Here is a 72,089-nt window from a genome sequence, read left to right on the forward strand (position 1 = left end):
CACATTTGGGTCGTGGTGTGACTTTTTTAAATTGCACTCAACTAAATGCATAATCGCCTTGCACACGTTCTGTAGATGCTTGCAAGAAATATCATTTACTAAATAAAATGAAAAAAAAAATAATGACCAACCTTTTTGTCTGCAATGGTCTATATTTTTTTTTTCAAGTCTAGTCTCCATTAAAAGACATTGATGGTTATCATCCACCTTGTTTATGAATGAAAATGAAAACGGATATGAAAAAAAACAATTCAAGGTCAGACTGCGTAAGCATGTTTTAGGGAGTGTAATTGATTTTGTTCCCGTGTCTAATAATAGTATGACATCAAATATATCACTGGTAGGCTTACATAGTTAAAGCCGCATAATCCAAAACAGGCACATATTATCTTACACAATAAAAGTACGTCATTACATAGATAATAAAAAAAATAAATTATAAGATTGATTTAATAGTTTATTACAATAATCCTCACATGGAAAACGCAGATCAAAAACCTTATTAACAAACAGTAGTTCCTGACGGGAAGTTAAGATCTGTTGTGAAGTCAATTTTGAAAAAAATAAATTTATCGGTTATATCTTATAATGAAGATAATTCAAATCCGAGTATTTCTTTTCCATTAGTAGAAGCCTTAGTCAAAATACATCTTTCAAAAATCAAGAAATTAATTAAATATAATCCATAGTAATTTTTATATTAATATGCATATTTAAAGAATAAAGGAAAATCGGATATTTTAAAAGATTTTTTTAAAGAAGTTTAAATATTGTCCGTGTACAGGTATATATAATATGTACTTTGTTGTGAAAAAAATGCTCGGGTTTGTTCTTCATGAGATATACATGTAAGCGATAAATTTAATTTTTCGAAGGTGATTTCACGCGATATCAACATAGGATTATTTTTTGTGTGACCTAACAAAAATTATTTTTTTAACTTTTGAATTTTGATATCTTTTAAAAGAAAAAGACTTTGGGGATATAATTTGACAAAAGTTTAAACAATTTACGGACAATTATTTTTCAAGAAGAAAAACGAATATATATTTTAGCGATTAGAATCGGACCAAGCGGCTTTAAAATATAGAAGTTTTTAAAATTCACTTTGATTTCTTACATCACCCGGAACGTCGAAACTGTCCCACCTATATATAACTTTGTCCACAAATGTTCTTGCAGATGCTATGGACAATTTTCTTGTATAACCAACATTTTAAATTTCAGAACGGCCACCTTTGCTATGAAAACACATGACCAATCAATTTTTCCCACATTCATTTTGGTCAACTGAGTCAATCAGGTAAGCTATTTGCTATTTGTTGTTGTCCGTCGTCGTCCATCAGCGGGTAATTTTTGGTAATTTTCAACTTCTCTTGAGTATTATATTCATTATAAAAATTATGAAATTCATGTCCCAGGACTTAGGAGTTCTAGTCCTATGGTGGGGCTCTATTTACAGACACAAGAGACCCTCGACCGAAATTTAAAATTCATGGCCTAAGGGTAAGAAGTTCTAGAATAAGGATTGGGCTCCATTAATAATGTGTGAAAAATGCTTTAGTTCTTTAGATATTCTTCTCGTATTCTCTGCATTTAGTAGAAAATTACGAGTGAAATTTAATGTGACAGAAAACAAATTATGAAAGACGGAATAACACTTTACGAAAATCTAAAATAATGATTACTTGGATCGACGTACAACTGAAAATCTGTTGGTTTCGTTGGCTTTAATTCTAATTCTGCAGCATTGGCAGGGAATGCTAACTCTTCAATGGCACAGGATCCCACTTCTGATTTTTAGAGGTCCGTGTTTGCTCTGCTCCTGATTTGTGTTGTTTGAATGGATTTTGAGCTTGAATACTGTTCGTTATCTCCATATATTTCATGGATAAGCAAGTCCGTTTAAATATTAAAACATCTTTCATTTGGTGTAATGGAAAGACTAATGCATTTGTATAAATAAAAATGTCTTTTGTGCATTAAAAGTACTCTTCTCTGGGGTTAGAGTGCATATTAAAGCATACAAAATATTAGAAAGTTTATTTATATAATTTAAATGATATAGATAATATTTCATTTTTCATTTTTCTTCCGATTTTTCTCCATTTCAGCCTTTAAGTAGTTCACATCATTCTCTATTTTTTCGTGCTTCCGTTGAAGTTCAGACCATTTTCTTTGTTCAGCTTCTTTTTCTCTCTCTAATCGCTCCTTTTCTCTTCTAAGTTGATCTAATTGTCTTTCAAGTTCCCTTTTCTCAGCATCCTTCCTTTCCAGCTCTCTGTCTCTATCGTTTAATTCCCTGTCTCTAGAATCTAGAAGGGTCAACAATCGGTTGATTTCAGTTTCGTTTTCAGTCGTTTTTTTCTCTAGATCCTTGATTTTTTGTAAAGCAACATGCAATTCTGTTGCCACCAATTGGTATCTTTCTTCTGATCTCTGAAATTCTTGCATGAGACTCATTTCAATTCTGTCAAACCTTTTATTTACGATGTCCTCCAATGAACGCTATTTTTTCAATAAAGGAAAAAAAACCTTTTTACTTTAAGTCAGAAAATACAACAGCTTTTTAATAAATGAAACATTGAAAACGTGATTATTATGTGTATATTGATGATTGCATTACTTTAAAAAATACTCTTCGTAAAAACTTTAACAAATAGTAAAATTTTAAACAGCGAATACTTAAATTATATGAACAACAAAATGCTCTATTGGCTACCGTGAATTCATTTAAAATTCGTTCGTGGACAAGCAAATTTTTGGGGGGCTTGTGGGGACGCAATTTCGTAGGTAACTTGTATGTTCAGAAGATTTAATGAATAAATATCTTTACAAAATAATTGTTTGTGTGATTTAAATTCATGGAAAAGGGTATCTCACAAAATTCATGAACACTAGTCCCCAAAGAACATTTATGATTTCACAGTATTCTATTTGATAGTTAAACGTTCTGTATAACTAATTTTTTAATATTTGAGAATCAGAAGCTTACATACTTGATCTGATCCTGCGTCTCTTTGGTCTGAATTGGAATAGAAAAAAATAATTTTACTAAAATCATGGCTCACATACACACTAAGAGTTATCAAAAAGTTGGCTGGACTGTTACAATAGAATCTATACTTTGATATGTAGTCTGTGCTTACAAAATTTAAAAGGAACACAAACCAACAAAAGCTAAAGAAGAGCTGAATATTTTAGCTTGAAACATCAATGATTTGCCAAATTATCATAAAACAAAAAAAGACATTATATTATCACCGTTTAGTTTTATGACATCTGACAATGTCATCGTTTCTCAATACCCACTCTTTTCGACCTCATAGACTTATTTTGATGAGATTCCCTGGAGTTAAGTATAAAACCTTTAACCCGTCTTGTTTATCTGACTTAACAATGTCAAAAACGGCTAATTTCAATGTATGATATTGTAAATGGATCTATACATTGTGAAACATCCTCTTTGGGTTATAACAGTATAATTTGCTTTAAGGAGTTCAATATATATCACACATGATCGTGCATGCCACTTTTCGACGTGAAAGACTTTGAACACAATGACTACGAATCGACATGAACTGTGCATTTTCCATATCTCTATAATGCAAATTGTTTCTTTGTAGCCTGTTTAAACATTCACTAGGTGTATATCCGTTTTTCCTAAGTTGAAACTTAACAGAATGTTGGAAAACGAAACCATTTCCTTTTTTAAAGTCAATACCCTCCGGATTTGGTCAGAGGTCACCGAGTAGGTAAGAGCTGTTTAATGGGGCTCCCGTGAAAAAACGTGAAAAAAAACTATTCTAAGGAAGATTGAGTAAGTGAATATTGTGTACAATGTATCTAAAGTGATTTTAGTGATATTATTCGACTAACTTTGTCAAGAATTTGGCAGTACTTTTGCAATATTAGAAACTTTCATTGTTTGTATATGTGTTCGGTCCACCCGTGAACTCAGCTCACCTTTGAGTGTACATAGTACAGTTTAAATAACGGTGTCAATAAGAAGTGGCTAGAATTTCGATACTTTTTGGATCGTTTCTTTTACAAACTGAAAATGTCTGAAACGTTAGCTGATACTACAAAGATTTTAGTAGAAAGTCACTCCGTTATTTTAATATATATGGTAATGAAGCAATTTGTGAAAACAAGAACAATGCAGAGAGTGAAATAACCTTGAAATCGATACACTCTCTTTTGACTGAAATGAACATAAAACTTACCAACATTGAACAGAAAAATGAAAAACTTGAAACTAGATTGACGGCAATTGAGGCGGAAATTGTGTCTTTGAGAGAGATTTGAGGGTCCCTGGACACGGTGAAGTTGCATGTAGACAGGCTATATGAGGATGTAAAAGTGATGAAAAATGAATATCAAAATCTAGAATCTAATGTGAGCGGGCTTGGTAAGGTGTTTGATGCGGTAAGGGAGACAGCGGAGGCGAATAGAACAGTAATAAACAACAACAAGAAGAGCCTAGACCAGTGCATACAGATGCAGAAAGTTGCCGATAATAAAGTGAAAGATGAACTGGAATCAGTCAAAGAAGCCAACAAGAAACTGCAGAGTTCGGTTACTGATCAGAAATACAGAAACGATTGATCCCAAAAACTTAAAAATTTATGTTCATCAAATTTGAAAGACTACTGGAAAAATTTAAATGCCTCTGATAAAGATAAAAAAATGTTCTGTTGATATTAATGATATGTACAACTACTTAAAATTATCAACGAAAGCGATAATGAAGAAAATTATTCCTATGGTAACGATACACCACCCATCCCAAATGAGATCTTTGCTATATCCGACGAGACATTAAATACTATAATTCGTGAAGATGAAATGCTAGAAGCTGTGACAAAAATGAAAAACGGTAAATTTCCTGGAGTTGACAACATTCTGAATGAACATATTTCCTCAACATTAACTACACTTAGTCTACTTGAAATTTTTTATCATCATATACGAAAGTGGATTCGTTCCTGAAGAATGGTTGATTGGTTTAATTAAACCCATATATAAAAACAAAGGAGACCCCACAAAACCTGAAAATTACCGCCCCATTACATTGCTTAGTTGATTAGGAAAAGTTTTTGCATGTATTTTAAATAATAGATTGGAAGCGTACGCAAATGAAATCAATCTACTTAAAGAAAATCAAGTGGGTTTTAGGAAAGGTTATTCTACACTTGATCATATCCTTACCTTACAAATTTTATCAAACATCTTAATGCAAAGAAAAAAGAAACTTTTTTGCGCATTCGTTGACTTTAAACAGGCAATTGATACAGTATGGCGAAATGGGCTTTGGACCAAGTTACATATTAGTGGAAAAAACGGCAAGTGTTTTAAATATATCTAAAACATGTACAAAGGTGTTAAATCTATGATAAAAATTAATTGTATGTCCACAGAATTTTTTAGCTGTAATGGAGGAGTGAGGCAGGGAGAAAATCTTTCACCATTCCTATTTTCAATATGAAGATTTTTTACTGAACGAGAATATTACAGGTTTGCAAAGTATTTCAAGATCTACGGAGAATGAATTACTGATGTATTTTAAATTGTTGATTCTTTCTTATGCGGATGATATTGTTATTACGGCTGAATCAGCCGACGAATTACAACATGCAATTAATGTATTCCACACATATTGTTTACAATGGAAGTTAAAAGTGAATGTTGAAAAGACGAAGATTCTTGTATTTTCAAAGGGTCCTTTGTTAAAAAGAAAATTTCATTACGATAACTTAGTTATTGAAAATGTTAGAGAATTTAAATATTTAGGCGATGTTTTTCACGCACAGGTTCCTTCTGTAAAACAAAAAAACATATGATCAAGCACAAAAAGCGATGTATGGCTTTCTAAGAAAAATTAGACAATTTAAGTTAACAGTTGACTGTCAATTTGATCTTTTTGATAGAGTTGTAGTACCGGTCTTACTATATGGTTCTGAAATATGGGGATATGAAAATCTTGATATTATTGAACGTTTGCATCTAAAGTTTTTAAAGTATGTATTTAATTTGAAAATTTCCACGCCATCGTACATGGTTTATGGTAGAATGATTTCTTATTGGGTAAAGCTTTTTTCCGGTCCGCCAAATAAAATTGTAAATGTTTTATACCAGCATATGTTTAAACAGTATTGTGATGGAAACTTAACAAACCCATGGTTAGATTGTATACAGAAAATACGTAATATGTGTGGTTTATCAAATGTATGGTACGAACAGGCTGTCAATATGAATTGTAAATGGATACATGCCACTGTAAAACAAATATTACAAGATCAATTTATTCAAAAGTGGTCTAGTGACGTAAATAACTCTTCAAAAGGACAGATCTACAAAATCTTTAAACAAAACTTTGAATTAGAACATTATATTGATAATTCTCCTAAATTCAGAAAAATATTTATAAAATTACGTACTGCAAATTATTAACCAGTAGAGACTGGAAGATGGCATGGTATACCGCTGTGTGATAGAATATATAAACTTTGTAACAGTACTCAAACTGCTGACGAATTTCACTATTTATTAGAATGTAAAACCTTAGCTGATATTAGAAAAATTACCTGGGTTATTATTCACACAGACCAAATGTTATCAAATTTATGGAACTAATGTCAACCAAAATCGAGAAAATGTTGGAACAGTTATGCATGTTTAATTCACGAGGCTGTCTCTCCTCCTTGATATATTTTCCCTCTCATTTTATCGAACTCTTACCTATTTTATTCACATGTCATCCTTTTGTCATATAGAAATCTGACCAGTTTGTATATATTGTATATATGTTATTTGAACCCCATGTACCAATCTTGGTTTGGGTGAATAAAATGAACTAACTGAACCATAATTTTTTTCTAGGTATCTCATATAGAATTTACGATAAAATTCGCAAATTTTATGTACCAATTGTGTACCAAGTGAGTAACAGAAAAGAGAATATACTTTACTTTCAACTACGTAATAAAGCTAATAACCTTAATGCATATTTAAAATCATTTTATCTCATACGTGTAGATGATAGAACCCGTTGGATAAAGCTAAGCTATACTTTATCAACGGGTAGATGCTTTATCAATAGCACTTCGCTCCGTGATCGGGAGGTCGTGAGTTCGTATCTCGTCCACGACTGACCTAGTCGTTAAAATGGGTAGCAACTGTTCCTTCGCCATGCGCTCGGCACTTTGAAGTGAAAGTTGCGGGTCCTTCGGATGAGACCTTAAAAACCGAGGCCCCGTGTCAGCGGCAGGCGTTGGCACGATAAAGATCCCTCACTGCTCAATGGCCCTGAGTGCCGAGTAAAGGTCAAAATTTGAAGCCCTTCACCGGCATACGGTGACGTCTTCATATGAGTGAAAAATTCTCTAGAGGGACGTTAAACAATATACAATCAATCAATCAATCAATCAACAGCACGTCCGGTTTTGACACGATCTCTCGCTTAAAGATTTTATTTTATTGAAACTTTTATTTGTAAAAATTCCTGCCCTTATAAAATGAATGATAAAGAGCAATAATATTGTTAAAAGCAAGAAAAAGACTCGTATATGTCAAAGAAGTTTCTTATTTTATCAAGATACCTGTATTGGCTACTTGAAGACGGATGTTAACCCCCCCCCCCCCCCCCCCCCCCCCCACACACACACACACATACAAACCCCACCTTTAAATCGTTTTCGGAGAAAGTAAAACCTAGCAGTTAAGTTGTTCTAATAAGATTCCTTTAACATCTTCCACAATGTTTTCTTATATTATACTACGCATGCCTACCTAGTAATGTAGGTGTAACTTAATTACCATAGATTAGCTTGGCCTTGCCAAGCACGTTTTGTACTGCCATCGTACAAAGAGTTAATTTTCAAGATCCCTTGGTCCTTACAACTTTCAGTCAGAGGTTCGCTTGATATAAAGCTCCAGCAATTGTCACATAATGTTTTCAAAGACGCAGATAGCAAAAATTCTAAATTTTGATCTACTTTCTTTCGAGGCATGTCAACATCAACGGTACTACAATGTATGTCATCAAGTTATACGTCATGAATTTGATTTAGCAATCATTTATGTAGTTTCACAGGGGAAGTCTCAAAGTTTTGTTAAAACGAAAGTCGTTTGAGATAAATAGAAGATCTATAATTGTGTGATTTGATATTGGCTTTATCCAACTCGTTTAAATGATGAATATTCGCTCGGCAAGCCTCGCGAATATATATACACCATTTCAACTCGTTGGATAAAGCCAATATCAAATCACACAATAAAGATATCCTCTATATATATATCATAGCTGATTCATATTGTCCTATGTCTTATTACAATAATGAAAATGATGGACACTATTTTATGAATTGTCCAGCATACCGAACAAAAGAAACAAACTAAGAGAAAACTATCATGAGCTTGGTGTACCGTTTGAGCTAAAGATTCTTTTACTTGGAAGTTCGGAGTTATCGTGTCGAACGAACTTCAAAATTACTAATTATGTATAATAATATATCAGGTTTACAAGACGTTTTAGGTACATTTCATCTTGATAAATATTCTTTAATCTGTATGATATTAATACAATCATTTGTTATGTTATTTTTTAGCTGGATGACTGGATCTGTGCGAGTCAAGGCGTGTCTGCATGTGTGAGGGAGGGTGTGTGCAAGGATGTGTGTGAGAATTTATTAAAAATAAAACTTATGATTTATAGTTTTTTATAAAGCTGCTCACTAAATGTTTAAAACTCATTGATGTACCTTAAGCTGCTACCCCCTCGCACAAATTACCCAAAGGATTAGATACAATATTATATATGAGATCTTACAATTTACAAAAATATGAAATCATCCAGGTTGTGCTAGATGTTTCCAAATGGTAGAGATTAAGATCAGAAGTTGCATGGTACTTATTCTAAGACATGATGAAAAAATGCTCCAATTGTTTTGTACAATTTTTCGTTAGTATTGTATCTTTTTCTCTTTGTATTGTACAATTCTCCATTTGTATTCTTTACTTTTTATCTGAATCATATTTTTTTTTAAATGTTAAGAAATTTTTTGGTTTGTATAACTATAACTTTCCATTTGTATTGTAGACTTTTTCATTAGTATTGCATTATTTTTCGTTTGTATTACGTATTCTTTCCATTTGTTTTCTGTAATTTCTCATTTGTATTGTATAATACAGAAAATATAAATACTGAGAAACTTGTAGTATACAGAGAATACAAGTAGAAAATTATACATATAAAGGGAAATTACATGTATACAATGCAGATGGGTGTTTAACATTCAAACAGAATATTATTGTGTAATAAAAATTACAAAATATAATGAACAATTTTACAAAACAACAAGAGGCCCATGGACCACATCGCTCCCCTGTGCACTGTGGCTAGGAAAAAGTAGAAATTAGTTTATTATTGAAAAGTTTAAATCCAAAAGTAGTCCATTGACCAATCATGGCTTTGCTACTTTTCTATTCTTGAGAAGATGATTTTTAAAGAATTTTCCTATATATAATATGTCTATGTAAAACTTTGATCGGCCATTGTGGCCCCGCCCTACCCCCAGGGGTCATGATTTGAACAAACTTGAATCTACACAACACGAGGATGCTTCCATAGGAAAATGATCAATTATGGCTTTGCAATTCTTTAGAAGAAGATTTTTAAAAAAAATTCCTATATATTTCTATGTAAAACTTTGCTCGGCATTGTGGCCCCGCCCTACCCCCAGAAGTCATGATTTGAACGAACTTGAATCTACACTACCTGGGGATGCTTCCAAATAAATATGATTAATTATGGCTTTGCTATTCTTGAGAAGAAGATTTTTTAAGAACTTTCCTGCATATTTCTATGTAAAACTTTGATCAGCCATTTTGGCCCCGCCCTACCCCCAGGGGTCATGATTTGAACAAACATGAATCTACACAACCTGAGGATGCCTATATATATATATATATATATATATATATATATATATATATATATATATATATATATATATATATATATATATATATATATGATCAATTATGCCTTTGCTATTCTTCATAAGAAGATTTTTTAAGAATTTTCCTATATATTTCTATGTAAAACTTTGGTCGGTCACTGTGACCCGAGCTACCCCCGGGGGTCATGATTTGAACAAACATGAATCTACACAACCTGAGGATGCTTCCATATAAATATGATCAATAATGGTTCTGCAATTCTTGAGAAAAAGATTTATAAATAAAATTTCCTATAAATTTCTATGTAAAAATTTGATCGGCCATTGTGGCCCCGCCCTACCCCCGGGGGTCATGATTTGAACAATTTGAATCTACACTACCTAAGGATGCTTCCATATAAATATGATCAATTATGGCTTCGTTATTCTTAAGTTTACAGACGGACAGACAGATAGACGGACGCCGGACAAAATGTGATCAGAAAAGCTCACTTGAGCCATCGGCTCAGGTGAGCTAATAAAAATCATATGATTTGAATTATACAATTTAAATGGAAACATTTAATACCATTTGAAAAGATCGAATATTGCAACATTTGTTATGGATCTTGTGTTTGATGTTTACTCCCATGTTTTACGTAATTCTCGTGTGCACATTGTTTTTAGTATTGCTGAAATATATTTACCTTGAAATCCTGAGGGTCTTGTTGTTCTACTTGGCACTAAAGAAAAAAGATGGCATCAATATATCAGTTGATTACATATATAATACGTATACAAAGTTATATATATTGATGAAAATTTAAAAACTTTCCAGGCTGTGTTTTAGATCTTAAAAATTTCATTTGTCGATAGAACAGCAAGATTACATTACTCCAATCCCTAATATATTTTTCTGTTGGATTTATATTTGATCTTTTAGTTCTACAAAAATAACCTTAAGCTTAGGAGCTACATGTATGGCTGAATCAGAAACGGAGTTAAAAGGTGTATACATAGGAAACTATTTATATTTTTTCGCAGCAAAGCTGCGACTAGTTAATTGTTGCAGCTTTGCTATCGAAAATATCTTTGTAAAATAAAAAGAAATTCTTTTGTAAATTTGTTTGTGTATACTTGTTAGGAATTAAGCTAAGAAGGCCATGGGCCATATCTATTATGTTCTATTACTCTGGCAGAAAAAAAAAATATTCTCTTTAATTTCATAAATATTATGACACCCTTATGAACCAAAGTCTAGATCCAAAGGAGTTGGGACTTTTCAATATCAATATGGTCTGGTCGTTTTCTGAAGAGTTTTTTGGGGGGTTAAATTAAGTAAAATTTAGATCTCTGATTTCGGCTCAACTCTAACTTAAAGCTAATAAAAATAATACACAAGAGGCCCAAGGGTCCAAGCGGTCACTGAGTATTATATCACAACTTAGAGGATCCATAGAATATAGAATAAAAACTGATAGATGAAGCTTTGTTTCCCCAAAACAAAAGAAAAAGGATGATCAGGTCAATGAAATAATTAGTCTAATATTAAGTAACAACTCATAAATTAAGTTCGAATCAGTCCCCATTTATCACTATCACCAAGACTATAAAGGTATTCCGTGTATAGCAAACATTGTTGAAGAATGAAATTAACAAAAAACAATTAGTCTTTCCGTACTTTTTTTGTCCCCCGCTTGAAAAGTGGGGGATATTAATTTGGGTTTGTCCGTCCGTCCGTCCGTCTGTCCGTCCGTCTTTCTGTCTGTCTGTAACGCTTTCGTTTCCACACGATATCTCGAAAACCCTTTGAGCTTTTGCAATGAAATTTAGCTTAGCAACTCCCAATGGAATAAAGAAGAACCCTATTGATTTTGAGGTCAAAAGATCAAAGGTCAAGGTCATAAATAAGCAAATTTTGTCTGTTATAACACTTTCGTTTCCACACGATATCTCTAGAACCATGTGAGCTATTCCATTTCAATTTTACATAACAACTCCCTGTGGCTTAATGAAGACCCCTATTGATTTTGAGGTCAAAAGGTCAAAGTTCAAGGTTGTAAATTTAAACATTCTGTCTGTGTGCAACACTATCATTTCCAGGCGATATTTCAAGAAGATTTTGAGCTTATGCAATGTAATTTTAGACCAAAACTCCCTAGGACCTCTCACCCCTCTCAAAGTGCCCCGCCCCCTTTGTTTTATTAGTATTTATATTATTACATGGCGCCATTTTTAACACAGGGGCATGAGGAGAGTTGTTGCGTATAAAACAGATTCTCAGTGGACTTTATGTTCTTATTACATCTATTAGAACTGTTTAATAAAGGCTAAATAAATCAAACACCATGGATTGTGTAAAATTTTGAGAATACCGAACATGAATATATACATTTATGTGACTTTAGTTCTGTATATACTTGCCTGCATAAAAAGCGATTCTGTGGTCTAGAGGTATGTCTCTCGCTTCACATGTGAGAGGTCCTGGGATCGAATTTCGGACGATCCCCCCCCTTTTTTTTTTAAAATACTTTTTCTTTTTTTTACTAAATGATAGTATTCAGCAAGTGAAATGAAAAATTTATGAGGTTATAAAATCATCATTACAGTGTGACAATATTCCATATAAAAGAATCTTCTACACATAATAAAGAATAAGCAATCAAATCTTTATATGCATATTGACATACATGTATTTTATTTGCTTCAGTATACATGTATACATTTAATAATTCTACAAATTCAGTCAGGGGGATTCGACTTTTTCCCTAAGCGGGGGACACGAATTCTCTGAATTAGCTTGTTAACCCTAAAATGCAATTTCTCACATTGGCCTCTCTTGGTCTTTGAAGAATATTTTAATAAGTTATTTTTGTCTCATTTTTATTTATCTATTATTTACAATCTATCTGATCATTAAAACTATGAAAGTAGTTTTTGTTTTATACAATAAAATTTTGTGCCTAATTTTCTTATTCTATAAACATTTCAAAATACTACCAATAACAGCGTCACTTTGCTTAACCGAGCGTGCCAAAGCTTCACATATTGATTACCATATTACTCATCGATTGGATGGTTGATTTCCATGAAAGCAATACTACTTTGTTTATGAAATACGGAACTCTCTCAATACCACTAAAATATACTGACCAATGGCACCCCTACTAATGTTATTGTGATTTAAATTCAAGACACGTGGTTAAGGTTTACCTATTCAAAGGTTATAGGGTATAACTGGTTTTATAAATAAAATTGGCAGTAAACAGGAAATTGCTATAGTCTGTTTCTTCTGAAAACATGTCCCGTGAAAAATTTGATTCCAAACCTTTCTGAAAGACTTTCATGATTTGCAACAGAAATGGGTGGCTAAAGGGGGGTGGGTAAATAACAATTAATACATTTTATCATAGTTTACTGCAAAAATTACAGCTCACTAGCAACCGATACGCTGGTAAATAAGTGTAATATCATCTACACTGACAAACCTTTGTTTGCCTTATATGGCTAATGTTATTAATGCGCACAGAGGATCTTACCACGAGCAACTAACCTATTGTTGATTGAATACATTTACGCTAAATACATGTTTACATGTTACTTCGAACACGTGGTTCAGGTCAATCTTTGATCATCATGATATGTCAATTTAGTGCAGAATAAAAAAAATGTTCTTATGAAAAAATGCAAACATTAGAAACTATGAGATATATCACAGGCGTTTTTAATTTGTTGTAACTATAGAAAAATATGTTTAATAAAATTTATACGTAGTTAGTATCAAGTTCCGAACACCAGCACTTCAAGGGTAAGGAAAACGAGCGGCTTCTCGTATGCATTTAAATGGAAAAATCTTTGTTTACACTCGTGATCAGGTGTGTTGGTCAGGGAATCTACCTGACAATTGTATTCACCGCAATAGTACAATAAAGGAATTTATCAAGCGTAAAATTCCTGTAGTATTCGTAGTAACGTATGATGCAATTCTCATTCAGCTGATTTGTCAGTTTTGAGACCGAGGAGGTTATCCTGCATTATTCACGACACTCATGAAGACTTTCTTTCTATTCTACCATGTCTGCTAAAATCGCTAAAATACGGCTGATCGTTTCCGTTATAGAAGATTGAATTAGGTCACCATGTCTCGATTACACTGTTCCATTTAACAACAGAGGGAAAAGAATGAATCTTCTTAACGCTGCAATCTCGCCTCTTTTTAAATGCAGAATTTTACCGTTTTAATCACAACATTGTTATCTTATAGCTAAAGTCTTCAAGTATAGTCTATGTAGATACTTATTCAGGATTTTTTTAGGAAAAAGGCTTTCAATATATACATGATATCGATTAAAGAAAGTCGCATATTTCACTGTAAAACTTCGCCATTACGGCTATGTAGGTCATTGCAGTACTAGTATTTGAATGAGAAGGCGGGGCGTCTATCAAGCGTGCGATTAGTGTGAATACATTAGCGTGTGTTCGAAGTGTACGAAGTTTTATAATTAAGTGACACCTAAATCCCCTCTTTTCTTATTGCTAGAGACCGACCAAATATAAGCATCTTTTTTTTATTTGTCAGGCTTAACTTTGTTTTTTCTGCTTAACTTACAAGTTACATTTGAAATGATTTATTAGAAATTCGTCAAATTATTTATATATAAAAAATTAAAAATACACAATGGATTTTATGAATAGAGCGTATAACGCAGGATACACTTTTTCATACTTTAAAACATTATTTTTATAGCGATGATAATTAATCCACTAAGGCTTACAAATAATCCATTAAAGCTTATTACTGTTTCGTAAATAATTATTTCATAGTAAATACATATACAAATTTGCGAAATTCGTGTGCTACAACAAAAATGGTTGAATTATGATATAAAACATTATGTATAAAAGTTTGATTTTTTTTTGTGCATAAAGAATAAAATCGCAAGAAAGTGATTATTATTAATTTTGTAGAAATCCACTCGTGTACATTCTGATTTTTACAAACTCTCGTCCTGTTCTGAAATAAATAATAAATCATTTCAAATAATTTTTTACGCCCCTTTTCATTCGATTTTCTAACTAATAATTATATTCAAATCTTTAATTGTTGTTAGATTTTGTGCCGATGCAAAATGTTATAACATTTGTAGTGTCGTCAGAAGAAATCCGGAGTTTCCCTCTCTTCAATATTAGGGGTGCATTTTGTGCAATATATTCGTCTAGTGACTTTTCATCCGAGATATAGGTCTTTTTAACGTCCCATTGTCCAATGTGATGTACATAGACTACATACAATGTATACTTAGGAACAAAGAAAAATTTATAATATATATATCCACAGTATTTTTTTAAAATTCTGTATTAATGAGATACAAGTAGTAAGTGCTAGGTTTGTACTACAAGCCTCCAAAATATATTTATATATACCGAAAACAAATCAAACATAATCGACTGAAATTTCGTTTTATAACAAGTAAATCAAAAATGTTAACACATCTTAAATATACTGGTATAAAAAAATTATCCCAGGGTACATTACCCATTTGAAAATGATTTGACCATCGATAGCTCGCAACACTGGACACCATGTCGCATTGATCTGCTCAAAGCATGAAAGTGAATAGATTTGAGTCACGTGTTCAATGCTTTGTTATTCATGAGGTCAAAGGCGGGTTGAAATTTGTAAACAAGGTGCCTTTACTATAGGGACAGGTACCCGTGATTTTGCACCTTTTTAGAAAATAACATGTGAGCGCACGACTGTTTCAATTTCTTTCATGAATTAAAATGACAAGTTTAACTCTTTACATTGACCCTATTTACTACAACTTGAAACATCTATGCGCTCATATAAAAAATAGGCTTGCAAAATGGGGGTGTGGCCTAATGTCTATGAGAAATCGATGTAAACAACGTACCCCTGCTATATTAATCAGATAAATACCCAATTACAGTGCAAGGAAGTGAAAATTGAAAATGAAATTAATAAACTACAATGTTTGATGGAAAGATTGAGACAAAAATATGTAGGAAATCTTCAAACTTATTTTTTGTAAACTATCGGGGGGCCAAATGTGGACGTTTAAAGGATTCATTCTTTGTTTGCTTACCTGTGTAGAATGCAGCCGATTTGAGCTTTCGTTGCATTAAAAATAGCCTTTTTGAATTACTAATTTGTTCGTAATATGTATTGATTACTTTTAATGAATATACAATAACAAAATCATGTTCCTGTTTTACTGCTTTATTGGGACTAAAATCACGTTGTTTAAATGTGTAGGGAGGTCCGTGGAATAGCCCCGCTTAGCTATAAAAACCGACATTCATCAGCAACTTTATGCAATTTACAGTGTTTATAATGCAAAAGACGACACATTGATGTGGTCGAAAGAAGTATTTCATTCTATAGTCAAACATGCATTTGAATTGTTCAGGTTTGATACGTGTTTCTGATCTGATAATTTTTTTGATGACGTTCATAATTTATTGGAGAATAATGTCCGCGGCATCTCTTTGATCTCGGCAATAATCGAGGTAGAATTAACAATAACCACATGTAGACAGGCAAAGCAAGTTTTAATCCTTATAATGCTATATATATAATATAATATTACCCTCAATATACATAGTATAAATGTAATAGTTTTAGAGTATATCCTTATTTATTTCATGTTTTAAATTTTCTCATACATATATAAATAACTCCAGCCGGTCAAATCACAACAAATGTGACACGTACTTTTTTTGAGGACAGAAAACGGGCTTTGACTGACAACGTGTTGCTGGTGACTACAAATGCCGCACTGGTAAACAATCATTCAGTACGACTGGCCAGTGTTATCGGGGTATTGTTTGATTCTGTGTAGCAAAGTAGCACTGCTTACATTCAAATCAAACATCCAATCGATGAATAATATGGTAATTAATTTGTGCAACTTTACTTTGGTCGATCAAGCAAAGTGATTGTTATTGAAATTATAGTACATTATTTACAGTGATAAATTATCAAAAAGTGAATTGTACATTGTAAAGGCGAATAACTTTTCTTGGTAAAATACAAATTTATAGAGCCCTGGCCAGGACCAGAACACTTGACCAAATGGTCTAGATGGTTAAAAATCTGGTAAAAATATCCTTGCTTATTAAAACATTTACATTGTTTGCTTTTTATATGCGAAGGAGCAGGGAAGATTTTCAAAGAAATAATGCATATTTACTACAGAATCAACACATCCCTATCTTAACACCCAAACCAATCATGAATTTCAAAAATTTGAATGAGTTAACCTCATCATAATACATGTAGCTCTTCACTAAGTTCTGCACTTAGTTGGAACTTTTCAAAGAATTAATACATTTTCACTAATAGATATTATCAATAGACCCACCCCCCAATGAGAAACAAAAGCCCCTCACCCTGGGACCACGAAGTTTTAAAGATTTTTTAAGAGGAAGCCCTATTCATCAGAAATATGCACTTTTTCTACCTGGTCAACACTAAGGATTAGAAATGATTAACAGAATAAATGCATTTTCACTACATAATTAATATAGCCGCGCACTAACACCAGAACCCCTTACCCAGGGGCCGTGAAATTCACAACTCTGGAAGAGGCACTCTTGCTCATTATAACTATGTGCTTAGTCAGTTTATTTAATACCCAGGAGCAGAGAAGAAGATTTTCAAAGAATTGATGCATTTTCAGTATATTACCAATAGAGCCCCCCCCCCCCCCCCTTACAACAGAACCCCTGACCCTGGGACCATGAAATTCACAATTTTGAAAGAAGCACTCTTTTTCATTATAACTATATACTAAGTTAGTTTATTTAATACCCAGGAACAGAGGAGAAGAATTAATGCATTTTCAATATATAATCAATAGAGCCCCGCCCTAACACCAGAACCCCTGACCATGTTCATTATAACTTTATGTACAGAGTTAGTTTGTTTAGTACCCAGGAGCATAGGAGAAGATTTTCAAATGATTAACGTATTTTCACTATATAATCAATAGAGCCCCGCTCTAACACCAGACGCCCTGATCCTTGGACCAATAATTTCATAATTTTGGTACAGGGCTTAGAGCTCATTACAATCAAGACAACAGTTTTCAAGACTGCTTGATGTCCAAGAGTGAAGAAGAAGATTTTTAAAGATTGCATTAATTTTGGTGGTTTAGCCCCACCCCTCCGGCCCCACCGGAGCAGGGACCATTAAATTAACCATTTTTGTTCCTCTTCACCCATAGATACTGTATACTAAATTTAGCGGAAATTGGTTCAGTAGTTCCAGAGAAGAAGCTAAAAATGTTCAAAAGTTGACGACCGACGAACGACCGTACGTTGACGGATGAAAACAGATAGCAAAAGGTCACCTGAGTGACTCAGGTGACCTAAGAAATGTACTCTAGACTGTTTAATGGACTTTTGAGATTGAATACTGTTCGTTATCTCCATATACTAAGTATTTCATTTGGATAACTACACATGTAGCTAACTATAGTGTGTTCTGTTAGTCACGCCATCTACCTGTATTATCTCCATGCATTTGGTCAGTTAACACTCCACCTTCTGCTCCCTCACTTGTAGACAGCTCAGGTCGTCTCTTTTGAGGATTAACAACTGCCAACTGTCTTTTTCCAGACTTACTGTGTTCGGGTTGCAGTCCAGTTTGGTCTGTAGATACTAATTCATCTGATGCTTCGGAGCCTTCTGTAATAGTTTTAGAGTATATCCTTATTTATTTCATGTTTTAAATTTTCTCATACATATATAAATAACTCCAGCCGGTCAAATCACAACAAATGTGACACGTACTTTTTTTGAGGACAGAAAACGGGCTTTGACTGACAACGTGTTGCTGGTGACTACAAATGCCGCACTGGTAAACAATCATTCAGTACGACTGGCCAGTGTTATCGGGGTATTGTTTGATTCTGTGTAGCAAAGTAGCACTGCTTACATTCAAATCAAACATCCAATCGATGAATAATATGGTAATTAATTTGTGCAACTTTACTTTGGTCGATCAAGCAAAGTGATTGTTATTGAAATTATAGTACATTATTTACAGTGATAAATTATCAAAAAGTGAATTGTACATTGTAAAGGCGAATAACTTTTCTTGGTAAAATACAAATTTATAGAGCCCTGGCCAGGACCAGAACACTTGACCAAATGGTCTAGATGGTTAAAAATCTGGTAAAAATATCCTTGCTTATTAAAACATTTACATTGTTTGCTTTTTATATGCGAAGGAGCAGGGAAGATTTTCAAAGAAATAATGCATATTTACTACAGAATCAACACATCCCTATCTTAACACCCAAACCAATCATGAATTTCAAAAATTTGAATGAGTTAACCTCATCATAATACATGTAGCTCTTCACTAAGTTCTGCACTTAGTTGGAACTTTTCAAAGAATTAATACATTTTCACTAATAGATATTATCAATAGACCCACCCCCCAATGAGAAACAAAAGCCCCTCACCCTGGGACCACGAAGTTTTAAAGATTTTTTAAGAGGAAGCCCTATTCATCAGAAATATGCACTTTTTCTACCTGGTCAACACTAAGGATTAGAAATGATTAACAGAATAAATGCATTTTCACTACATAATTAATATAGCCGCGCACTAACACCAGAACCCCTTACCCAGGGGCCGTGAAATTCACAACTCTGGAAGAGGCACTCTTGCTCATTATAACTATGTGCTTAGTCAGTTTATTTAATACCCAGGAGCAGAGAAGAAGATTTTCAAAGAATTGATGCATTTTCAGTATATTACCAATAGAGCCCCCCCCCCCCCCCCCCTTACAACAGAACCCCTGACCCTGGGACCATGAAATTCACAATTTTGAAAGAAGCACTCTTTTTCATTATAACTATATACTAAGTTAGTTTATTTAATACCCAGGAACAGAGGAGAAGAATTAATGCATTTTCAATATATAATCAATAGAGCCCCGCCCTAACACCAGAACCCCTGACCATGTTCATTATAACTTTATGTACAGAGTTAGTTTGTTTAGTACCCAGGAGCATAGGAGAAGATTTTCAAATGATTAACGTATTTTCACTATATAATCAATAGAGCCCCGCTCTAACACCAGACGCCCTGATCCTTGGACCAATAATTTCATAATTTTGGTACAGGGCTTAGAGCTCATTACAATCAAGACAACAGTTTTCAAGACTGCTTGATGTCCAAGAGTGAAGAGGAAGATTTTTAAAGATTGCATTAATTTTGGTGGTTTAGCCCCACCCCTCCGGCCCCACCGGAGCAGGGACCATTAAATTAACCATTTTTGTTCCTCTTCACCCATAGATACTGTATACTAAATTTAGCGGAAATTGGTTCAGTAGTTCCAGAGAAGAAGCTAAAAATGTTCAAAAGTTGACGACCGACGAACGACCGTACGTTGACGGATGAAAACAGATAGCAAAAGGTCACCTGAGTGACTCAGGTGACCTAAGAAATGTACTCTAGACTGTTTAATGGACTTTTGAGATTGAATACTGTTCGTTATCTCCATATACTAAGTATTTCATTTGGATAACTACACATGTAGCTAACTATAGTGTGTTCTGTTAGTCACGCCATCTACCTGTATTATCTCCATGCATTTGGTCAGTTAACACTCCACCTTCTGCTCCCTCACTTGTAGACAGCTCAGGTCGTCTCTTTTGAGGATTAACAACTGCCAACTGTCTTTTTCCAGACTTACTGTGTTCGGGTTGCAGTCCAGTTTGGTCTGTAGATACTAATTCATCTGATGCTTCGGAGCCTTCTGGAGGTACAGCTAAAACACATTTCTTTCGAGGAGTTTCTGAGTCACCGCTTCCATGAAGAGTGCTGCTCGATAACGATGAAGTAGTTTTGGTCCCCTCAGGAGATTGCTCAGTTGAAGAATTTTGTGAATCATAGGGCGATTTTTCAGATGGATCTGTGGGAACACTGACAGGAGTAAAATCTAGAGAATGATTTTCGAAGGAATCAGATGGGTCTTTATCTGAATGAAATAAAGGTGATTTTTCAACCTCTGAAAAGGAAATAGATCGGTCTACTGGTTCACTTTGTAATGTATTGTAGGATGTATCCTGTGGTTGATCTAATGCTGAGGTAGAGGATGAGTTTTGCTGCGAGACAGGATTAGATAATGAATTTGATGAGCAAACAGACGAAACTAATTGGTCAGTTTTCCGAGTGTTTTGGTGTATTTGTTGAAAATGTGGAGACTTTAAAGGTTTATTATATGATTGACCAGAAACGGATGAACCAGCTCCTGACTGTTGATCAGGCTGCAACGAGACGACAAGTGGTGATGCAGAAGATGAATTAAAGTTTTGAGCATCAGAAGTAGAAGGTGGGATAAAATGTTCAATGGAGGGATGTACACCTGACTTCAGTTCTAATAGTTGGGCTGTTGTTGTCATCCAAGAGGTGGCTGGTTGATTTTGAAGGAAGCTTGTTTTATGTTGTTGTGTGTTGATATGCAATGAAACGTCACATTCGTCTTCATTTTTTAGAACTTGTTTCTCGCAATTTTCCTGTGAATCAGTTGTTTTATTTTCTTTGCCATTTCCAATACTCGAAAGCAATGGGACTGACGACGTTGCATTTGGCGTAACTGCTAAAGTTGATTGACTGTCAGGATCGCAAACATCAACTAAAGTGATATTCAAAACCATTTGAAATGTCAAAACTATAACTACTTAAAAATAAACATTTAATAAACATAAAATAAAATAAACATTTTATTTATATTATTTTATCTTGATTCTTTCAGACCGAAACAAACGAATTGCCTAATCCTTTTAACCCGCGTGACTTGAATTTTTCAAAATTAGGCAAATTTCCTACAAATTTTTTTTTTATTTTATGTATAATTAAGAAAAGGAGCAAATAAGATCTAAAATCAATATATGTACTGGGATGATTGTAAATATTCATTAAATGAAAAGAACTCTCAAAAATGTCACTTTTATTACGACAAAAACAGAACATAGATTTAACCACTGCATGCAAAATTAAATTTTCAATTTATTAACGAACATATATTTATACATACCCCTTCCATATCGTTTGTCCATAACTGAAATATACAAATTTATACTTGTGCATTTTCAACTTATCTACACACATCTTCAAAAGGTCAAGGTTTTGTAGTATTGTTCATTTTCACAAACCTCTGACAAAAATCACTATTTTAAAGTCAGTTTAGAAAATTACATATTCGTTTGTTCCCGGCTTAGGACTGAAACAATCAGCAAACAGACTTTATAGAAGATAAATAAAAAATGACTCGTCTTTAAAATGGAAAGTGAGAATATTATAGGATTTGTGATTATTTGCATCAAATAAATTAATGGAAAATAATTTTTGGAAGATACTTCTTCTCACAATCACGCTTTGAGACTTTAAAACAATTTGGTTAGCTTTTAATGAAACTTTGTAAGTAGAGCCCAGCTTTTAAATAACGACTTTAGCCCGGGGTTTGTGAAGAGGAGCAACATCACAAAACCCTGTAATTGTGAATATGATCTACAGATGCACTTTAAATCAAAGCAATTATTATTCATTTTAGGTTAAGAAAAGTGAACCAGTCAATATTGATTTATAACCAATATTTGATAATAATAATAAGTACAACTAGAGGTACTGTGAGCAATGAGCTCACTAAATGATACCCCCGCATTCGAATGAATATAATGGCAGTGTCCATGTATTGCTGTGGGACAAAACACATGCATCTGCACGCCTTGTTCTTCCACGTCCTGATATACTATATTAAGTTTTATGTAGTTATTATACCCCCCGTTTGAAAAGCGGGAGGGTCTATAGTAATCGTTATGTCCGTCCGTCCGTCTGTTTGTTACGCTTTGGAGTACCCATCTCTTACCTGCAACTCATCTCATACCACTGAATGAAATTTGATGAAACTTTCACAGAATCTTTATTACATAATGCCATTGTGCACCTCCTATTTTACTTTTTGATCCGACACATATTTTGGATTTCCCACAGCAAAACATAGACACTACCATTATTATCATATAGGAGGCTGGGGGGTATCATTTAGTGAGCTCATTGCTCACAGTTTTACAGTTTTAGTGAGCTCATTGCTCTAGTTTTAGACAAATATAATACCCAGTAAACACTGTGCTACACAACTCCTCATGAATAGTGGCATTTAAGTCATGTTGGTAATGTTGGTAATATGACTCTTGACTAAATATGGATTTTTTATGTATTTTTCGGAGAGATGCAAATGTCGTGTCATACAAGTCTACATTTGAGATAGAGTGGGTTTTGGTACATGCTTGTTTAAAGTCACACAATTAACGAACAAAAAATGTACATCCAAAAATGCAAAATTTATGCAATTTTGATCTGATATTTTGGAATAGACCTACATAAAAACTTCAAACTTGTTCTTCATCATTGAAACGTAATTAAAATGCAGCATCTGAAACAAGTTTTAGAGTTTTATTTCCTTGATGCATCATCTGTGCAAGTTTGGTTTTTATAAGCCTTATAGTTTCTTGGTAAAAGACCTGCACCCATAACTTTTACCTGGTCCATTATCTGGGAAATGTACAGTATATCGAATTCAACATTCAAAGCAAGTTCATTAATTTAGTATACATCCTAATATGTATCATTCATGCAAGTTGTTTAACATGGGGCTCATAGTTACTTGGAAAAATTTAATGAAACCTGCATAAAAAACTACCCTTTTCAGTCATCCAGAAAATGTAGGTTAGATTCAGCACCCGAAGCAAGTCTGGTAGTATGCATCGTAAGATGTATCATCCGTGCAAGTTTAGTCATTATAGGGCTCATAGTAACTTGGAAATGAAACCTGTACCAAAATTTCAATCTGTTCACTCATCTGGAAAATGTAGGTCAAATTCAGCGTCCGATGCAAGTCTGGTAGTATGCATCCTATGATGTACCATTCATGGAAGTTTGGTCATTATAGGGTTCATAGTATTTTGGAACTTTAACCTGTTCGCTCAACTGGAAATGTAGGTCAAATTCAGCATCCGAAGCAAGTCTGGTAGTATGCATCCTTAGATGTATCATCCATGCAAGTTTGGTCAACATAAGGCTTATAGTTACTTGGAAATGAGACCTACACCAAACACTGCACCAAAAATGTTAACCTGCTCCAAAAACATTAACCTGGTCATTCCTTTGCTGAAATATGCAGCATCTGAAACTGACTGGTACAATGAAACACACTAAAAGCATCTTCCAAGCATGTCTAATCAATATAGGACATAGAAGTACTCAAAAAGAAAACTGCTCCAAAAAACTTAACCTTAACCTGGGACGCCGACGCCTACACCGACGCCGACAGTATCAAATAAGCTCCTCCAACTTCGTTGAGGTGAGCTAAAAGGTATATTTTACGCTACTATCAAAATAAAGAAGCGATCGAAGATCCTTTCATATCGAAAGAATGTGTTAAATTGTGAGAAAAGGATCCTTTTGCACTCTTAATGTGTTTATGCATGCTATTTCATGGACATAAATTTGATTATTTGAGATTTTTTGTATCAGTCAATCCATTAAATTTAGACATGTATTTTTGCTCACTACCATTGAAATGTACATAAAAGTAGCAAAAGTATGTCTAATTTTATATTGATTGAAAGCCAAATGAAAGGATATTGAATGTGAATCGTGCTTATTTGATCAGTAATAGTTAAGGTTAGAAACTTATGTATAAACATCTATATACCGTTTTGTGTGCAGCTGTTTATAAACAAGAAATCTGTGAGCCAATGCTCACTAGTAATACCCCGCTTTGATGTAAATAAACACTATCATATTAATATAAACAAGTTCAATTACAGGCAGATGCACAGAAAAAATTGAAGTTGACATCAGATTCATATCAAAATTAATCCCATCATATGGCATGCCTCGGCAAAAAGCGTACTAAAATTAAGCATCTGCTATGAATAGTTAATGAGAAAACTGCGACAAAATTTTTTTATGTATGAAACAGACGGATGCACAGACAATCAGGAAGCTGACATCGGATTTGACCAAAAATGTATCCCACCATATGACATGCCTTAGGGAAGATTGTGTTAAGATTTCAAGCATCTCTGATGAGTAGTTGCTGAGAAAACTGCAATGAAGATTTGTTATATATGAAACGGACAGATGCACAGACAAACAGGAAGATGACATCAGAATTTAACAAAAATGTATCGTGACATATGGCATGCATAAGAAAAGATTGTGTTAAAATTTCAAGCATCTGCGATGAGTAGTTGCCGAAAAAACTGCGACGAAAATTTGTTAAGTATGAAACGGACAGACGTAAAGACAAACAGGAAGTTGACATCGGATTTGACCAAAAATGTATCCCACCGTATGACATGCCTCAGAGAAGATTGTGTAAAAATTTTATGCATCTGCGATGAGTAGTTGATGAGAAAACTGCGACGAAAATATATGTATGAAATGGACAGGCACACAGACAAACAGGAAGTTGACATCGGATTTAAACAAAAATGTATCCCTTCGTATGGCATGCCTGAGAGAAGATTATGTTAAAATTCCAAGCATCTACAGTGATTAGTTGCTGAGAAAACTGCGACAAAATTTTGTTACGGACAGACACACGGACGCACAGACAGCTAGAAAGACAGACAGACACACAAGGGTAAAACAGTATACCCCCTCTCCTTCGGAGCGGGGGTATAATGATAACGACAATCAAACTACATTGCTGATACACATTTTCAATATGGAAACATATACATGTTAAAATAATTTTAATTATTTAGTTTAGGTTAGATAGATACTTACAGTCTTGTATTTTTAACATTATACTTCCTGAAAAGTAAACAAAATAACTAAGATATTCCACCTTATGTATGTATTAAAATATGTGCTAATCATTTAAAAATGCGATCCTAGAGGTTCACCTTTTAACTTTTATATTATTAATAATATTAGTATTGTTTATATCTGTACATATTTTAGAAACATGTGCATAAAATATATCAGTACTTATACTGTTATTCTTTGAAAAGATAAAAAATGCAAATATAAATCTATAAGTTTTTAAAAAATATCTTTGAATGTAAGGTTATTTGGAAATTATTTGCAGTAATATATCCATGTGAATACCTTCATAGACACACTGGCAACAGAATGGGATAGCGGCAATTACTATGGAAAAAATTAAGCGATTACATTATTGATATCAGTCTCTGTGTTTTATGTTTTGTAAAAAAAATATCAATGCACTTGAACTTGTATCACTACTAATAATATAACTTGACGCAGCAAGACAGTAGCATATTGTCGCTATTTTCTTTTCTTTTTTTTCATTAAAAATTTTTATTATGAAAATCATCTTAGAAACTGCAAATTAAAAATTGACTGAATAAGTGACATTTTAAAAATTGCAAACAGCAACAAGAAAAAATACTGTACAAAGATAGATTTACCTTGTTTAAAAGATTTGTTCTTTTTTATCATTTTTCCTCTTACATAGACGAAAAATGCAATCGACAAACATATGAAAAAGACTAAAACTGCTATAAGTACAATTCCTGTTATTTCCCCTGCAGAGAGTCTGAAAAGATAATTCGATACAAAAAAATAATTCGAAAAAAATACATACACCTATTCAGGAGTATTATTTATGAATTTACATGTGAATTTTTTAATACAAAAATATCATTTATAAATTAAATTATAAAATATTTAACCGATCGAATATCATAAATAAAACTATTCCTATTTCTATCTTCGCTGGTAATGTACTCGTTCACTTTTAACTGCTGCACTGAAAAAAATTACCAGTAAAAGTCGCTAAAAGACAGGTAAAACTGTCTATACAACCACTACCCTACAAGTGGTTGTTTTAACTAATTGGGTATTTTATTAGATAACGTTAGTAAATCTAGAATTTACAAGTAACACCTATCACTCACTATCTTAGCCAGTAAACAGAATGCTTACTGATCACAACGATTTACGAAGCACAATACATGTAGTCAAATTATCTATAGATGTTTTCTTTCAGTGTAGTAAATCAAAGTGCATTTGGTTTTTAAACTATCACCCTTGTATGGTCTTTAGTGGGGCATCATTTAAATACGGTATACGAGGGCTGTTCAATAAATAATGTCCTGAATACTGTGACATTCAATATAGACATCATATGACATTAAGCTTGACTTTCTCTCATTATTGAATCTTTAATGAATTTATAACAGTTGATGTGACCACTTTTCATCACATAGTTCACGCATTCTCAATTTATAGTCTCAATTCGCTTTAAATAATGCACCGCGTTTTAAGTAATATAATATTTCAAATAAATTTTATTTTCTGCCAGTCTTACGGACCTTTGTTGGTTGTTGATTAAAATACAACAATTGTTTGTTGTAGCTTGAATGATTGTCTTAGGAGAAAATCACATTTTATAGCAGAAATCGATATTTACGTTACTGTCGCCGATCATCGTGTAGTTTTTATTTTAAACCAAAAAGAATTTTTAAATCATTAACATATCTTTTTCTTAGTAAGATTGTCCTACATTTGAGTTTTATTTTCTGAATATCACACCCTTCACACATATGCGTGTCACAGATTTTTAAAAGTGTTAATATATTTATCAAATTTTGATGTCACCGCAAATTATTACTTTTCTCTTTGGAAATTCAAAAGGACTGGAAGGAATGATGAACTAACTCAATAGGACTAAGTTGTAACTTTTTAATATCATGAGCACCCTTTCTATTGCATGGAAAGGTAAAAAAGACACTGTTTATCTGTGTTTATGAACAATAGCCCCCCTTTTCTTATAAGTCCAATGGTTAAAAAATTCAACTATATTTACGTGTTAGTATTTATTCACAAATTAGGCCAGATAAAATTAATCTTTAGATTCTCATCCTAATTTGCTAAAAAATTGGGGCGGGTGGGCGGATTTTATTTTTATTTTTTATAATTGGAAGTATCACCAAAACAATTGGACTCTTCGTACACATATTTTTTTTTCATTATATTAATGCTAATATGAATAGATTTTATTGTTTTCATATTCTTTTAAATATCTACAGATGGTTTTTGTTTTAAAAAATTAAATATTGATAGTTTAATTAAAAATCATCAAGTACACATACACGACACAATCCAAAGAAAATGAGGTGCAGATACTAATAAATTGTGCATGTATGAGTTCTCATCGTCTTTCCCTAAATATCTTTTAGTTTTACCGACAAATCCTTCTGTTTTGTGTAAAATATCACAGATTTCCACCTTCCTCAAAGATTTTCATCGTTCTTGAGACTTGACATGTTCGGCATTAAAATACATGTAGGTAATGTTAATTTGCAAAATCTATAAAATCTCCTACTGAAAAGCTTAGGCCTGCACAGTTTTAAGATTTAACATTTCCTTAGCACTATTATTTCTAAAGTCTGCTGGCGATGTTCTATTATTTTTTTTCAAATACACAATCACATACAGCTGGAGATCAGTAAAGCTTGACCAGGTGTCATTTTCCTCGTCTATTTTTACGTAGTTAAAATCTCTCTAAAACTTGCTCATGCCAGTGATGATATCCAGATGTGTTTATGCTTTTTTTTCTTCTCTGCCTTCTCCATACTGACAAATTATCTTTTCCTTACATATTTAAACTGCCTTAATTGCCGATTTTTCTCCATTCTTCACATGGTGGAGATAACTCTTAAACTCCAAATTCTTGCTGAATAAAAAATACATGAAAATACATTTAACACTCAAAAATCAAAATAAAAAACACCGTGGCGGGACACTTTGAGAGGGGCGGGCGGGGATGAGAATCTAAAGATTAATTTTATCTGGCCTTAAATAAGAGAACTACATTGTCCCCTATGGGCCAAATTGCCTTACACTCAAGCACTAGAATATGCCTTTAATTAACAGTGGAATAATTGAACAATGGCATTAAAAGTTACGATAAATCTCAAAAAGATATTTACGTTACCGATATTTACGTTACCATGTTTTAAAGTAAATAAGTATTAATTTGTAAAGCTGTTTGAACAGATTTGCGAGTGAATCTTTATGATGTAAATACTAAGAACATGAAGAAATATACACTGTTTCTTAAAATGTCATTTTTTCTGTAACAAGAGTGCAGAAATGCAAATGGAAGTGCACATGCAAAGGTGAACATTTTTACTCAATATCTTGTGCATCCGTGTGATTTGAAAATTGAATTGACATAATATTATTCACAAGTAGAATCGTGGTTTAATGATTGAATCTTTCCATTTTGAGCAATTGGTTAATATTGTATAGTTTCAAGTGTAATGCACGTTATCATTCGGAACGTAAATCTGAAACAAAACTTTCTTCAAGTCTGTATTTTGCTGTTTGTTTGAACTGATAGTGATCGTCAACTTTAAAAAATGGTTATATACACTTGAATTGTATACCAAGCTAAATATTTTGAAGAAAAAAATATCATTTTCGTAGGAAATATAATTCCAGAAAATAGGCGCTGCGTTGCATGCAGTGGGGGGGGGGGGGGGGGGGTTCTACATCGGGTAAAAAAAGAAAGACGGCTGTGGGTGTTGTGTGTCAAGATACTGGTTGAAATTGAATCCATTTCCATTTTTGCTGCTTTGCAAGAAATACATTTATTAACATGTATAAAATTTGCACCTAATTTTCTAATTTTTCCCATTTGCATTGTTGCATAGACATATGACTTAGGAGGTATGCGTCTATGCTTTAATGGTACTGAAAATTCAATTTACGTTATATGAACGTAGAATGTATATTGCTCTATAGAGCACAAGTGATGTGCAACTGTAATTCTTGACAAACTTTTTTAGGGTGGTGGGCGATCTTTGTTTTATTTTTGAGATTTGACGATAAAGTTTTCACAAACAATTAAGCATTTCTGGTATGTAGCAAGCAGGGGGGGGGGGGGGGGGGGGGGGAGCAGTCCCACCCTGCCCCCCCCCTTTTTTTCTCCAGCCTTACTTCAACTTCAGTAAATGTTCAGTGAATAGCTGGTTGCCCCCACCCCCACTAATAGTGATGTACGGAAAATATATTGTAATAATTGGTACTGAATGTAGTTGGCACTGAAAAAAGTTCGCCTCCCCCCTCTAGGATTTTCGACTTTGAGCAAGTTTTCTCACCCCGCCCCCCCTTTTTTTTGCCTTGTCAACTTTCCAGGTAAGTAAAAAAAATTCTCTGGCTACCCACCCCACCCCCACACACACACATACACTTTTAAAAACGATGCTATGTGAATGACTGCATTTGAAATAATCAACAGATTAAATGGTGGAAGGGGGGGGGGTGTTATGAATTACATGAGTCCTCTATAGATAAATCATTTATAACTTGAATTTTCAATTCAACCCTTTGTAAGAACACAGATTAGAAAATTCATAAAATTCAATAATTTGAAATAATATAATCATTTTTCCCCCGAATATACTTTTATTTTTGTATGATATCTATGTGCGATATTTACGTGATATTTAACAAACACTTCGTAATCAGGTAATGGCGAAATATTTAACCTTTTTATATTCTAAATAATGTGCGTTTCTCTGAGCAGATTAATAAAGAATCAATTAATGTAGCATTTTAGGGAATATTATCATTATTAAGCTTATCATCGAATGTGCTAAAACTTGTTAAAATAAAAAGAAAATAATTTCATTTAAATGAAAATTATGTTTGTTTTATTTTTACTAATAATTGAATCAAAGATTGTATACCCCTTTTACAAATGTGCTTAAACGTTTCATAAATGTTTATAGTTAACAAAATTTGATGTGTATTATATTAATTTTTTTGCCTTGTCAACTTTCCAGGTAAGTAAAAAAAAAAAGTTAAAAAGTTAAAAAAAAAGTCTTTCGTTTCCAAATATGGCTTTTCAACATCACGTAAATATCTTGGTGTAAAATTAGCCCTCCAACCGCTTTTATTTCGAAGGAGGCCAACAAAACAATGCATGAAGTATGTAAATCAAATTGCGATTTTTAATAACTATACACTTTCATGTTTCAAATGACGTATAAAAGTGTTAATTTCAGTTCAATAATTTTTTTGACTTTTCCCAAGATCGATTTGTGACTATAAATTGAGAATGCGTGAGACTTTTCATTGTGAGAAGCTGGAAAACAAGGGCTATTCGAGACACTGCATTAAAAATAAATGGTAAAGAATCGGTAAACTAGAGTGAAATTCAACGCTTCATGAAAGCTGCTGTAAAACTTGCTAAGAATCCCAAAGAAATATTCATTAAAATATGTGAAATTTACAGCAACCAATGTCTGTTTTATAGACACATGAGCAATTGGATTTCAATGAACAACAAGCAAATTCAAAGAATTGTGGTCCCCCGCTTTCGGTGTCTTTGTGGGTGAGATGTTATTTTTATGACATATTGTGTGTAATACGAACATCCTATCATATGTCATTTATTTAGAAAGTAACACTGAAGTTGATTTTTTTGAAGGATGAAAACCCTAATCCTGACCGTTAAAAAGTTATGGCCAAAGTAAAAAGTTTTTTAAAAGTAGGTCAAGATCAAAGGGTCAAAGTTGTTGATATCCAATGAAAAGTTTTCTCACAAGGATTACATATGTGAAGTATGAAAGCCCTAGCCCTTACTGTTCAAAATTTATGGTCAAGGTTAAAGTTTTTTCATAAGTACATAAATCTTTAAGGTCAAGGTCAAAAGGTCAAAGTTGTTGATATCCAATGAAAGGACTTGCCACAAAGAATACATATGTAAAATATAAAAGTCCTAGTATCTACCGTTCAAAAGTTGTGACCAAAGTTAAATTATTTTTAAAAAGTAGTTAAAACTCCAATGTCAAGGTCAAAGGGTAAAAGTTATTGGTATCCAATGAAAGGTCTTCTCAAAAGGATCACATATGTGAAGTACAAAAGCCCTAGTCCTCACCGTTCAAAAGTTATGGTCAAGGTTAAAGTTTTTTCATAAGTAAATAAATCTCCAAGGTCAAGGTCAAAAGGTCAAGGTTGTTGGTATCCAATGAAATGTCTTGCCACAAGGAATACATATGTGAAATATAAAAGTCCTAGTATCTACTGTTTAAAAGTTGTAACCAAGGTTAAAGTTTTTAAAATGTAATTAAAACTCCAAAGTCAAGGTCAAAGGGCAAAAGTTATTGGTATCCAATGAAATGTCTTCTCACAAGGATTACATATGTGAAGTACGAAAGCCTTCGTCCTCACCGTTCAAAAGTTTTGGTCAAGGTTAAAGTTTTTTCATAAGTACGTAAATCTCCAAAATCAAGGTCAAAAGGTCAAGGTTGTTGTTATCCAATGAAAGGTTTTGCCACAAACAATACATATGTGAAATATGAAAGTCCTAGTACCTACTATTAAAAAGTTATGGCCAAAGTAAAAGTTTGGAATTTTTGTGTAAAAGTGGGTCAAACTCCAAGGTCAAGGTCAAAAGGTCAAATTTGGTGGTACCCAAAGAAAGGTCTTGTCATAAAGAATACACATGTGAAATATGAAAGTCATAGCTCCACTAAATCAAAAGTTATGGGCAAGGTTAAAGTTTTTGTGACGGACAGACTGACGGACAGACAGACAGACGAATGAGATTTAATGTCCCCTCGCTTTCGCGAAAGCGGGGGACAAAAATGATATACTATTAATGGGCATCAAAATTGGTCCCGTCCTCGGCGACAAGGAATTATAAGAACCAATTCCAATGTATTGTTTGCCAAAATTCAACAAATAATCACTGATGATATTTGATTGACTTTAAGTCACGTCCAAATCCACACGCCCTGAAGAGTAAAGGAGTTTTGGGGATAAACATAAAGTTAATGTTTTGTCACACCAACAGTATTCGCCAGATAGTTCGCCCTTTGACATGTTTCATTTTCCAAACTTGAAAAAAATACCGTTCAGAAAGAAGAAACAAGTCCAGGAAATCAAAGAATATGTCATATTTTACAACTGATACATTGCTATTAACTTATGATTTGTGCCACGTAATTGTGCAGATAAACAAATAATTGAAGTTATACCCGGATACCAAAGCATGTTCCCGGGCATTGGCTTACTTTGGGTTCTACAAAATTAACGAAGGACCAGCTGGTTCACCACTAGCTGCAGATTTGAGCGTTATGGTTTTACGGTATATATTAATTTCATGATTTGTCTTTGACACGTTATGGTCAAAGACTGACAAAATACAGATCTGCAGCTAATTCACCACTGAACGAAGTCATTTACCCAATTTTACCATTTACTTATTTAAATTGATAGACTTTTAAAATGTCAGATTATAATCGATAATTAGTGATTTACATTAACCCACGCCAATCACCGATTATGCGATTCTTACCGATTCCCATCACTAACTGCAGTATTAGCTGTATTAGCTATGTCGTAACACTCAGTATCTACAATGCAAGGAAATGTTTTGAGAAAAGTAAAAAGAATCCAAGCAACCCCCCCCCCCCAATATTCATCCTGTGATTAATTTAATACCATTAATTTGAGAGAGAGAGAGAGAGAGAGAGAGAGAGAGAGAGAGGTATTCGAGTATTACGGTAATCATTCAGTTCGTACAGTTATACTGTTCAGTAGATTTATATCTACTTGGACATGGTTCCGAAAAATTCTGACAAGACCTCACCGAGCTCCGGATGGACATAAAATGCATCGAGTATTCCGCACACACTCCACCTTAAGTATTCAAATAAAAATTGTACAAAATGTGGTTAAAAACCTGTTTCATATTTGACATTTGGGGTGGTTACGGTTTTGTATATAATATTTTCATCATCAGACTCAGGTCATCTTGTTATCTACAAAATCACTGAATAAGATTTATGTACATTTATAAAGTTTATATATATATACCGGGCATATATATGTTTGTTGTTCATTTTCGGAACATATGATTTGAAGAAATAGGGTCTGTTTCATTTTTGATTATCTTAACTGAGGAGCTGCAGAGTTGTTGTTTTACTTGTAAGTCTTTGACCATAAGGCTACAGATCCCATACTTGCAAATATGGCCAGGTACATGTCAGTGCTAGGGTTTTTTGCGCACTGTTGGGGAGAAGTTCTACATTCTTCAGTATTGGAGTATTCAATGAACTATCTTCCACTCCCTAATTCTAGTCCTAAATCTGTTTTTATCCACCTCATTATCCTTTTTAATTGTTTATACATGTACAGATCAGTAAACTCTAAATTTTTTCCGGACGGCCAATTCGAAACAATCAAGTTTAGTGGTCTGTGGTGACGGTTTTAATCATTTGGGGGGTTGGTAAATATAATACACAGGTTGGTAATAAAATAGGTTTAAAGTTATGACCGATGCTGGATTTTAGCGTCTCTCCAAACCGTGCGTAGAAAATCTTGTGGCGAAATTTCACCAAATTTGCGTTAGGGGATATGTAGCTTTATGGTCAAACACATAATATATAAAACTATAACCATATCATGTTGTAAATTTTGAATTTACTAGGGGAGGTTAATGCAAAATTTACAACATGATAACTAATTTTGCATTTACCTCCCCCTAGTAAATTCAGAAGTATGACTGCACTTAAGGATCTGCGATATTTGCGTGAAAATAAACTTTTAAAGTAGACATTTTTCTTTTAATTGCAGGAATGATCAACATCTAATCTACAACTTTACTTAATTACAATAAATAAAAGTATGTATCTATGATGTACGAATCCGTTTTTTGAGGCGAGGGTCATCAAAAGTTTTTCAATCTCCGTACGATAATAAGGACTCCCACTTTTTTTTACTCACTTTATACATAGTCAGCGCATGTTTGTCTGTTGTTCAGTTCTCCTTTTAACAGTAGTTCTATATTTGCATTAGTGATGTTGTGTTAAAAGGAGATTAATAGACAAAAATGCGCTCACGGTTTAAAAGAGAAAAAACTGCTTTTCTTAAGGCCGGTATACACGATGAGATTTGTAGTATAATGCAAGTATCATAATACTTTTGTATTATGATACTTTCCTGTATTCACCCTAATACATATCTTATAAGATCGTAAGTAAACTACGTATTCCAACGTGTTTTCCCCGCCATATTTCTCTCTCTGTCAAAGTAATGAAAATGGAGGATGAGGCTCTGGTAGCAGTGTCTATCATCGTACATGTACTATGTACTGCTTGATATATTCCACAAGTCCTTTTCCCCTTCCCATTAAGACACGAGTTTTTCGATGTCTTTACTTGTAAAGTTTACCATTATTATTTACTATGTGCTTTTTTTTTTTAGTAATTATAAAAATGGGATGACCCCTAGCGTCATTACATTTCATTGGTTGAAAGTGATAGGTAAATGCCGGTATACACGGTAAGATTTGTATTATGAGATTTGTATTATAATACAAAATCTTATTGTGTATACACTCTTAATACAGTGTATCATAAGATTTTTCGAATCTTATAAAACTGTATTAAGAATAGAGCAATGCTCTTTTTCCTAATACAAGACTTAACTTACCTTTCACTTTCAACCAAGGAAATTTACTGACACTAGGGGTCATTCTATTTTTATCATTACTAAAGATAGCACATGGTAAATAATAATGACCGTCTTTACAAGTAAAAACATCGAAAAACTCGTTGTTTTATGGGAAGGGGAAGAGGACTTGTGGAATGTATCAAGCAGTGCATAGTACGAAGATAGACACTGCTATCAGAACCTCATCCTCCATTTTTAGCTCACCTCAACGAAGTTGGGGGAGCTTATGTAATACCCTCGGCATCGGCGTCCCAGGTTAAGGTTAATTTTTTTGAAGCAGTTTTTTTAAAGTACTTCTATGTCCTATATATTAATTAGACATGCATGGAAGATGCATTTACTGTGTTTCATTGTACAAGTCAAAGTTTCAGATGCTGCAATTTCAGCAAAGGAATGACAGGTTAATGTTTTTGGAGCAGGTTAACATTTTTGGTGCAGTTTTTGGTGTAGGTCTCATTTCCAAGGAAATATAAGCCCTATGTTGACCAAACTTGCATGGATGGTACATCTAAGGATGTACACTACCAGACTTGCTTCGGATGCTGAATCTGACCTACATTTTCCGGTTGAGTAAACAGGTTAATGTTTTTTGGTGCAGGTCTCATTTCCAAGGACCAATAAGTCCTATGTTGACCAAACTTGCATGGATGATACATCTTAGGATGCATACTACCAGACTTGCTTAGGATGCTGAATTTGACCTATATTTTCTGGATGAATGAACAGGTTAAAGTTTTTGGGGCAGGTTTTATTTCCAAGTTACAATGAACCTATAATGACTACACTTGCATGGATGATACATCTTAGGATGCATACCACCAGACTTGCTTCGGATGCTGAATCTGACCTACATTTTCTGGATGAGTGAACAGGTTAAAGTTTTTGAAGCAGGATTCATTTCTAAGTAACTATGAGCTCTTTAATGACCAAACTTGCATGGATGATACATCTAAGGTTGCATTCTACCAGGCTGGCTTCAGATGGTGAATCTGACCTAAATTTTTTTCTGGATGAGTGAAGAGGTGAAATTTATATGCAGGTTTCATTTCTAAGTAACTATTAGCCCTAAGTTGTGCAAACTCGCATGGATGATACATCTTAGGATGCATACTAATGGACTTGCTCTGGATGCTGAATTCGACGTACAGTTTCCAGATAATGGACCAGGAAAAAGTTATGGGTGCAGGTCTATCACCAAGAAACTGTACGGCTTAAATAAACCAAACTTGCCCAAATGATACATCAAGGGATGAAAACTCTTAAACTTTCTTCAGATGCTGGATTTTGATCACATTTTCGTGATGAAGAACTAGTTTGAAGTTTTTATATACAATGTAGGTCTATTCCAAAGTATCAGATCAAAATTGCATAAATTTTGCATTTTTGGATGTACGCTTTTTGTTGGGTAATTGTGTGACTTTGCCTTACTTAAAGACAACATTCGTTGAGGTGAGCTCTGTAATCTCTGATTACCTATGTTTATTATTTTGAGAGAGAGAGAAATATGGCGGGGAAAACATGTTGGAATACGTAGTTTATTTACAATCTTATAAGATATGTATTAGCATGAGTACAAGAAGGTTTTATAATACAAAAGTATTATAATACTTGTATTATACTACAAATCTAATCGTGTATACCGGCCTTAAGTTAAGACTTGTATTAGGAAATAGAGCATTGCTCTATTCTTTTAAAAATACAGTTTTATAAGATTCGAAAAATCTTATAAATCTTATTTAAACAATAAAATGCTTTCTTTTCTTTCAACTCCAAATTCTAGACACATTATTTAACTAATCTTTGTATTTTATCCATCTCCCAACCCTTTTTAGTCGTCTGTACAAAGGATAGACTCGCTTGATTAAAATTATTTGTTAGATAACTGAAAATTCACTTCAAGCGAGTTTATTGTCTGTAGAGACAACCATAAATGGTTGGGAGGTGGATAAACTATATATATTGGCTACTAAATGTGTCTAGAATTAGGAGTTGAAAAGTAGTTGATAGACCGATGTTAGAAATTGGAGAAATTCTCCCCAAAAGAGCGCAAAAAATATTGCGCCGTAAATTGCACATTTTTTGCACTACGGGATCTGCAGCGTTATGGTCAAAGACATATAGGGTGAATTCACCATGCATCGGATACCCTTGTACTTCAACAAGTTCTAGCGATATCGCTACCGACGGAAGATTATCAAAATGGAGTTTAACATTTAGTTTGTGATTAAAATATCAATTTGGGACACAATTATATGCCCTTTATTGAGAAAATATCCTCAAAAATCGAGTTTTTAGGAATAACTCAAAATTCACCATGGATCGGACATTGTTTACCATGCATCGGACAGACGGTATTTTGACCGGAAAAATATCACACCTTTGTTAAAGTGCTTTAAAATGCTTGATATGGATATAATTTCATCTTTTATCTAAGAAATAACCCTCAACTTAAATTTAATTGACGATATCGTTGCACAAATGTAGAACGATTCAAGAGACCTCACTCTGCCTTAGAAATGCTTTAAAATGCTTATAATGCGGTAATTCGCGCCTTTTTTTCATGGTTTATCATACTCTGGTTTGTAGAAATAAATTGAGTCAAATTCCAGACGTCATATACCGATAACTTGTATTTTGACTGAAAATATTGTTTTTTTATTTTCTTTTTCAGCAAAAAACAGCTATCAGCTGGGTTCTCTATGAAAATGGTAGCGCTTACCTTTGCATCGGAAAGTGTCCGATGCATGGTTAATTTGTGTCCGATGAACGGAGAAATGAACATACTAGTGAAAACCAGCTCTTAAAAGAAATATAGGAACATTGAAGTGAAATTTCTTTAAAATTTATGTAAAATTACCAATCTTTGACTTTATTCACCAAAGTCTGACTCGTTCCGTTGAAGTTGAATTTTAAGAACGATAACTCTAAAAATCCCAAAATCATAAATTTCTGGTTATTCCCCTTTGATGATGTAAAATATGACGTAACTTCAAGGCCATTCTCGGGATATTTTTATCACAACATGATAATAACAATCGGTATCATTAAAAAATTTAAATCTTCAGGTTTAAGACAGAAACAAATAAATACACGGAACTCTTAAGTTGAAAGAGAATTTATTGTCTAAAGTTGTCCGAAGCAAGGTATGTGTCCGATGCATGGTGAATTCACCCTATAAAAAAACCATAACGCTACAGATCTGCAGCTAAGGTATACCTAAATCAGCGTACCGTGAGGCATTTCAGAAATGGATTCAGAGATTAAAATTGCGTATTTCAAATCACGGAGGATAATTTGAAGGGATGTAATGTCCATTTGACTATTTGAATCGAATGCTTTTGAGATATCGTACAATACACAATACATATCGAACAACCCTCGTATTTTAAACCCACAAAAGTATTGCTCGAAAGGTTTATCACTCCATCATGTAGATATTGATTGATTTAGTCAAGCAAGGTATTTAAAATGCTGTTACTTGTACAAGCATAATGTTCAATCAAGGGCGGGTAAATGTAAATTTTCTGTATTTGAAAAACCGTAAAGACAATACCATGAAATTATTAGTTATTGCATTACAGTCTAAGATTATTTTTAACATTTAAATTCGGTGTCTGATTGATAGACCACTATAGTAAATGTATAAAAGTGGACTTAGTTTTACTATTTAAGATTTAAAAGGAACACAAGCGACCGAAAAAGACCCAAAACACAGCATTAAGTGCAGTCATCCTTTACAGCATGATAACCCTACAGTTCTTCAACTATTCTTACCTATGATGAAAAGCGATGGGGCACACACTTCTACAGTAGCATTTCTCCACGCATTCATTACACAGTGATAATCAAAACTAACACAGGGGTGACTAATTGAAGAGCAGTTCTTCCTGGATTCTGCCTCTTTGTAACTTTTTTCGTCTGCGGGACATTGTTCCACGATTTCCACTGTAGACGTTGATAGGTTACACGGTATCTCAAAACTTATAACCTGAAGGTCAATACATTGTACTAAGCAACTGATGAAGGACTCCATGAAACACTATATTAAAATTATATTAGAATATTTGTATCCTTCTTCAAGAATTTTTACTTAAAGGGACTTGGACACAGTTTTATCTGAATTCTTTAAACCAGTTTTATTGCTTACTATTCCTAACTAAGGCATCAGATATTTAATGATCAGCAAAAATTTGAACATGATTTATTGATTAACAAACGAGATACTGACAGAACTTAAAGTTCTCCAAAATGTAAACGAGGCTCGTGCCTTGTTTTTGTTTATATATAGAAATATCATATTTATTACAAAAAGAAATTCAGCCAATCACTAAAAATGTCTAATTGTATTTAGAACTAACTTCTTTATTGAAAGTGTATTGTACCTAGTTTAGACAGATGTAATTCAAAAATCTCAACAATTCATCTGTGAATAGGTTATTAAGTAGAGTTCCATTTAGTATTAACAAATTATAAACAATATAATTAAATGTCTGATAAGAATTGTTACATTTTTAATTAAATTAGAATATCCCTTTCAAATGAATGTAAAAATTTGAATTGAATAAATTTCATAAAATTGGAACATAAAATATATAAGAACCAATATTCTTGCACACGTGAAAATACGTGAATATATAGGCCCTATGTTAATACATAGATCTAAAGCAGCTACTTTAGGTCCGTAGTTAATTTGATATCATTGTTAAAATTTAGATTAAAGTTAAATATCATTTCCGGAAATCAATTTAGATTCTACCATTACACTTACCTATGATAGTTAAACTGTTTAAAAGGAAAATGAAAGTATGTTGGCGTTTCTTGAAATTAATATAAACACATGCATTCTAAAAGACCGAGATGTTTGTTTTGATATTCTTTTTAAAACTCCTTCTTAAACAAACTACTGGAATAATTATTTTTCCTTCATTCGGCAATATTCATTTTGAAAACAACTATAATTTAATTTATTATTTGAAAATAAAATACTAAGTGCTTTAGTGTTTGACAGTATTATAAATATTCTTACTTGATTTATACCAGCCAGCATCCAGATGATATATAACAAGCAGCGAAACATTACATTGCACATGTTGCACGCATTATGCATCATGGCGACTTCCGATACGGGAAGGTATAATGCCCTGATAGTATAATGCCCTGATTGCATTTAATTCTAAAATATGAAGTAGTAAAGTGCCCAAACAAGTTTCTTTTAACTGATTATAATTTGGATACTAATTGTCTACAAGATTCACCAAAGAAAAAAATTAAAAATTATGTTTTTATTTTGTTTATTTGAAAGAGAAAATCAACAGGGGTATAATGCCCTGATTTTGAGGTATAATGACCCGATGTCCTGATAATATGAAACTTCTAATAAAAAGCATATTATTATCAAATTTGTTTAATTTTTCAATCTAAATTGTTTTCAGTAGGATAAATAAGTGTTTTAGAAAAAAAGATTTTTGGAAAATATCTTTTATGTCTAGCTCAAAAAGCACTTTTGGAGTTAGCAGGGGTATAATGTCCTGATTTTTTGATTGCCCTGATTTTTGCTTATGACCTGATTTTAACACCTGTTTCGAAACTTATTCTTTAAACTGAATGGAAATTAAAATGCTTTTCATAATTTCATGTTAATTTTCATTCATTTTTTTAAATTTTATTTTCTTAATTATGTTGATAATTTTAAAGTTGATACACTTCAGTCACTTGATATATACATCTTATTGTAGCACGTACTCTACGCCAGTATTTTGTGCAAACTTAAGATTTATCTATGCAATAACATTATGCAAAATCTTTGAAGAAACTTTTGATTGTTTTAGAGAAAATTATAAGAAATAATTTTTAAGAACAATGATAATTTGATATACTGGCCGCAGTACAGCCAAAATAGTATTTTTTGATTAACATTCAAAAGTAGGGAAAATGCAGATATTTTATATAAGCCTTGAGGTAACTAAAGATTTTAAAATTGTGGGTAAAGATAGGTTGTATTAAATTTATGATTTTTAAAATTTTTATTCGTTTGTTGTTTTAACAGTTACGAGCATTCACACGTTTATGGACAAATTTCTATATTTTTCAATAAAACATCAAATGAATTAAGTACGTCTGTTGACATAATTTTAAGTAGGATAAATAAAAATTGACAGGTATATGCCGATTTTTAAATAGCTGTAATTCTACAGCAAGGTACAGACTGTACAACAAAATAAATTGATCAATTAAAAAAATATTATGTACACTGTTTGTGTATACATATCATTGCTTGTTTATTATGTCTGATAGTGTCAAAGGGACATACACCACATGTACCCTCCTTTACTACCTCCCCTATATGGCTTCTGTAATCAACACCTGTGTAATCCCTTTCAACAATGTTCTGCTGATTGCGTAAACAAACCGTATAACATATTTCAAAAAAGACAAAATTGTTAAATAATTAAACATTTGATTTTATATACTTATAAAATGATTTTTTTTTATATTTGTCTCAAAACTATGTATTACAAATAAAACAATCTATTAATAAACTTAAAAAAAATTAATTAAGATTTCTCTAAGGCATATTTTTTGAAATATTGTTAATTTGTTTATTTGAGAAAAATGAAAAATATTTGATACAAAGCTCTAATTCAGTATGTGTTATTATGCATTCACAATTTTAAGTTCAGTTCTTTCTAAACATAACATTTCATATGCTGAACTTGAAATTATATAATGCATAAAAAATTATTTCTTTAAAATACTAAATAATATACTTTTGTTTTAATTAATTCGTATAAATTAAAGAAATAAAGTTATATAACGGGTCATGACCCTTAAAAAAAGCGAAAACTTTTTAAAATATCTGTCTAAATACAATAAATTAAATTAGATAGCTGCATGCCAGATTTTTTTTTCATTTTTTTTTTAGAACCACTAAAAATATCTCTGCTATATCTGGTGGATTGATATTTGAAGTAGGGTAAAACATTGTAATAAGTAGAAATACATTTGTATATATAAAGCCATTTCAAAGTAAATTTCTTCTTAAATTGTTGTAAATATTTAGGTGCTAAATTACAGATAAGGTTGTTTAATGAACAAAATGGCCAGTTCTGTGTTGACCCAGTACAGTCTGCATTTCATTGGCTGATTTGACTTGTTTACTGTTCTTTCGAACTTCCTGCAAACATTCAAATCATGCAATATTTCCTGCGAACTTGCTGTGCGCGTAATTATATATGAACATTATATTGACGTGTATGTTTCTTGCAATGTTCCTGCAAACATTTTGGGTTCCTGCGAATTTGCTGCAAGCTTGCAGCAATTGCTGCAATGTTTGCCGCAAGATCGCAGCTAGCAGCAATCATCTGCGAACAAGAAAATTTTCTTCCTGCAAACAATTTTGTTTGCTGCAAGCTTGCAGCAAACTTGCTGCAGGCCTGCAGCTAACATATCAGTTTGGTAAGGGAATTGAACATATTTTTTTGTAATATACAGGCCATCAGATGAGTATATTTGGTCATTTCAAAATATCAGCTATAGGTCATTACCTTTTCTTGACTAATAAAATTCTTAATAATAAAAAGTATACATAATACTAGTATAGAATCACCATATGTAATCAATAATTCCCTCAATAAAAATGTAATATTTAAGTTGATAATATGCATTTTTATCACTATGTCTATGTAAATCAGGGCATTCAGAAATCAGGACATTATACCCCCTACAAACTTCAAAAGTGATTTCAGGCAATATATAAAACACATTTTCACCCAGCTTTAATTAAATTAACTTCATATATCACTCTTAAAAGATATTTTATCAAATATTAATATTTAAATAATCTTAAATTGTGTTTATTAGAAGTTTTTATACTATCAGGTTATCAGGTCATTATACCTCAAAATCAGGACATTATACCCCTGTAAAATTTCTAAGTCAAATAAAACATACAAAAATATTTTGATTCTGCATTTTCTTCATGGTTCTTAAAGAAAATGATAATGTTCATCATTTCCAATAAAAATTATATTGTGAATATGCATAAAAACTCTTTATTTCAGCATATATATGAAATCAGGTCAATCAGGGCATTATACTATCAGGGCATTATACCTTCCCACACCTTGGGCCTTAGCCTAGTACCCGAGGCCTTCCGAGTGCAAGCACGAAGGCCCTGTAGCCTGGTCCCCTGGCTCACCCTTGCCAAGGCAGGAGAGCCAGGTGGATTACATTCTATGCTTTCCTTTGATTGGTCAGAACAATGCGCGCTAAATCGTGGGTTTACGAGCCGTTGCCGTTAACCACGGAAATAAATATCGACGTAACAATGACATATTACGTCGACGACGTAGAAAAAACGACGTCACAATGAACGTCTTCACTGGAAGTGTAGCCATATTGGACGTCACAATGGAATAAGATTTAGGGCAGATTCGCCCTGAATCCATTGTACTCCACCTGGCCCTAGTGACGCGGAGTATATGAAGCAAAACAGGGACAGGGAACCAGGCTAGAAGGCCCTGTCCAATGGCGGCGCTCTATGGACAATTCAAGAGGCTTGGTGTAAAATGCGGAGGATGGAGACTCCACAAAACTCCAAAATGGAGGGTCAGAGAGTGCAAGAGGTGGAGCCTCTTGTGTTAGATGATGCAGGAGGTGGAGCAAAGTGCTTGTCGTAAATTTAGCACGTGCTTATTAGATCTGTCATCTCATTTTCTGATACTCCGTGAGAATGTGTTAGAGTGTTACATTACCCAAACAATTAAAAAAAAATCCATTGAAGTTGAGTGAATGAAACTCAGTTATATCTCCCAACCTGATTTTGTGATAACCATTTGACAGTATCTGATGACATTTGTTTATAAAGTCCATAAAATACAAAATGAGAAACAAAGAAACAGGGAACGGTATTAAAAAAAAAATAATGAACACCACATTTCAACGAGGGGAACAGCTTTGCTGATTATTTAATTTTTAACGATAACAAAGACTGACTGAAACAGAATAGCATCAAAATTATTATCTTTTGGTGATATTATATACAGATATATATAAATAGACTGATATGTATATAAAGGTGTCAAGGAATATCGGCCTCATTACAAAACACCTATTACCATCTGAAATCTGATTGCTGTCGAAGACACTGTCCGATGTTGGAAATGTGCCGTGATGTCATTATTCACTCAGAAATATTATCCCATTTTAGAAAAATTAAAAAATAATTAAATAATAGATTCAGTAAATGAACTGATTGTTTTATTAGAGAACTCTGGCTATTAACTGTTTTTATTTTATTTTATTTTTTTGCTCTAAAAAGAATGAGAAACAAGCATCATGATAAAGAGACAACAAAATGAGAATCGAAACGACCTACAGATATGAGAAACAAATGAGGGGCATGCAGCCCGTGCTTGTGATTTAAATTTTGTTTTGCTATATCACAGATGCTAAGTGCAATGGAAACTGTCTGATTCACACTGCTATCTCGCAGTAACCCATGAGGTCTTGACAGATTTTATTAGTATAGGTATCAAATATCTGAAGGGCCAAATGTTAAAATTGCTAAGGGCTAGATTACCTAAACTTCTAGGGAAAGATGACAAAAAATTGTCCCCTCATTTGTTGTTGATATAATTGAAAGTCATGTTATCTTTTTTTTTTGTGCTAAATTTCATTTTCAGTTGTAATTTACAGAAGCTTTTGTAGCTTTTACAGCAATTATGAAATATACTTTTTAATTGATGATAATCTGCAGACAAAGTGATCTGCGATGTGTTATGCCTGACATAATTATCTGCAATAAAATTTTTACATACCAGTAACCGGTATCTAGACTCAGTAATTAATTCTGACAGGCGCTCTTTATCACTGATGGAGAGCTCTACAAGCAACCCAGTTGTATCCAGCTTTGATTGAAAAATAAAACGGGCAAATGTATAAAAATTGACACAAGAGGCTCCACCCCTTGCACTCTCTGACCCTCCATTTTGGAGTTTTGTGGAGACTCCATCCTCCGCATTTTACACCAAGCCCAATTCAAGATGGCGGCGAGTAAGGTAAAATAACATTAGCCCACATTACTTTTGGAGAATTTGGCCTTTTCTTGCTGGTTCATATGCAAATCAATTATACACAGAGCATTAGGAAAGCCTTCTCAACACTTTTAAAGCTTTATAGGAAGTTGATCCGACGAGTAAATACCCGATTTCGAGTGCTAGGCGATCCCTACCTAACGCTCGGTAACAAAGAGGTCCAGTACAATCACTACTACACTAGATTAGCTACGTAACTTGATTTACCTTCTTAGCTTTATTTACCTATCTGAGGTAGCTTAGCTTCAAAATCAATGTATTTCTATAAAAATGCATTTTTCTCAAGGTAATGTACTAAACTATACTACTATAGATTCTTATACACTGAATAATAAAATAATAATAATAATAACGCAAAAGACCTACTAATAGGTGCATTCTACATGCCTCGCAGAAACATCAACATTGTAGATGAATTAGAGAAATCACTCAAATTAATTTCAGAAGATGGCCAAAGTAACATCATTCTAGCTGGCGATTTCAACTGCCCAGACATACTATGGGACAACTTAGGACTCAAAAGAAACGCAACGGACAAAGAGGTACAGAACTCACTGGTAGATGTCACATCTCAAGCGGGGTTAACCCAAATTCAAAGGGAAAACACGGGAAAATAACAACCTGGACCTGGTTTTCACAACAAACCCCTCTTTAGTAAAATCATCTTCCGTAATACCAGGCATCTCGGATCATGCAATAGTCATTACCGACCTAGATACAAAGCCATTTTACCAGAAACAAAACCCTCGGACAATATACATATGGTCAAAGGCGAATTGGGAAGGACTAACCAAAGACCTTGGGGAAACAAAAGACCTACTGATTGATTTGGATAGGAACAACAAAGACGTCGAGAATATGTGGCAAACATTCAAAACCATTCTATTCAACAGCTTAAAAAAGAACGTACCAACAAAAATGATAAAATCCAACAATAAGCTCCCATGGATCAACCACAAAATCAAAAAGATGATCAAGAAGAAACAAAACCTGTATAACCAAGCAAAAAGAACAGGGTCATGGACAAACTATAAACACCACCAAAAAGAATGCAAAAGACAAATCAGGAAAGCAGAATGGAACTACATAAATACAGCAATCCTGGAAGGCATGGAAAAGAACAACTCTAAACCATTCTGGAAATATGTTAAATCTCGCAAACAAGATAACATCGGAGTAGCACCCCTAAAAGATCAAGGGCATTTAATCACTGACAGCAAGGAAAAAGCAAAGATCCTTCTAAGACAATTTTCATCAGTCTTCACAAAGGAGAAAGTAAATACAATGCCCCCGACGAACATCAACCTAAAAACAGGAATAAAAAGAATCACCATCAGAGAAGAAGGCGTGGCAAAACTGCTTAAAAACATCAATCCATCAAAAGCAGCCGGACCCGATAACATCCCAAATAGAGTCCTGAAACAATGTGCAGACCAAATAGCACCAATATTGTCGATTATATACCAAAAATCACTAGATACAGGGGAATTACCAAAAGACTGGCTCAGCGCAAACATATCGTGTATCTTCAAAAAAGGGGATAGACACGCAGCTGAAAACTACAGACCAGTCTCCTTAACATCAGTACCCTGCAAGCTACTAGAGCATATCATATGTCGACAAATGATGAAACATTTGGAATGCAACAAAATATTAACATCCTTGAACCACGGCTTCAGGTCCGGATATTCCTGCGAAACCCAACTCGCTATAACCATACACGACATGTTACTATCCTACGACAAGGGTCATCAAGTAGACGTAGCAATCCTGGATTTCTCGAAAGCATTCGACACTGTTCCCCATGATAGACTCCTACACAAACTCAATCAATACGGAATAAGGGGAGAAATCCACGACTGGTTAACAAACTTCCTAACAAAAAGGACAATGAGAGTCCAGTTGGATGGGGAATACTCGGACTACACTAGCGTGGAATCCGGGGTACCACAGGGAACAGTACTTGGACCCATACTTTTTCTCTGCCATATAAATGATCTCCCTGACGCAGTAAAATCTTCAGTTAGGCTTTTTGCCGACGACTGCCTTTTGTACAGGGAAATTAAATCACCCAAAGACCAAAACCTACTACAAAAGGACCTACAAAAACTGGAACAGTGGGCATCTGACTGGGGTATGAGATTTAACGCAAAAAAATGCTATATACTAAGCATTCGTAGAAAAATAAACAGCCAATATACCCTTGAGAACCACACCTTAGAACAAGTGGCATCAAATCCCTACTTAGGACTACAAATACAAGAAGACCTGAAATGGAAAGAACATATAAACAACATCTCAAATAAAGCCAACTCCACCCTAGGCTTCCTAAGAAGGAACCTACAACACTGTCCAAGGGAATGTAGAAAGATTGCATATATAGCACTAGTGAGATCTATAATGGAGTATGGAGCTGTCATCTGGGATCCATACACCAAACAAGAATCAACAAAATTAGAATCCATCCAAAGAAGAGGCGCAAGATTCATAACCAAAGACTATAAATCAAGGGAAGAGGGTACAATGACAAAGATGCTTAAAGATCTCGACCTCCCCTTATTACAAACCAGACGACAACAACAACGTCTTATCTTTTTTTACAAAGTGGTTGAGGGGCAGATACCAGCTATTAAATCAGACCAATATATAAAATTTCAAAAACCGAAAAGAAACATCAGACCGAAAGTGTACGAGGATTATCAAGCGACAAATATCATAAGTAATAGGATCAGGAATAACAGCCGTGCAGTTGAGATACTTGATACAAAGACAGACCAACTGAAAAATTCACTCTTTGTACGTACAGCTGTTGACTGGAACCACCTGGAAGAGAAAGCAGTCCGCGCCCCAAAGCTAGAAAGCTTTAAGTCGGCGATAGAACATCTTCGCGACTAAGCGCCCTCCATCCGTCACATCAAAGCCCAACGGGGTTACTGTGATGTAACAATACAGATACAGATACAGATACAGATAATTCAATAACATGCATGTACACTGTATACTCATCAACATAATGCCTTGGTGTAAATGGTCAGCACACTTCATGCTAGAGATTTTCTCTTTAAAATGGCAATGAGGAGGACCAGGTTCAAATCCTGGGGGCATTTCTACATTAAAATGTAATTGTTATCTTGGCTATGTTTCATCTTTGCCGCATGATATTAAGCATTACTGGTATAGTTTAAAACTTCAGTATTGATCTCAATTTTCACTCGGATTGATGTTCTAACTCATAGATTGATTTATTTATAATAGTTTACTCAAGATGACATTGATGCAGCACTGGTGAAGTTTAATGAAAGGACTGGTCGCAAAATTGTAAAACTTAAGCCAAAACAATACAGTGCTCTTCTGGATGTTTTAAATGGACATGATGTAATTGCAGCATTACCAACGGGCTACGGAAAAAGCCTCATCTATGAATTGATTCCATATGTATTGCCTGACGCTAAGGTTATAGTTGTGGAACCCCTGAATGTGATTATCAATCAACAAATTTCCAAATTAGATGGTATGGCTGTAGTTCTTAAAGACTTGAATATAAGCAAAACCATTGAGGATGGACAATTTTCATATAGCTATGTTTACAGCCACCCTGAGAACATACTGGGAAAACCACTAGTCAATAAATTCTTTCAGTGCAAATATTTTGAAGAAAACAGAGTTGTTATTGTAATTGATGAAGCTCATTGTATTTTGGAGTGGGGAGATGAGTTTCGTCCCGAGTACAGCAAGTTAGTGGAACTCTGGGCTGTACTTCCTCATGCAAATATGCTTTGTCTCTCTGCAACACTTTCTGTAAAAGGTCAGGCTGATATTCAAAGATCTCTATCATTAAAAGATTTTAGAATCCATGGTGAGATACCAGTTAAGTCTAACATTTCACTAAGTGTTTTAAGAAGACCTTCTAATTCTAAGGATGTAAGGATGTCCTACAGACACATTTTAGATGTTTTATTCAATGAACTGAAAAACAAATTGAGTAATACTCCACTAACTATAGTATACTTTAATTCATCACTGAACTATATTGGATTTGCTTATGAGCATGCTTGCAGAGTATTAGGGGACTTGTTGTACAATGGGGAAAAGAGGCCAGAAAATGCCAGAATTGTCATGTACCATGCATCTGTGGAGTATGGGAGTGAAGAGGTAAGAACTGCAAATCACACGAAAATTAAGATTGAAATATTGAATGAGAATATAATTTTTATCATTTCATTTAAAAAAAAAAATGTATTGTTAACCACAGTTTGAGTTGATTATGTTGAAGGTACATGCATTACTAAAAACCAGAAACAACACGGCCCAACAGAAAAAAAGAAAATATATTTAGGTTCAAGAGTTACAACCTCATAGTTATTGAAGTATTTAACTGCTGTCCCTTGACTAAATGTCTTAGGATACTTGGTTTTGTTGTGTCAATAATCAAGAATTAAATGATGTGAGGCCCAAATAAATAGATCTGTTTATTACATTCAGCTACGGGAGTTGATATTTCATCAAATTTCCTCTGAAAAAAGTCCCTTGAGGATCATATTGGCTTCTTCTGCCCTTGGTATGGGGGCAGATTTTGGTCTTGTTGAAAGAATAGTGCATGCAGGTCCACCTAAAAGCACTGAGGGTAACTTTCTAATGAATCTTATCATCTAGTATACTCTAGTAATTTCCTTATACCCGGTACATAAAAATAATGAGTTATTATCCATGATTATCATGCTTCTGTGGAATTAACTGAATATGGAGTCAAGCAATAATATCTACCAAATTTGTGAACATTTTAGACTTAAACATGTTAAAGTACACTTAATAGTATGTACAGAGTATAAAACATCTACGCATCCCACTTTAAAAAAATGCACTCTGCATACATGCATTTTTATAAACAATACTTGAATGGTATATAGATGCTAACTTATAATATGATGGGTATCTTTTATAATGTTTATTAATACATGTATTCCAATAGCTTACATTCAGCAAGTGGGACGTGCAGGCAGAACTGGAAAACAAGCAACTGCAATTTTATTCTTTAACAACAGTGATGTAGGCAGGCCTGAGATGAGCAAAACAATGAAGGCCTTCTGTAAAAATGAATCAACCTGTCGGAGAAAAATGCTGAATGACTACTTTGGATGCTCTGTTGACAACAAAGAGAGTGAAAACAAGCAACCATTGTGCTGTAACATTTGTGATCCTAGCTTATCAGAATGGAATTCTTCTCCACATCTAAAGCAAGAAGTGAAATCTGCCATTCAACAATCATTGTCAGAGTACATTTCACATAATGAGTTACAGATGTCTTTTTATGAAATAGAGTCTGTTATTCACAATTATTCTAGATATATGGAGAAAGAGAACTTAATTCAGGATTTTCGAATGAATCTTGAACATGCTGAAAATTTATGTACAATTATAAAATTTATTGTGTCAATGTAATGCCTTTCAACTGCTGTTTGCTTCATGGTACATAATGTATATTCCACCAGTGTATTGTCCTGAACATGCTAAAAATGAAAACAGTTAGTAGCCCATAGAGCTGATATTTTTGTGTTCATCTGTGTAAGTGTTCACCTGTTAATTAATTAAAACTCCCATTTATATGCAATAGTTATGGGGAGAAAGTATGGAAAGAATTCATAGTCATCCACTTTGGCTTTTTTCAAATGATCAATAACCTGTACATTTAATGATTAATAAACATGATAAGTTTTTTGAGTGATGCCCAAGTGTAAGGGACACAATTATATTAATATATGTATGTACTTTATAAGTTAAAATTCTTTACAACAGACAGACAGACATAGGACAATTGGAAAAGCTATTTTGAATTTAAGCCTCAAGTAAACTTAAACCTGGTCAACATAACTTACAAGTGTTATGAAGTGATTAAAATGGTCGCATGACAGGTTTAGATAATCACTAGGTGACACAAAAGAGTTTAATAGAAATGCATTGATAATCTTTTTTACCATGTGTTTACATTTCCACTGTCACATGATGAAAAAAACATAATTGAAAATTTGTCTTTTTAACTGAGTAGAGTCAGTAGAATAAATATTAAATTAAAAAAAACTGGGTTGGATATGTATTGAATTGTAAATCTCTTACAAGATTAGATGCCAAAGTCATTGAGAATCTCATACTGATGACTCCTAATCCATTCCTGTAAGTGGCCCAAATTTATATTTGCAAGTGGACTTGCAAGTGGTTTTGTGTAGCATTCTAGACTACGTCCATCAACAATATCAAAAGGTCTAACACGTAATAACCTTTGAATTATATTGATCTCATCCTCTTCTGATGAAGGTGTGCAATGTCTTTTAGCTCTATAAAGTATGTGTTGTTTCATCATAATTTGCAGATATTTGATGCATTCCAGCTATGGCAGAGGATCGGGACTGCACGGAAGACTCTGTCTTGTTTGCATGAAGCGACTTAGGTGCTCTTTTGTCTCTTTGACAAAGTGCTCCATGTGAAGATCAGCTGGAATGTTTGTGTCCATTTTGCCTTTCTGGTTAACAAAGAGTCCATAGAAAGTTTCTTTGGCAGTCTTTAGATCGAGCACTGAGGTTTGCAAAAAAAGGAATCTCAGTATTTCAAAAGCATATTTGGACTGGTTGTTGTTCCCTTTCACTACACACATGATGTACTTCATTAACGAGATAAATATTTCTCGATTTGGAATCTTAATTAGACGATTTAAACATTGATACAATAATCCAGTTTCTAACACAGTTTTTCCATAGCTGAACACACAATCATCTCTTTTCTCTGGAATACCCTGAGGAACAGACACTGGAATATTCAGGATTAACTTTCCTCCATCTGGAAGGATACAGGTAATCTGCTGGTTTAAGTTGCTTTTTTTTGTAAGATTAGACTTGGCTTCTTTCAATATGAATTTATCTACGAATTCTCCAAGGGAACCCACAACAAGTTTCTCTTTTTCTTCTTCTGTTGCTGATGAAATATCTACTGCTGCAAAGGCCCTGTTTGGTTGTGAGTTCATCTCTTCCATTTCAAAGAAATGCATAACAGCATTAACAACGTAGCCAGAAATAAACGAATCTGCAAGTTCTTTACAGTCATTATAGTGGTTTTTTACATCATCACCATTGGCTTTTGTTCATCCCAATGTAATTTTCTCGGCATTTAAGGTCCCCATAGCAGTTCCACTTTTCCGGTAAAGAAGCTTATAAAAGAGAGTCAAAATAGACATTTGCAGGTGGAAGAATTCGAATGTGATGGGTGAAAGATGTTCAAATCTATCCCTTGGTGTTATGGATGCCGCACATAATCTCTTCGCACCAGAAAACCTCTCTCGTGTAAGTTGGTCTCCTCCAATATGCACTGAAACATTATTTTCCCCACACACATTTTTTACAATGTTCTCGTAAAAGTCCAAGATTTCTATGACATCGGCATACTTTTGTTCATTCTTCGGCAAAACTGGTAGGGGAACACTTGTGTGGATTTGGGAAATGTCATAGTCCCCTGGCCTGAGATTTGCTTTCATAGACTCTTTCACTGACTTAAAATTCTGGAAATACTTGCAGAATTTGCATAGAATTTCCAGAATGATAAGAATGTAGCAGTTTCTGATGATCTGCCAATCACTAAGCTGTGGTAAAAAGTTAACTCTAACAAGGGAATTTGGGGTCTTGCAGTTGACAGAATGCTGAAGTTGCTGTGCTGAATAATAGCCATGGACGCAAACCAGTGCTCCATATGTGATTTATTGGTTTGCCGTTGACGACTCACATCAACCATAAAGTTAACATTGTCTCCTATGAGACGGAATGTTCGGTCTTCCTTGACGGCTTGAATAAGTTGCGAGTTAAAATGGCCGCTAATCTGCTTCTGAGTTCTCAGCATGACACAGTGAGAGGTGGTAATGCCTAGTGGCTGCAGTCTGTCATACACCTTCAAAAGTTAAGAAGAAGCTCATTCATTATCAATTTTTCATGTGACATCAGGTATACACATTCTTTAACCTTATTCAATATTTTTCAAATGAAAAGAAAAAAATTATCAACAAAGGATTATGAAAGTACATGTAAAGCTTACCTTAATACTGTTGTCTACTTACCAATTACACTCGTATTGTTTTAAAACTCAAAAGTAGTCAAACTGAATACAGTAAAAAAAATGTAAAAAAGATCCAGTTTCATCATATAAAGGCACGCTTATTATATAGTACACAGAATGCACAGTATATGACTGAATGGATCTTTAAATGAACAACATGATGAATATCAGCAGGATTTGTTATGTTAGACTCCAAAATCTATTTCAAATGAAAAGAATTCAATTATTTTTGTTCAGATTCACATTTTTAGACACCTTGAATTTCTGCACTTAATTTAAAATGGCTCCAGTAGAAAATCTACGAAATTAAGAAAAAAAGAAGAAGAAAGGAGAATCCAATTTTACAATAATATACTGTACTACTACTACTGGTACATAGAATCTTTTACTTATCTCTCATATCAGTACATACCGTAAATCTGGAAATTTTTACGTCGATTTTATTTTGCGAATTCGGGTCAAAATGCTGTTGATTAATTTTTACGCTTCAAAATTTTGCGAATGACCACTACTTTGTTTACATTTTCTTATTGGTGATTTATTTTTAAGAAAAATATTTTTGCGAATGCAATGAACTCGCAAATTTGCTAAAAATTTATCTACAGCAAAAATTTCCAGATTTACGGTATGAACATGATGGACATAACAATACCTGTTTGTGAATAAAAAAAAATTGTGAGATGTATTAATACATATAACTTGATTATTGGCAAAATGGTAGAACTTAAGCAAGGCCATTTTTTTTTTATTAGTTGTTTTTCAAGACTTTTTTTGAAAAAATAAGGTCGGTTGGTCGGTAAAAAAAAAAAAAAAAACAAGAGAGAGATAGAATCGGTTGAAAAGCCATTTATTTTCACAATAACAAGGTGTTTATTTTTTTTTCATTTTCATTGCATTTCTGCATATAGGTAGTTTTCCAGTTTTGACGCAGCTCCTGCATATAGGTCGCACAATTGCAAATTCTTTCACAAGCTCTTGTATGGTAGGATGCTCATTGTCGATATCATCATCACCACAATGAATGCAAATTGGAGAAAACCTCTGAGTGATTCCTATTTTTTAAAAAAGAATTAAAATACTTTGTATAAATTTTCTAATATTTTAATGCGAAAAAGAATAACAGCAAAAAAGATCCTTTTCAACATCATTGTTTCTGCTTAATTAATACAAATACATTATACCTGCATAATAAGGTACTTCGATTGGTGAGGAACATCCCATGCCTTCACGTACAATAATTAGGTCATAATACCTGTGAGTTTCTTGGAAAAGTGTGCTTCCACACACATAAAGGAGAGTAACCTGCACTTGCTCAACTGCCCTTAAATGGATAGCATTTAGCTTTAGTTTAAAAAAAAAAAAAAAAAAAAATATTTTTGTTATCACAATAAAAAATTATCACAACTCATCATAAAAAAGTGTTTCATCATCAGCCGACAACAAATATTCAGCTACTCTACTGTCAACAGCTGCTTGGTCACTTGTTTCTGCTGCATTGCAACTACCTGTCAGGTATCTATATACATCTCTCATTAGAGCTGGTTTAATACCGCATTTTGCATACCTTTTAATAAATAGCTTTCTCATTGTTCTAGTGGTATACACTGGGAGATTTACACGGATCTCTGCTACAGCTTCAAGGTCTCCCTCTGAGGAATTTTCATCTGCGATCCAGACAAATTTGAAGTTTCCAAGATTGTTTCCAAAGCTATGAATGTACATTTTCACTTTAAAAGGAAATGAAATATTTTCCATCCACTTTTTCTTCTCATAATGGTCCTCAGGCTCATATTCATTCAAAAACAATGGCGTATAGGGCTCCAATGATCTCAAATCCCTGGGAACTTCTGAATACTCTGGAGCAGTTGACGATGTTACCGGTAATGATTTCAAGCCCCAGTTGTCTGTTAAGGAACGAACTGGTTCAGATTTAAGATGATTTTCCTCACTTTTCTCTTTTTGCTTTTGAAGAAAATCAAAGTATCTTCTAATTCCTTCCAGCAGGTTGCTGCACATTTCTTTTAGCTTTCTGTGACCATCCAAATCATTCAAAAAGTAAGGTTTTCCTAGAATTGTCACTAGTGTATTCATCTGGATTTCCAAATCTTCTGTTGTGACCTGAAGGCAAAGCAAAATAAATTTGCAAAGCAAACTAAATTCAAGAAATTCTAAATACTAACAATTAGCCAGTAGAGTACCCAGTACATTGATAATGACTATAAGTGGTTAAATCTACATAGTCAGAGAAAATGAAATGTGGAGAAATAATAAATGAAACCCTAGATCATGTTTTCAATACTGATAGATTTCATATCAATAAAAATTAATACCCTAGGCTTTTTCTTCTTCTGAAGTTTCCAGTCATTAAATCCACAAAAATTGTCGAAGCCAGAAAAAGAAATGCACCGATTCTGAAAGGTCTCTCTATGAGGATCAAGGTACCACAAGACATCACATACTCCTTTTACGATTCGAGCTCCTACTCCATCCACCTGCAATGGAGGGGAAAATGTATTGTATTTTACAGAGTTTTAAATATTTTAATTTTAATTTTTTATACAAAGATAAACAACCTCGCAAACATTCATGATTTATAAAATTCTGGATGTTGAAAATATAAACCTGTGTTGCTGTAAAGCCTATTCCTTTTGACTCAAGATGCTTTAAAAGAAGATTGTACACTTTGTCCTTGTTGGTATTTTCAGTTCTGAAAAATAAGAGACCAAAACATAACCGATATTGAAATATAAAAAACCAATAAAATGATTCATCAAAAATTATTAAGTCACAATATATTACAACCACCACAACAGATTTCACCACACCACCCAGCTGATACCACCACACAATTCTTGAATACTTAAAAAAAAATGAAAATGTGTACATCATGTGTACATGAAACAGTAATTATATATACATGAATAGTAAAATTAAAAGCTTTTGTATGTTAATTTCCTAACCTTTTGGTGAACTCTTTCATCTGCAAGGGAGATGGACGTCACTCGCTGGACTCTTGATAGGGAGCTGGATCTCCTCTTCATGAGAATTCCATAAATGAGTCCAAGCTCCTTGCCTACATTGGAGAAGTGTTGGGAATTCTGGGAATTTTTGGTTGACGTACACACAGAAAGTAAAACCTGCAGAAATTGCCTCTGGTGATCATACATCTCTGTAATTAGGTCTTCCCACTGAAAAGACTTCAAGGAGTCAAAATGAATTCTGCTTAAACAACTGTGTCCCTTGAGGCACATACACGTTGTATTTTCCCTAATTTCCTCCAAAAACAGCTTCCACATACACTCCTTAAAGGCTTCGATGTCAAACATTGCCCTGCAAATATCTAATACACTATTACTTGAAAAAAGTAAAGTAACTAGTTTCAAAATGTCTTTTCCTGGACTGTCCACTCCGGTGTCTGGCGCCATTGTCCGATTAAAGGCACATTTTAAAAGTCCTTGCTGTGTCATGTCATCTAACAAGGCTTCATGCTCTTTCAGACATGTATTTTCTCTTGGCTGCATAAGTGGAGTTCTATGAAAACAAGATACAAGAAAAAATATGAGCTTAGGCCAAAATAAAATTATAGTTTGTTTGGAATTACCTCTTGCCTCATTGAAATGCCCACTCTTGAAAAAATTTTATGGATCAAAAGTAGGAAGATTTTTTTTTTATTTAATCAATTTTTTTGCCCTTTATATACATATCACATGCACCATACAAAACACTTAAATATAGTGTCAGATCTATGGTGTTCGGATAGGGCCATTTGCGTTAGCGCGACATCGCGTTAAAAAAAACACGCCGTCGCGCTAACACACAACACGCCGTTGTGCTAATGCAACTTTGCACAACACGGCGTCGCGCTAACACACAATGCGCCCGTCACGCTAACACAACTTTGCACAACACGCTGTCGCGCTAATACAACTTTGCACAACGCGCCGTTGGCTAACACACAACGCGCCGTCACGCTTACACAAAACACGCCGTCCCGCTCACACAACTTTGCACAACACGCCGTCACGCTAACACAACTTTGCACAACACGCTGTCGCGCTAATACAACTTTGCACAACGCGCCGTTGGCTAACACACAACGCGCCATCACGCTTACACAAAACACGCCGTCCCGCTCACACAACTTTGCACAACACGCCGTTGCGCTAACACAACTTTGCACAACACTAGCGCAATGGCGCGTTGTGCAAAGTTGTGTTAGCGTGACGGCGCGTTGTGCAAAGTTGCATTAGCGCGACGGCGTGTTGTGTGTTAGCACAACAACGAGTTTATCTGAACGTGATGTCGAGCTAACGCAAATGGCCCTATCCCGACACCATACAGATCTATGTAAAATTAGGATTTTTTATTAATCATGTTGATGGTAGATTCTCTTTTTAAAATTCAGAAAATGTATTTGCTGTTTACTAAGATTTTTATCAAAAATTTAAAATTTATCTTCAATTAAAAAAAAATAAAATAATTTCCCTCCCTCCCTCCTGTGTCTGAAACCCTTCAGGTGGCAATTCCAAACAAACAATTTTTTAAGGATGGCCTTATTCTGAGAATCCGTGTGCTAGTAAACAAAAAAGAACATGGTTCTAGGAGGGAGGCGGGGGTCGAAGGAGGGAACACCTTAAGAAGGACAGGCAGGGCCATATAGAGTTATGGTATAAATTTCAAAAGCTTAAAGCCTTCTTGAGATATGGTGAGGAACCAAAAGTGTTAAAGACACAAATACAGACAAACTTGCCGACACAGTGACAGACCAAAATCATGGGAGTGTTCGCAAATAATTTAAATTTTTTCAATAATACACAAAACGAATCACTGCCGTAAAATAAATGTAGGTACTGTGAGCAATGAGCTCACCTCGCTAAATCATACCCCCTGCCTCTCATATGAATATAATGGCAGTATTATGTCTTGCTATGGGAAATCCAAAATATCAGTCGGATCAAAAAGTTAAGTAGGAGGTGAACAATCATGAATGGCAATATTGAGTGGGGGTTTTAGAAAAAAACAGCAATCATGCTATCTTCAGTACTGGTTTACAGCATATATGACCTCTAAGAAGTACCTCATTACTGGAAATGAAAGGTCGGTCTGGCAGTACTGGTCTGTATGTTGTTCTAATGGCAGAGCCAAAATGTCATTCTCTGAGTCAGGTTCAGACGTGAGCACAGTGTCAGAGGCGAGAAATCTCCTATAAAAACTTTTACACGAAGCTCCTGACAAAAAAGAATGATTTCATGATGATATACGCAATTTATAACATGATAGTGCAGATGTACTTATTTCTCAACCTTACCAGTTCGGTTTGTGCCCAAGTCTTTATTCATTTCATGGGCGCAGTTTTTCCAATATTCATTGGAAATCGGATGACTAGGAATTTCTTTCTTCAGGTAACTTGATAAGAAGTTTTTCTCTTCATCGGCCCATCTAGAAGACTTTGTGAAAAAAAACTTATGAACATTGTAACATTCATTTCAAGTATAATGAGCTATTTGAATTGCCATGCTTCAGTAAAGACATCGACTATTCCATTCTATTCATTTCTTATTGTTATTTCCCTCATTCTCAATCTATAACTCAAAACTGCAAAATTTGAAAAAACTTATAAGTGTCAACAGATCAAATTGAATTAAGTTTTAATCTCATGAGCCACATAGCTTGTTTACTACAGGCAGAACTAGAGATTTGTGTGACCCAATTTGTATCCTATCAATATCAGTCATATTTTCTATTTATATTCACAAGATTGTCATAAAGGTATGTAATTTATTTTAAAATCAATGATCCAACCATTGGGGCCTTTTTTGCAGCTTGAATTGGGGTCTTCCCTGTAGGCGTCCCTCGACATCTCTTCCTGCTGCTAGGCCTACTTGTGTAAGAATGCTCCACGTGCATAAAGGAGGGGGTCTTCTCCTTAATATGAAGGCGGGAATAACTGTGGATTTCCTCCATTGCCTAAGATTGAAATGCTGAAAAAACTGAATTTCTGTAGTTTACATAGAAGTCATAAAATATAAGCAAACAAGGGAGCTTTATCACAACAACAAAAACACACTGTAAACCTATGACCACATGCACGTAAACATGGTAAAGGCTATATGGAAAATAAGTACAGATGAAGAATTTCATAGCATATATCATGACATATGTGATCATTAGATTCATACATGTAATACTTTGATAAGGAATTATATGGATTACAAGACTAAAAATGGAATGCCTCTAGGATTTGAACCTGGTCCTCTTCAATGCCAAAATACGGACTCTAGCATGAAGTGTGCTAACCATTTACACCAAGGCATTATGTTGATGAGTATACAGTGTATATACAGATGTTGAATGTGAATTAAGAGTAACGTTACACTTTGTTAAGAAATTATAGGGATTATAAGACTGAAAAATGGAATGCCTCCAGGATTTGAACCTGGTCCTCTTCAATGCCAAAATACAGACTCTAGCATGAAGTGTGCTAACCATTTACACCAAAGCATTATGTTGATGAGTATACAATGTACATGTATGTTATTGAATAAGAATTTATACTAGTATAGTTCAGTACATTAAGTGTTATGCCTCATTGATGGTTTTAGTATATAGCTTAGCATGCAGTGTACTTACCAAGTCATTGTACTAAATATAAGGTTTGCATGTAAGAAATCCAATAGAGCATGCCAGTATTTAATTTTTCATATCAACATAATTTTCAAGCAATTTGACGTAAATTGATGAAAGAATAGCTTGCATGCAGTAGTAAAAACCATGCCTAAATATAATATGGATGTTCACATGATGGTTGTATGCACTGATCAGTCTTGACTTAATTAGCATGACAGGCTACACACGTGTTTTGTTACCGAGCGTTAGGTAGGGATCGCCTAGCACTCGAAATCGGGTATTTACTCGTCGGATCAACCTCCTATAAAGCTTTAAAAGTGTTGAGAAGGCTTTCCTAATGCTCTGTGTATAATTGATTTGCATATGAACCAGCAAGAAAAGGCCAAATTCTCCAAAAGTAATGTGGGCTAATGTTACTTTACCTTACTCGCCGCCATCTTGAATTGTCCATAGAGCGCCGCCATTGGACAGAGGATTCCAGGGCCTTCGTGCTAGCCTAGGTCACGCAAGTCGTTTGACCCCCCACTCAAACTGTGTGAGACCATGCATCGATGCAACAAACGTGTAGGTGACCTAGACTACCTTCGTGCTTGCACTCGGAAGGCCTCGGGTACTAGGCTACTTGGGCCTTTGTTACAAAATAGGACTATAGTCTATTTTAAATAAAACAAAAACTATATCTTTCTTTATACGCGGATGAACGATTAATTACAACGCTGTAGCTTTTTGAAAATACATAAATTTTAATTTTTATTTCACATGATAAACAGCGTTGAATTAAACATATTTTATTGACAAATTAAGTCAAAAGGATCAGACACAAGTTCAGTAACTCAGATAGTCCTCTCCTAATACAACATTTTGTAAAATTGACAAAATAAAATAAAAAAAAAACAACATATATACATATGGTCTACTACATACATTGTATACATCGTAGTAATAGAAAGGGAAAAATAAATTCTTTAAATATACAAATATAATTTGAGATGGTAAGATAAAAAAGTAAACTTATTTTGAAAAACGACCACATTTATTTAAGAAAGTTTTAATAGTCTTGAAAAGTTCAACATTTTGTACAATAGTAAGAGAATCATTGCCTCATAGCATTAAATGTACATCTATAACATGTAAGTAATTAAATGACAATAGCTTATTCATTAAGGAATTTCTTACTTTTACATAATATTTACAAACGAAAAACAAATAATATGCATCTTCTAGTAGTCCACAAGAACAATTAGGACCACTTTAAAACATATTTTATTGAATAAAGCAATAAGGACTGGGCAAGAGGCAAAGCCTATATACACCCTCTCCTTGTATAATAGGTCAAGATACAATAGTAAGTAATAATACATGTACATGATACTCAATAAGATTATAATGAAAAATAAAGATTCACAATCAAGCATTATTTATCAATATTATATTTCAAAAAAGATTACAACCCCCTAACTGTATACATATTATTTACATACTGTTCCAGCTTAAAAATAATACAAATAACTGGGGGAAAAATATGCATTTGCATAGAGTATTTAATATAACAGTGTCCCTAATTTAGTCTCTTAGAAGATTTAATGAATTCTTGTACATATGAAAATATTTTGCAATTTGTTTGATAAGAGTATTGACATTTTCCTCATAGCAGAGTGTCGAGTTCAAAAACAACATCAATATCATTTAATTTTTTTTTACCAGTTTCTTTCAACATTATATGATGGGCAGTTCATAAAATAATGTTCAGTATCTTCAGTATAATATCCACACTTAACATGATTGAATATCTGACGAAAATGATTTTTTTTAAATGTGCATTAAGATTGCTAGCATTGTTTCGCATCTGACAATGCAAGATATTCCCTTTTTTATTACCAAAGTTGAAGTACCTACAAGGTTTATTAGATGCTCCCCAATTTTTAAGCTTTGCTTTAAAGATAGGTAACGAAGGAGAGTTTTTTCCATCCTGATTAAGACTGTTTCAAAGTTTTATGGTTGAGGGAATAAAACTATTATAGTACGACATTGGTTTACAAACTGATTTACATGTTATTACATCCAGATCTTACATTGTATGCATGTTGAACAGGAAAGCAAGGTTGAAGCAAATCATACAAATAATCAGGTGCAGAACAATTAATCATTTATACATCAATTGAAGTTTGTGTTTTTCTCTTCTAAGATATAATGGTTCCCACCCTAGTTCACCATACAAACAAATTCTGGATGAATTAACTAATAGCCCAGTAATACTAGTAGTTCTGGCAGCTTCTATCTGAAAATTTTCAAGCAATTCTGAACTACTTTGGGTACAATTATCCCATACAACATCAGCATATTCTAAAATTGGTCTTATAAAGGCAAAATAAATTTTTATTAGTGAATTTCTATCAATACTATGTTTCAGTAACCTAATTATATTCAATCTTTTACATGCCTTTTCATATATATTCAATACATGATTATTCCAAGAACCATCTGCTTGAAATTGTAATCCTAAATGAACATGAGTATTTGATTGTTTTATATAATCACCTCCATATCCAAACTGAATATTAGGATAACTTATGTGTTTTCTAGTAAAATCAACATTAAGTTTTTTCACTATTAAAATCTACAACCCAAGCTGCAATTAGGACTGGTTATTAGGTTACAGCGATATAAGTCAGAATTTGAAATACAATTATGTCTTAATCTTGTATGAGTTATTTTCAAAAACCTTTTTCCATAAGAAAAATATTTCTGAGGTTTTACATTACTATTTTGCAGATATTTTTTAAAAAAAATTTTGATAGAAGTTGCCTCACTTGTTTTAAGACTAATTTGGGAATTCCACTTTCTAACAGTATCGGGAATAAATTATTTATTACTATTGTTTGCAGCTGACTGTAAAGTTTCACGTTACGTCACGATCTAGTTGACAGCTGCACTCAAGGTAAATTGTACACGCCTCCTAACCGCAAGCTTTACGACTGGAACTTTCTTCTTATCCCTGATTGGTTGCTCGTGCAACAGATTATTTCCGTGTCAATGTTGATAATTTGAGCTGACCAATCACGTGAATTGTTTACGCTGGATGCATCTGACGAAAAAGATAGTGACGAAACGTGAAACTTTACAGTAAGCTGCAAACAATAGTATATAGTTCCAATCTGTATTTTGGCAAAGAATAATTTAAAGAATTCCGGGTAGTGTATCCTGAAATATTGCCTCTTGTATCAGGTACTAAGTTTTTTAAATAATTAGGTACTAAATTGTTGTGCATTTTATACATTGTTATTAGTTTTGCCCTACTTCTTCTGTATTCCAATGGTTGTTTTGAACATATTTTATTGAATTAAATCAAATGGATCGGAAACAAGTTCTTACAACTTACGAGTTCCTCTCCTTAAATATAACTATAACTGTATGTCATGCAATTAAAAAACAAGTAGTACATAGAAATATACATGTCAATTCAAATTAGTGATACAGGTGAAATACTCAGTATTTGTTCAGTAACTTAATAATTTAAAATCTACATGATTCTTCAATACATTTGTGCACAGCAGCAGAAATTAGTATTAGTTTCTACTGGCAAATTTATATCACCACATAATAACAGATTTGTGTCAATATTAACCAATTCGTCAAGTAAAAATAGGCGATTAAAAAGATTATTTCTAGCAATTGGATAATTTCTACAGGCAAAAAAGAAATGATTAACATCTTCATTCTCTCCGCATGAACATAAAGGGCTATTAATAATATTTCTTTTATGTAGATCATAGTTAATAATACAGTTGTATTCCAATGGTTCCCAACCTGTTTCCAAATATAATGAATTTCTTGAAGCAATAATTGTAAGCCCAGCAACAATTCTTGCAGCAAATAATTGTGCTTCTTCAAGATTCTCAATGTTTGTTTTTGTGCAATCAGACCAAACTTCAACAGCATATTCAAGTTGTGGTCTAATAAAAGATATATACATTTCGGATAGTATATCCCTTGACACAGTAAATTTTAGTTTTTTTTTTAAGAAGCCCCAGTTTTTTGTATGCTTTCTTTATAATGATATCAATATGATCAGACCATCCTAAGTTGGACGACAGAAGTATCCCAAGATGTTTGTGTTCTGTAACATATTCCAATTGGCAATTGTCAAAAAATAATTTAGGAAAATGCTGTACATTTTTTAAATTGAAAAATACCGCTGTGGTTTTCTGTGGGTTAAATTTCAATAACCATTTCTTTGACCATTCATCTAGTATTCTAAGATCATGGTTAAGATTTTGTTCAATATGATTAATATTATTTGAACATTGTCGTAAAGAATTATCATCAGCAAATAATCCACAAACAGATATACTATTTTCAGCCACATCATTTACATACAATAGAAATAACAAGGGAACAAGTACTGAGCCCTGGGGAACTCCAGCTTTTACATGTCCTACAGAGGAAAAATGATTTCTATACATGACTTGTTGTGTTCTTTTGCTTAAATAACTATCAAACCAATCTAGCATATCACCATTGATTCCATACATTTTCAGTTTGTAAATTAAGCCTTTCTGCCAAACTCTATCAAATGCTTTCGATAAATCACAAAACACCATACAACAGAACTTACCTTCGTCAATACTTTTTACTATAGAATGGTATGTTTCTAAAAGTTGATATACTGTGGAATGACCTGGTAAGAAACCTGCCTGATATTTATAAGATATGTTATATGAATACATAAAATTGTATACAGCATTAGTGTTGAATATATAAAATGTTGCTTTAATCACGGGAGTTCGCGTACATAATTATCAACGTTACAAAGAATTTCAATAAAATATATTATCATAGGCATAACATTTTTTATTATTTACTAAAAAAATTTGGTAAAAATTATAGGTTCTCGAACTCCTGTGCTTTGATAATCGATGCGTATTTTTATTTATACAAAATTTTATTCACGTAAGTGAATGGGATTGGGCAGCAGGCAAAGCCTATTTTAGCCCTCTCCCTACAAGGTCAAGATGAACACACAATATATAGGTATGAAAATAAATAGACAAACATAGTAACAAAGAAACAAGAGAAAAAAAAAGAGTAGAAAGAGAAAAAAAAAATTACAATGTAGTACCGGTTAGAAAGTGTTGGCATAAGTAACATACATGACAGTGTCAAATAAAACGTCTGGTTGCTGCGATAAAAGCATGTAGTGCTTCAAATATTTGAATATTAATACTTTGTCCATGATTGGGACTACCATACAAAAATAATAAATAAATAGATGCGTATTTTATATTGATGCATGGATTAAGGGCGATGAAACAGTTAAGTTTTGGAAGGTTTCACCTTAAAATCTTTCAATGCACGCAAAGATTGAAAGCTCGTTTCTTCAAAAACCGGATCTAATAATTAAAACTATAATCCAGAAAAATTCTATAACTACTATTGAGGGCATTTTGCTTTCGAACATTTCTACTCTGGATTTTCTGGATTGAAGATGTATTATTTTTCATTAATACACACACACACACAAAACTAACATCAAACGCTTCTTTTTTTAAATATTAAGGATAAAGTTAAAAAATGTGAAAGTGCAGGGATGCGTTAATCAAACGCGCCGTGGTTCCAATAATTTCCAGATAAAATATTTTAATGATAATTATATTTTCGTGTGAAGTGCTATTGCAATACATGTACAGTATTTATAAGTCGTGATATTATACAGAAAATTTGAGGAAATATATAAATAGTTCAAATCTGTATAATGTAACTTTGCACAACATTTGATCAATAGGTTTAATAAAATGCCCAGCTATAGGATTTCAGAGTTTTACAATGAAAGATGGAGATAAAGAACAGTAAACATATGCAAGTTCACGAGTCCATTGAAACAGTACAAACTGGGAGCAGAACAAACACAGACTTCTTTAAAAAAAAAATAGGGGTGGGATCAGAACCATGGAGGAGTAAGCATCTCATATGACTACTGGTCCGTGACAGCCTCCGTGTAGATAGATTGTATTGTATCGGTCATGTCATTTTCAAAATGTGTTCCTTAAACGAGACTGTTGATTAAATACATGTATTATCAGCTTCCTAGTATTTATCAAAAGCTTCCGTCTTTTTAGAGACATTGCATACCCATTCAACTGGGGTCATAAACTCCATTTGCAGGTTATAATATTAAAACAGCATATAATAACCTGTATTTGTTAAAAAGCTGTTTTAATAGCCAACGCTGCATGTTTCATCAATCAAAGCAAGTGATCCGTGGGTTTTGATTACCCGTGCGCTACTGATGTATAAACCACGTGTATTTGTTACATGCAGTATCATGCATGTTAGTTTTTATCGAGATTTTTATTTTATAAAATCATCAAAGTTCAAATAACTTACTAAAGATATGGAGGAATATTATTTCGTCAACCTACATTAACACAATCGTTACCGTTTTTCGCCGCGTCAAATACTGGACTCATCAGGGCATAAGCTGAAAAGAGAATAACATGAATACGTAGGAGAATTTTAGTTTAGATGGTCAATATACTGAGTATAGGTACCGTTTGCGTAGATTTTTTTGGGTAATTAAAGAGCGTCACAGCAACAATGAAATTATCTACAGATTTCCCGTTTGCAAGATCGTGACAAGAAGCGCAAGATGGATGGAAGGTAGGATCAGGTGCCACGGAGGAAAAACATCCCTGTCGAACTGTCACATTTCAGTAATATAGGAGATCCCTGTTTGCACGGTTCCTTATCTGGTCGGACCCCCCCTTTCAAGATTCCTGGATCTGTCACCGATGAATAAAGATGAGACACTATGAGACAATGTCCATTGATGATTACATTTGTTAAGATGTCCCATCACATTCACATTGGTACATTGTTGGATACAAAGATTTTCCACACTGTAAACATAATCATTGGTAGCATACAGAAAAGTAGTTATTCTTCTTGTTATCTACAAGTGTGTTAGATGTTGAACTACTATAAAGTTATTAGCATGTGGATTCTCGTCCAGAATTCTAATTTTCATTCACAAAATAAAATGGTCAAAGAATTGAAATGCTATAGAAATAAAGCTGACGACTTCCGTTGTTTATTTGAAATCTGTGTCCAGATATTCTTTTAAAAAGGGACATATTGGTTTCCTCGCATGAGCAAATTCACAATGAATACATTTTATTTCAAAGGAAAAAAAATCGTTTTACCAATTTGGTTCATTGTGATGTTATGTAATATCAGTTTTCCTCGAATAAGGGTCCCTTGGGCTACTAGTATAAAGGGACCACATCTGTAGATCTAATTAAGGGTTTGGTTTTTTTTTTATTAATCAAGAAATCTATAATAAATGCACAAAAAAGAAAACAAATCTTTTATTAGTAAAGTTTAATATTGATGAACATTTCATATAATGTTATATAATGTAGAAAACAAGGACTATCATAAGAGATTTCATTCGTTTATACATGAACGGATTCACTTATGGGGAAACGATTAAATTATACCTCTGGTGACCGCTATGGATCATTGTCTTTATGTTTATTTTCAACAATTTCCACTTAGAAAATTGATCAGTGAAGTCAATTTCTTGTAGGATGAAGAAGACCTGCTGGTAGAACTCGCTTCCCTACAACACAAATTCTATTCCAGGAACAAATGATTGGGAAATTCGTCAAGATAAGACACAGCTGCTGACACAGTTTAGAGACTGGGCTCCTGTACCTTTCTTTCTTTTCACTTCTTGATTTTTATTTTTAATCTTGTAACTATCTTTGACACATGAATTTGAGTCCTCGATTTTTGTTTCTTCACTTTTCTTAATAGTTTTGTCTGTATGGCTTGACGCACTAGCAACACATGGCGCTATGGCAACAATTTTTGTTGATGACGTAGATTCTCGTCTGCTGAACACAGAGCCCGTGCTACTACTTTTAGACAGGCGGTATTCGTGAATGAGATGTTTTACATACGAGTCGGAATCTGAGACTGTAGATGAAAAGCTACAACTGGTGGGTCTAAGAACAGCTATAGGTGTCTCCCAAGTCTGAGGGTGATCAGGTGAGGCTGTACATCGAAAAAATACAAATGGCTTTATAAGCTGAATATTTCATAATAGGTTTTTTTTGGTCCAGAAGAGCACAGATGTATAAATTGTACTCAGTATATGAACTATAATATATATGTACATGTAGCTTCTACTTATATTAACCTATAGCAATATTGTTTGCATTAACCCAAATAAGTGTTTAATGAATTTTTTTTTAAAAGTAGGCCATCATTGAAAGAGACGGTAACTCAGTAATTAAGTGTTACCTATTATTTCATCGGCGACAAATTTGTATCCCGATTCCTGTAAAACATGACAAAAACTAGCAAGCCCATCCTCCTTAGTCGTCAGGACGTCGACAAGTCGATTAACTTTTTGGTCCACCGTACTTGGGGCCGTGACGTACGACTTGGTGACCTCACATAGGATATTTCTGGATACCAGGCAGGGCAGCATTGGCTCTAGCTGAAGATTGTCGACTAGGAAGGGCATTTTGGATTTCAGAATCTTTTTATGGATGTTTGACATTTGCTTTCCTGAGAAAGATAGAAAGAGAATATTATATAGTGTACAAAAGGTGAAAAAAAAACACACAGAAAAGGTATGCCTTTGATAAGGTTTTGACTTCATCTTTTGAATCACCTTTAAGATCTACATCGCATTCTTTCAATGCTTTGATTATTGTTCCCACAGTTAACTCTTTGGATTCGGTCTTTTCTAGCCATAGACGTATCGTCTGCCAGAAGACTTCTTTTGTTCCGAATTCTGAAAATCTCTCCACTTCATCCAACTCGTCCTCCTCTAGGTCTAAGTAGCGACCGAGCTGTCTGATGATAGGGTACGCTAAACCAAGACAAATACAACATTGTACCAATTAACGACCAAACTGTTTTGGAACTTAAAGACAAAGGTACGATAAACCAAGACAAATACAACATTATACGGACCAAGTAACGACCGAGCAATCTTATCCTAGTGTATACTAAAATAAGGCAAGGAACGATACATTTCTAAACATTTGAAAGAGAAAAGAAAACTAGAGCCGAGCTCGTTGCAAAGCAACGAGTAGGTCTTCCGTCGGAGCTGCGGACAGGGAGAAATGACCTTGGGTCAAGGTCATTCCACGTTCTAATGTTAAAGCAATCTTTTAAGGGTAGATGTCATCATATTTATGTTTTACTATTAAAAAAGATAGGTAAAGGAATGTTTGCGACCTTGACCTTGTTAAAATGACCTTACGTCACACCATGATAAATACTGAGTATCAAATTCCTTTTTACTGTCTTAACTTAACTTGATAGGTAAATAATTTTAGCATATGTTAAAAATAAGCATTAGAAATAATTCTTTTCATAAAATTCAATTCTGTTACATTTCAAATGAATTTGTAAAATTAACTTTATGACAATTGTCATGCTGCAGATCTGTAGCTCGCTAGCTGTTCTAAAAAAAATGAGATGGATCACCAGAGAGCTACAGTGCCATCCATATTATCTCAAGTTCAGGCTCAGAAGGACTATTAAAAACGGTTGTAAGGAATGTTTAACTGTAGAAAAGTTTAAGGAATGTGTTAGAGACACACGGTAAATAATATTTTTAGATTCAAGCAGTTGAAAAACACGGATATTGAATATAGCTTCAGTGCAATTTTTTCTAATATTTTCTAGTTTTTTATTCTTCGTATTTCTCAATTTATCATGTTCAAATAACGTGTATTTATTTTTATTAGGGCACATTAAACCTTATCTGTCAACCAGTCTGACAGTGTCCATCTGTCACGAGAACTTTAAACTTGATAATAACTATTGAATGAGTTGAAATAGGACTTTCATATTTCACATGTGCATTATTTGTGACATCTGATTTTCAAATATACTGTGATTTTTAACTCCGTGACCTTGATCTTGACCTACTTAAAAAATAACATTGCTTTAAATTGACCATAACTATTGAAAGCTTTCATTTTATAAACATGTACATGTAATACCTGTGTCAACGCCTTTGAAAATTCATTATGATTTTTGACCCTTTGACCTTGAAGTTTGACCCACTTTTCAAAAACATTAACCATAGTCATACCTTTTGAGAGAAAAGAGATCGATTAGGGCTTTTATTTTACCAGCCCTGACCTGCCATTCTCGACTCTGAAGGAAAGCATTGTATCATTTCAGGGGGTTACGTATCGCAATGAGAGGAAATTTAATAATTTAATCTCTTTTAGTCCAATAAACACGAAAGAAAGGCTTGGAATATTTGTATGAAATTACAGGAAGAAATTTTGCATTTGTTAGAAGACTTTCTAATTATTCTTTTTTTTTCTAACTTGATATAGGCCCGTATACATATAACGATTGCAATTACTTCAAAGTTGAGAGGGAGACGACGGCGCCTAAAAAATGTGTACCTTTCCAATAATATAGAATCATCCGTTCAAATTAAAAACAATTAAGTTGCAGTACAGTGATATCCCCGATTCTTTAAATAACGAAACTATAATGGACTTCACAAGGGTAGAATTCAAACATTAATTTATGTACATGTGCAATTACAATCACTATCAAAATTGGCAGAGTTATCGATAGGTCATCCTGCGTCCCCTTTCAGTGTAACCGATGGACTCGTCCAGAGAAATCATCTGTACCTGAGCAAAATCGTAGCGCCTCTTATTCATTCGTCAAAGAATAGAATCAGACATTTTATCTTTAAATACTCGTACATGTTCAAGAAAACCTTTATATTTGTGTCTAGAAATATTCTTACGATTTACGCAAATAACAAATTCTTGATTTTAAACTGAGTAAATCGATGACTAGCATCGTTTTAGATAACTCTGGGACTCGTGTAAAAATCAAAGAGCGGTAATGTTGACCTCCGGAATGTATATAGGTCAATGCATGCGCGATCGATAAACAGGTTGCACAACTGTAAACAAAGCAGTCAAGGTCCGACGAAAATTCACGATGCATGAATATTTACATTTCCAATGTCTTTGTCCAAGATGAAATTACCAAATGTAAATGTACTTTATTTCTCCATCAATGTATTGGCGCGGTTCCAAAAAAACCAAGTGCAGGGCGGGACAAACAGCTAGACAGAAGCAGGGCTTGGAGCACGTGGATTGGCGGAATCAAAGCATGTAAATATAAGGAATAACTGTCAGATTTTTCAATTTCATGAAGATGATCAATCGATTGGCTTGCGTGATAATTTTATGCATAAACGCCTTCGGCGTTTATGCAAATTATCACGCAAGCCAATCCATTGATCACTTCATGAAATCGAAAAATAAGACAGTTATTCCTTAAATAACATGACAGTGAATTATTTTAAGCTTGATTTTTTTTTTTTTATAAATAATGCAACATTGAGTATCAATCGAATGAGAGATGATAAGTATTTTTCCTATCTCCCGTCTTGTAATTCAAACTAAATACAAGGAGAAAGTTGTCTCTGAATAATCTGTATGACATCCAGCTAGAGAATACGTTAAAAACTTTATTTCAACAAAGTTTAACATTCAGTTTAGTTAAGTATATTATTCTTATCAAGTTTATTTCAGTTATACGTGTAATACGCGTACGCATAAAGAATTCTTCACTTGTCGTATGAAATTAATCAGTTACCTGTACATAAAGTTTGCTGCTCATTCAATAACACAAGATTCGAACAAAATAACGTTTTCATGAGATCAATAAGATGTTAAAGACCCATTTCAAATCGATAACCATATCGAAATATTTACTGTTTTTG

At 33.7% G+C, this 72,089-nt stretch overlaps 3 protein-coding genes and 1 pseudogene across 6 annotated transcripts; 1 reads left to right on the forward strand and 3 right to left on the reverse strand.

The window, feature by feature from the left end:
• Nucleotides 1-1,904: 1,904 nt before the first annotated feature.
• LOC134238960 (histone-lysine N-methyltransferase, H3 lysine-79 specific-like) lies at nt 1,905-40,601 on the reverse strand. 4 transcript variants are annotated; one of them, XM_062721083.1, is made up of 14 exons: nt 40,516-40,601; nt 39,264-39,477; nt 33,558-33,674; nt 33,331-33,388; nt 26,426-26,553; nt 26,103-26,144; nt 25,779-25,805; nt 22,018-22,041; nt 21,125-21,615; nt 20,554-21,085; nt 18,471-18,653; nt 10,649-10,684; nt 3,000-3,025; nt 1,905-2,508 (listed from the first exon to the last, which is right to left on the reverse strand). In XM_062721083.1, the coding sequence occupies exons 1-14, from the start codon at nt 40,597-40,599 to the stop codon at nt 2,077-2,079; spliced, it is 2,394 nt and encodes a 797-aa protein (XP_062577067.1). In that variant the 5' UTR covers nt 40,600-40,601; the 3' UTR covers nt 1,905-2,076. The 4 variants fall into 4 exon arrangements, with proteins under 4 accessions (XP_062577067.1, XP_062577066.1, XP_062577068.1 ...); XM_062721082.1 differs by having other exon boundaries at nt 20,554-21,615; XM_062721084.1 differs by lacking the exons at nt 26,103-26,144; nt 26,426-26,553; nt 33,331-33,388; nt 33,558-33,674 and having other exon boundaries at nt 20,554-21,615.
• Nucleotides 40,602-45,529: 4,928 nt separating this feature from the next.
• LOC134238994 (ATP-dependent DNA helicase RecQ-like) lies at nt 45,530-51,584 on the forward strand. Its single transcript, XM_062721143.1, has 4 exons — nt 45,530-45,547; nt 48,839-49,735; nt 50,066-50,207; nt 50,553-51,584. The coding sequence occupies exons 1-4, from the start codon at nt 45,533-45,535 to the stop codon at nt 51,020-51,022; spliced, it is 1,524 nt and encodes a 507-aa protein (XP_062577127.1). The 5' UTR covers nt 45,530-45,532; the 3' UTR covers nt 51,023-51,584.
• Nucleotides 51,585-51,698: 114 nt separating this feature from the next.
• On the reverse strand, nt 51,699-57,195 carry LOC134238985 (uncharacterized; annotated as a pseudogene).
• A 1,192-nt stretch (nt 57,196-58,387) lies between these two features.
• On the reverse strand, nt 58,388-60,738 carry LOC134238986 (uncharacterized). The gene is made up of 4 exons (XM_062721135.1): nt 60,724-60,738; nt 59,477-59,641; nt 58,983-59,121; nt 58,388-58,902 (listed from the first exon to the last, which is right to left on the reverse strand). Exons 1-4 carry the CDS (start codon nt 60,736-60,738, stop codon nt 58,712-58,714), a joined length of 510 nt encoding a protein of 169 aa, XP_062577119.1. The 3' UTR covers nt 58,388-58,711.
• Nucleotides 60,739-72,089: the final 11,351 nt, after the last annotated feature.

Source organism: Saccostrea cucullata, unplaced genomic scaffold (genome assembly GCF_032062105.1).
Source record: "Saccostrea cucullata isolate Sc308-1 unplaced genomic scaffold, CSIRO_AGI_Scuc_v1 ctg658, whole genome shotgun sequence".
NCBI classification, from domain to species: Eukaryota; Metazoa; Mollusca; class Bivalvia; order Ostreida; family Ostreidae; genus Saccostrea; species Saccostrea cuccullata.

Coding starts and splice junctions, on each gene's coding strand:
- LOC134238994 (XM_062721143.1), top strand. Junction 49,736..50,065: donor TGGAGTATGGGAGTGAAGAG/GTAAGAACTGCA, acceptor TATTACATTCAG/CTACGGGAGTTGATATTTCA. Junction 50,208..50,552: donor TCCACCTAAAAGCACTGAGG/GTAACTTTCTAA, acceptor GTATTCCAATAG/CTTACATTCAGCAAGTGGGA.
- LOC134238960 (XM_062721082.1), bottom strand. CDS start 40,599: ATGATGCATAATGCGTGCAACATGTGCAATGTAATGTTTCGCTGCTTG. Junction 33,389..33,557: donor ATCTACTGAACAGTATAACT/GTACGAACTGAA, acceptor CTTGCATTGTAG/ATACTGAGTGTTACGACATA. Junction 26,145..26,425: donor GAACAAATCTTTTAAACAAG/GTAAATCTATCT, acceptor TTTTTTCCATAG/TAATTGCCGCTATCCCATTC.
- LOC134238986 (XM_062721135.1), bottom strand. Junction 59,122..59,476: donor CTGCAAAAAAGGCCCCAATG/GTTGGATCATTG, acceptor TTTTTCACAAAG/TCTTCTAGATGGGCCGATGA. Junction 58,903..58,982: donor CTTGGGCACAAACCGAACTG/GTAAGGTTGAGA, acceptor CTTTTTTGTCAG/GAGCTTCGTGTAAAAGTTTT.